The sequence below is a fragment of the Helianthus annuus genome, chromosome 3 (genome assembly GCF_002127325.2).
Source record: "Helianthus annuus cultivar XRQ/B chromosome 3, HanXRQr2.0-SUNRISE, whole genome shotgun sequence".
Lineage (NCBI taxonomy): Eukaryota > Viridiplantae > Streptophyta > Magnoliopsida > Asterales > Asteraceae > Helianthus > Helianthus annuus.
In genome coordinates, this window is record NC_035435.2 from 109,076,503 (window position 1) to 109,148,591 (window position 72,089).

The following is a 72,089-nucleotide window of genomic DNA, read 5'->3' on the forward strand; positions in this document are numbered from 1 at the left end:
TGAGTGTCTAAGTGTTGAGAGTTGTGTCGTATGTTGTGTGTGTTCTTCCGAATGAGGAAGAGTGGTATTTATACATGTGTAGGTAACTTATTTTAGGTAGATAGACCACTAATCAGCTCATTACCCCTTTAGAAATAAAGATAATCTAGCCTAAATTGCTGCCCATTAATCAAGCTAAGTTTCCATATCCGGTACAACGTCTATCTCCAATTTAGCTCTTGCCATATTTGTGAAAACGCGTCCCTGGATCATGATATGTAGGGCATATCCTGCTAGATGTTCCTGCAAAATAATATTGTAGTAATCGAAAGTGACCGTTAGTATAAGAATCACCTTAATGTCCCATGATCCTGATCCTGAGGTCCGGCTGGGGATCACTGCCTGCCAAAGAAATAAGGATCACTGGTTAGGATCACGTATAAGGATCATTCATAGTAAAAATCCAGCCCTAACAGATCTTATGTAGTAAAAGGTGAAAAATTGGCTGAATACCTTGAAATTGTCAAAAAATTAGCAGGATATTTTGATGTTTTCACACTTGAACAGGTACCAAGAGAGGATAACGCTGAGGCTGACGCACTGGTGAACCTAGGATCATCCGTCAGATACAAGAGGAGACCCAAATACCAATACTACATATCCTGCATCGCATCCTGCGACGGATCCTCAGGATAAGGCAGTAATGAGTGTTCAGGATCCTGATGTTGAGTATCCCGAAGAGGATCCTAAATCGTGGACGGTTCCGATCATAAGATATCTCAAGGAAGGACACATCCCAAAAGATGAGAATCCTAAGGCCTTTAGGATGAAGGTATCACGATTCACTATTATAAATAATGTTTTGTATAAGAAATCTCTTGCAGAACCGTATCTGAGGTGCTTAGAGGATCCCGAAACCAAGGAAGTGCTTCAGGATATACACGAAGGGGATTGTGGTAACCACACTGGGGGCAGGTCGTTATTCTCAAAAGTATTAAGAACAGGATATTATTGGCCTACCATGAGAAAAGATGCTGCAAAATATGCTCGAAGGTGTGATGCATGCCAAAGACATAGCAACATACTACATCAGCCTGCAGAGCCATTATATCCTATTGCATCCCCTTGGCCGTTCATGAAATAGGGAATGGATATAGTAGGAAAATTGCCAAAAGCTCCAGGAGGAAAAGTCTTCACGTTGGCAATGACTGATTATTTCTCTAAGTGGGTTGAAGCTGAAGCATTTGTTCAAGTCAGAGATCAGGAAGTGGTATCCTTCATAAAAAGGAATATCCTGACTAGGTTTGGTGTACCAGCTGAAATAATTTGTGACAATGGATCTCAATTCATAAGTAAGAGGACTACTGACTTTTGCAAGAGTTGGGGGATCAAAATGATCACATCCACACCAGTACATCCTCAAGCAAATGGACAAGCAGAATCCTCAAACAAGATAATTGTCAACAACCTGAAAAAGAGACTGGGAGCCAAAAAAGGAAGATGGGCAGAAGAATTACCCTTTGTTTTATGGGCTGATAGAACAACGATAAAAAGTGCAACTGGCCAAACCCCGTTTTCCTTGGTATTCGGAGCAGAAGCGGTAATCCCGATAGAAATGGTAATACCTACAACAAGATCCAGCCTCCGGGATCCTGAGCAGAATCCTGAAATCCTATGCCAGGAATTGGATACTATTGACGAGACAAGAGATGCAGTAAGGCTAAGGATGGCAGCATATCAACAAAGGATATCCAAAGCATATAACAAGAATATAAGGACTAGAAGGTTCCAGGTTGGAGACTGGGTATTAAGAAAAACTTTTCAGAATACTACTAATCCTGCTGACGGAAAGATGGCCCCAAAATGGGAAGGACCCTATGAGATTGAATCGGAATCAGGGAAAGGAGCTTACCGACTCAAGAATATGGAGGGGGGTATGCTACCAAGATCCTGGAATGCTATACATTTGAAGCTCTATTTCAAGTGAGTTAGGAATTTAATTTATAACTCAGGATGGTATGAATATTATCTCTTTTAATATGTTTAATATTATTTATTGTTTTGAACCTGTTACTGACTTAAGCATCGGAGGGGTTTTAGCCAGGCTAACACCCACCTTAGCTTACAATTTTTTTTGCAGAATATGCTTTGGGATATAGCTCCAGGATACACACTCAGGATACTTCGAAAGATTAGGGGATTGGCCCCCTCTCTCACGTATAAGGGATCCTGATCCCTTCACAGGTTCAAAGGTATTCACCTTTCTCACGAATTGGGTTTAAACACCCTGCCTGGAGCGCAAGTTGTCCAGGGATAGTTCAGGTGGCGGGACCAGTTCATGTAAAAGTGGCTGACAATTTCGTCACTGTTGGCTATATCCTGGACCCTTAAGGTATATGAGGATTGATCACCCTCTCTCGTGAAAGGGTATTTTCATACTCTCTAAGGTTTAAAGGTTTTCACCTCTCTAAGTCTTGGAGTTTATACACTCCCGCCTGTAGCGCATGAAAATTTGGGATCTTCCCCAGGATACTTGTGGGTTTACCCCAAGATACTAAGGATTTATCTCCAGAATGTTTTGGGTTTTACCCCAGTAACACAAGAACTGTCTATACAGTTAAACATGAATTCAAAAAATTTTCTAAGTGTTGGAAGATTTCGTGCACAGGGGACATTTCTCCTAAGGAGATTATGTAAGGCACAAAGAGTCAGATTTGAACCTAGTGCACTAAGACTGGGGACATCTTAGTGGAAGGAGTTACAAGAAGGATTGAAGTTTGGTACTAGGGTTACACTCTATTCCTGGTATGATCTTTCCTTTGAGAATCTTACACAACTTGTTTGAACTTTTGAAACCATGTTTAAAGTTTAAGTATCCTGATTAGGATATATCTTTAGGATATATTCTCGGAATATGTTCTCAGGATGTGATTCAGGACATTTGGTTGGAATATTTGGGATACAATACTTGGGTTTAAAAATCAGAGTTGAATTTGTTTATAAATGCTAAGTAAACCATCTTTTTCCTTTGAAAACTTTAAATTATTTGAGATTTTGAAGAATAAACTATTTTTTGAAACTTTGTCTGAATTGTGTGGATTTTGAGAAGTTCTATTTGCCAAAGGTCTTCGTAGGATACCACTGAGTATATTGATCAAGATATTTTCACAGAAATAGTAACACTAATTTTGCAAAACTAAAATCTAAACTAAGTAATGCATCACAAAAAATTACAAGGAACAGTAAATAGGTAGAAAAGTGGTACTGTTTAAAACAAACGATACTAGCCGATAACCAAAGGCTTTGTCCTAAAACCTAGGACCCATCCACCTCTGGTTATCAAATTGTGCAAAGGACAAAAAAGTAAATTGTTCAAACAGACATAACTCTCAAATTTAAGATAAATAAATATTAGGAGGTAGTACCTTCTTCGCCCATGACATTTTCGACAGCATCCGTTCCGGGATTAGTTTGAGCGTCCTTCTCAGCATCAGTTGGTTTTTCAACCACCTTTGAGGATCCTTCAGCTGCAGGTTTAACAGGACTACTGCCGAGACTCCTTAGCTTTGCCTCCCAAGCATTGACATCCCAAGAGGGGCATTCGAAGCCCAATACCTTGGCTTCGTGGGCTATCTTTAGCCTGGCCTAAAGAAGGGAAGTAACGGCGGAACTTTTAAGGCTATCCTGGTAGCTAATCATATCTTGTTCGTGTTGAGCATGGGCAGCATCAAGATCGGCTTGGGCCTCAAGAGTGGCTTTGTTGAGGGCAGCCTGGTGTTCTTGGGTCATAGCCTTGAATTTGTCCTCGTAATGCCGAGATTTTGCGGCTGCAATCATACCCTGATCGGAGATGGTGACCTCAGCTTTCTTCAACTTGGACTCGAGAATACAAACCTGGTTGAGAAAAGAGGTCATAAATCCGCTTGCCTGTAACATCCCAAAACGCGAATTTTAAAATTCGCTAGAATGGTACCATGTTTAATTAAATAAATATAATAACTAAGTTACTAAACTTGGTTAAATGTCTAAGAAAACAATCAAGGAAAAGAATTTACTTACAATTGTGATCAAGTAACAATTAGAGGGGCTAAAAGTGTCTAATTGGAAATTAATTATAATAAAATCAATTTATTAAAAACAAAACACACACTTGTGTTTTGTTCTGGAAATCGATCAGAAGCAGGGGACGACCCCAAGCTCCCCAAAACCCTAGTTCTTGTCAAAACCTCCAATTTGAAAGATCAAATCAAGTCCAAAACGAAAATCGAGCATAGATTAGTGATCCCTATTACAAGGAGATCATAAAGTATGTAAAATTTGATAAAAATTCTCTACTTGAAATTCTTATGAATTTAGGGAATTTGAAATCTGTGGATGCATGTGTGATATGTAGATGAAATAGGAACATTTAAATGTTTACGAGTAAATCCTAGACAAGAATATATTGAAATCATGCCTAGCTCAAGTAAATTCAGATTTTTGTTGATGCTAAATTCATGTATGAGATGTTTTTAGGGTTTTGATTGCTAAAAATTAGTGTTATGATGTCAAGAACATGCTTAAATTGAAAGCTGAATTAAAACGACTCCTGATCAGAATTTACAGCCGACTTGTATTGGCTGTAACCTGAACAAAACATGACAAAAAAATGTGTTTCTTGAGTCTAAAATGTAAATCCTGGAAAAATCTTTAAAACCCCACTGGAATCGCATTTTTTCGACGAAAATTGAGCGTTTTATGAATTTTTCCGTATCGAAGGTTCGAGCTGCGTTTTCTGGTTGAATTTGCAGCCCATTACGAATGTCATAACTCAATTTAGGGATTTAGTTATGATCTCAAATTTCTAATGTAGATAGTTTTAAGTGATTAAAAGAATCGCCAATTGGAGTTTCGTCAATCAGATAAACGAGGAATTTTAAATGAATTTTTCCGTAAGCTGTAGTCAGAAGTGACGAATCTGATTGTAGCTTAGTAAATAATTTTTTACGAATTTTTGGTAAAGAGTTAGATCTTGAAATTTTAACACAAGGGCTAACCCTCCGAGAGGTACGCCACATAAAAAATCATAATTTTTGAAGACTTGTAAACAGGTTAAACAAGTCACCAAAACAGCCCATTTTTCAGTGATACGAAATGCCTAAATGAAATCGCGGTCTACTTGATTGTGTTACTATGTGAGTATGAAATGTAAACTATGTCCGTAGTATAAACGACTATAAAGTCGTGGATGTGTGAAATTAGATCTCATTAAGTACATGCTTTATCAATATGTGCTATATGTGATGACATGAAGAATTATGTGGAATGAAAATATGCGACTTTAGTTGTACTTTGATATGTTGGAAAATGATGAGTAAAGTTAGAACGAAGCCGAATGTGAAATATAAATTGACATGATCATTCATATGTATAATTTTATATGCTAACAAGAATGTGGATGCAACGCAATGAAAGTATAGGGATCATGTCAAGATGGATGGAAGCATAAAGGGCTAACGGGTCATGCGGACGTGAGGAAACGAGAGCGGATACGGATGCGTAAGGTAAGTAAACTCCCGGACTCCCTCTTTAGTAGTAATGAAATTAATTGTATGATATTTGTTAGAAGTTATGTTGAAATGCGTTATTGGGGATGATATGAAATAAGTAGTATTAAGTAAATGATTTTCGTAATCACTTCTTATTTTGTTTAAGTAAGGTAGCGTTAGTTTATCGAGCATGATGATGATTGAGGTTTGATATGGTTTTGGATGTATGAAATCGGTAACTTTTACTACGTAGACCAAACGGGTCAAAACAAGGTAGTAATGATATGTCGGAAGAATGCTTAAGTAATGGCTACGGTTTTGTTACCGGGTAATGGGTAGAATTTCATATAAGAATGTTAAACGAGAAATGGGGACGCTAATGTAGACAAAAGACTCGGTTGTGAGTACTTGAATGTGTTTGGAGTCGTGTTGATTGAAATAGTCTTATTGTTGACCCGAAGTTCTTTTTTTATAGTTAAGGTGGTTTGATACAAATTATTGAATATAGTTCAATTTAACAATAGTGTATTGTCTTGACGATGTTTTGGGGGTTTAAACCCATCAAAAAAAGAGTGCAAATTGTTAATGGGTCGAGATATCCAAGTGCTGAAAATTCAGCTTATTTCCAGATTTTTGCTAGTCTTTAAAAATTCATAGAAAATCAACCGAATGTCCGTTCGAGGCGTATTTTATATCCACAGAAAGGTCTCGGAGTCACCGTTACGAAGAATTTTAGTTTGAAGTGAAATACTCAATGTAAATATGGGAAAATACTGAATTACTACAGCTGCATAAAGCTGAGTGAAAAACTTAAATTTTATAGTATTGCATAATCTTAAGGAATTTATAAGGAACCAATCGGATGTGATTATGTTGTTTTTAACCTCAATGTAGTTATATATATTTAAATGAGTTGAAGTGATTGATTCCTTGAATATGGGATACATATGCTAAATTAAAAAAAAAAATCATGTAGGTATGGCTTGTTAATTTCAAACAGCGCGAGAGCTTGTATGTATGTGCGCATATATGAATGTATGCGTATATGTGTAGAGGTATATGATTGTATGCATGTGGGAATTTAGAAATGTGAACATGTGTGAATGCGAGATGTTATTTATGTATGAAGGAATGGTTCATTATGTCTGGTTATTGACGAATACTAATGATTTGTCTTGAGATTGGAATGTAATACAGGTATGAGAACATCAGGTTCAAGAAGTATTAAAGTCAAACACGGAACAAGAGATATCAAATGGATTAAGTTTATATTGTTGAATGTTATACGAATTTTTAATTGTATGATAATAATGTTATATGATGTTGACGATGATTAATGGTTATGTTGTGAATGATGTCCACAGGTTTTATACGGATTTCTTCTACTACTAACGAAGATGAGCGGACGTAGATCGAGACAAGAGCAAGGATTGTACGGGAAGGATCGGTCACATAGTTTAACAAATATAGGTCCGAAATATTAATATAATGAAACGTGGTAAATCCTTTTTAATGAGTGTATGACATTTGGTATTCGAACCTTCCTGTAAGTATCATGTCTAATAAAGAACGAAATTTAGGTTCATATTTTCTGCTGTGTTGTATTTTTAAGTTTTTACAAGTTATTTTACAGGGAGTTGTTCATAATACGAACGGGTCATACCCGATTTTTGTTAAATTATAGTATGATAATATCACATTTTGGAAGGTGAAATCTGGACGTTACATTGCGTCAATGAACCCATGGTTCTCATAAGGAAATATATCGGAGATGACAGGTGAATCAGGTTCTTTCCTTTTGCGAGAACTTGAGCTCCGGGGCTTAGTAGCTGGCGAAGGCTTGGGAATGGTAATGGCCTTGGAGCTGCTGGGCTTGGAGGAGGCCGTGGCCTTGGGACTAGGCTCCTTCTTGATCTGGACGTGATCGGAGTAACTGTCTAGCTTGTCAAGGTCGAAAACCTCAGGGATCTTGGCCGGTGCTGCATAAAAGGAAAGTCCTATATCCTTATTACTCTTCATTATATTGTATTACATTAATCAGTCATTTACAAAGTAATTCTTACCAGACATTTCGAACGATGAGTATTGACTGGAACTTGGGACGTGTGTGGTAAAACTCCTGTCACCTGCAGGTAGCTGGTAAACCGCTTTGATTCTTTTTTCTGATTCTGCAGTAGGGGGAGCGACTTCCTTAAAATTCACTGCAAAAAATTAAATATAACGAAATTAGCAGAGGATAAAAGTCTCAATGTATGTGGGGGTATTCATGATCCTACCGGTGGTTAACCACTCCACCGGAAGATTAGCACCCTCATGGATGGAGTCCCGTTTGACGAAGAAAAACTTGCATTGCCATCCATCTTCGTTTTTGGTGGCCTTAAGTATAAGGGGTTTGCTGGAAGTTGAAAAGAGTAGGAACTGACTGGAACCATGTGATCGGAGGCGGTAAGCAATTGGCATATCTTCGATGCAGAGGTTGGGATAATGAAGGTTTTTGATTTGGTTAAGCACAATCAATACTCTCCAAACCATGGGCATGGTTTGGGCAAAGGAAATACCAGTAGTTCGAAAGAATCGCATTATGAACTCAGGAAAAGGGATACCGAAGACCTAGCGAAAAAGGGTATGCCAGAAAACAGACCCAATCGGCAGAAGAAACATCTGATCTAATTAATCGATCAAATGGTCTAAAAATCGTGCCATCGGGAAACGCGCCGGAGGCTCTCAACACCGCAATGTCTGCATTATCAAAAGCACAGATCTCCGTCTCTGGATTTTTGAGAAGATTTTGCTGAACGAAGGAGTCCGACGATTCACCGGTTTGGGAATGGACTCTAGTGGCCATTGGAGGAAAAATAATATTAACAGGAAATGAGGAAGGGAAAAGTGATTACCTGGAGATTCTTTTGTTGGTATCTGGTTATCAAACAAGAAGAGAGAAGATATAGGGGCATAATGGATGTCCATCGAGTGAAAAGCGCGATGGAAGTTACATAGTGCTATCTTGACCGTCATTTCAATTTAATAACCTCGGTTTGCGAGATAAAGTTTTAAAATATATCCGTTGGACTGGTATACCAACAGATATATTTTGGGGACACTTGTTATGGGTCATTTTCTGAGCATATATCCTGACTAGTATTCTGATATTTTGTCTGTTTACTTGTAATTAGGATACCGGATCAGGATATTGGTAACATTCTGGTACAATATCCTGGTATTGACTGAATTAATCACGTGCAGAATAAGAGGTGCAAGTCTCCAATGTTCAAGAATACTTCTTCCCCCCAAGACTCAGGCAAATCAGTTGAAATAAAGACGTTGATCCCGAAAGACCAGGATTGCAACGTTTACTTGGGAATATTCGAAGCATCCCGGTTTATTAGGATAGTTAGTTGTTTTCGTTTAACTTTAAATAGTATGATCGGATGAGATTAAGGCACTCACTTTCATTCGCACACTTTACTCTCTAGTTACTAGCAATCACTGTACACCAACACTTGTATTCAAATCACATTGTAACACCTAGTTGATCCGCATCATATCCTGCATTGTATCCTGATATTTGAAGTAATAGAAGAACAAGGCAGCTGCGATTGTCAGCTCCCGAGGTTTTGTGCCGACGGTCTAGATTGATCAAGGGCTTTCCTCGTATATCCTGTGTCACCCTTTACCTTTTTTGCTCATTGTTTGATCATAAATACAGCTCTGTATCCTGAGCCGTATCCTCAAACTGTTTTTGCAAATAACTTAACTTGAATATTTTGACACACCTTTCAAGCACACTACCTCACTTAACTAATTTGATCACTGAATTGCTCCGGTAATTTTTGACCAAAACAGGTAACGTCACCTTCAAAAGAGGAGCCTACTACAATAACTAAGATAATCTCTTAAAAAGTGCAAAAGTGCGGAAATAATCAAAGGTTACACTACACACGAGTCGGATCCAAGTGATTCATCTTGTCTATCTGTTTTTACTTTTATTTTATTTTTCAGCATTTTAGTTAGTTTTACTTTTCTAGTTTAAAACCTTTTTTCTAACTTTTGATTTGATTAGACGTTAAGGATAAACCGGTACTAAAAGCTCTTGTGTCCTTGGACGACCTCAGTATCTTACCAACACTATACTACGTCCACGATGGGTACACTTGCCCATATGTGGGTTTGGTGTTAGTAAATATCGTGTTTTATAAATTTAAAACTTGACTAAAGTGGTTAAAAAGGGCTAAAAATATACATAAAAACCTATAACACACGGCACGCATCAAGTTTTTGGCGCCGTTGCCAGGGACACAAGGATTTTAAGAAAGCTTAAAATCGACGGCCTAATCGTTTTTTTTTATTTTTCTATTTTATTAGGATTTTTCTTAGATTTCCAGCTTCTGCAGAACTCAGCACCGACCATGCCCGCTGAACACGCCCCGTGCCCAATCTTTGGTACTGGCAATCCTGTTTTAAGTCAGACAGTAGCTAAACACGGGGCCGTGCCCACTCAACACGCCCTATGCCCAAGTATCAGTTACTGAAAACAGAACCGTAAGATCCCAACGGTTGGTAATTTCTGACACAAACATGAGCGATATTGATTTTTTTTACTATCGGCCCTCTTATGGTACGTGGTGTCAAATATGTGGTGGCCCTCATAAGGAATTAGAATGTTAATTTCTAAATTACAAGCCCCACTATATAGACCCATTGTTTTCCTGTAACGTTAAGAGGGGCGAAAGTAAAAATAATCCCCATCTCTCCCTCGAATGCTCTCAATCAAACCTTCTAGGAGAAATGCTTCTTGATGAACTATTTCAAATGGAAGATCTAATTCTTAATTGGTTAAAAGAACTTGAGATGGATTTCATTAATTCATCTCAATACGATACCCAAATAGAATTATTGAGATCACATTCAGATAAAAACAACTTCGTTGTTCCCGATGTCACCTCTAATTCTGGAGAAGATTTGAGCGATAGTCGTCCCTGTGTCGATTGTGCCGTGAAGGATTCCCCATAGAATTCGTTCGATGCATACATAGACCCGAGCGATTCGACATACACCTTCTTTAACGAGAGCCCGGGAAAGGGTTGGACTTGTCCACCTACATTTAGCATAGGAATCACCCTTATCGATAATCTCTTGCGTTCTCGTCTAAATTTAGAGCAATCAAGGTATCTCAGTCACTTCGGTGTTGTTCCGTCCAGTAAGGAACCACCCGATTCGGATAAATTCCTTAAAACTAGACAAAACTCCATAGACAGTCTCTAGACACGGGGCCGTGTCCAGGTCAGCACGCCCCCGTGTCCACCAAAAGATTCCCGTCTGATCTGTGGTCAGAATACGGACAAAATGTGTCAGGATCTTGTCTGCACACGGGGCCGTGTCCAGCCGACATGGGGACGTGTGCAGCGTGCTGTCGTTTTCTATAAAGGCAACAAGATTCCTGCACATTTGGACAACTCCAAAGACAAAGATCTGGTGAGATCTTTACACATACCATCCTAGGTATATTCTAAAGAAGGTTCTCAACAACCATCTTGTCTTTTCCACTTTTGTTCATTACCTTCTTCTTCAATTTTTCACTCAATCCCTCCATTAGAGCTTGAAATCACCATGGTTCCAAGCTTTATTGTGATGTTTGTAAGGTTTTTATTCAAGGAATCTTGTTAAAAATAAGTTCTACAACATCGTTTTAAGTTATTTGTGCTTAAAAATGCTTTAAAAATCAGAAAAATAATTTGAAACTCCAAGATTCCTTGTTCAAAAAATCTGCAGACAGGTGAACACGGGGCCGTGCTCATTGAACACGGGGCCGTGTCCGAGGTACTGTTCAAATAAAAATTGAACCCTTTTCGGTCTATTTTCTCAGAATGGCGAGCAGAGCTAGCGGAACATCTTCATCGCACTCCATGAACAACCGACAAGGGAAGAGGTCATCAACGGTAGAAGACTCTCTTGTAAACTATGTTTACGCTTTAAGAGAGGCCATTGATGAGATGACGGGGGTAGAAGAAGCATTGGTCGACCGTATCAATCACTTAACGGTGGGACTAGAAGGGTGTCTTCGAGAGGTCAACCTTTTGCACCAAAGGTTGAACATTCTCGCTTCTCCTCCTTTGGTGCTAATCATCACTCAAAGGGCATGGAATGTGGTGCCGGAAGTCATCATACCGGCCGAGTGGTACACTATACACCCGGGCCCCCCTCGAGACATACTACAAGGGGTTCCGGTTGGTGTCACTCCCCCTCCACAAGATGTTGAGGAAAATGAAGCCACCTTCTTCCTCCCAAGAGAATAGAAGAATGGCTTTAACAACGTCTAGGGGACACCCCTCAGTTCGGAGTTCTACGAAGCCTTTAAAAACCGGAAAGCTATTTCCGGAATTTTGATTCCTATTGAAAACGTAGAACTCCTTAGGATGATTTTATGTATCACTTGACCTATCTAATTTAGGACCTTTAACTTTTATTTTTCTGCTTTGTTTTTAATTTTCTAGGACCTTATGTAATGTGTTATTTTAATGGAATGATGCTTTTAATTAAATTGGTGTTTGGATGATGTTGTAATGGGTAAAACACACTCGGGATGGTGAAGGATACCAAGGGAAACTTAAACCAGCACCCCAAGCACAAAAACAGAGCCTCCCGAAAGTTTTTTCGTTACAGCAAGTTCAGCACGGGCCGTACCCACCCAACACGGCCCCGTGCTGAACAATCTGCAGGAAATCGCCCAGCTCAGGTAACTGGACACGGGGCCTGTTCGCTGAACACGCCCCCGTGCCCAGGCTTCTGTTTCTTTTTAAAGATTTCTGTTACTGGCAACCTGAACACGGGGCCGTGCCCGGACACCACGGGCCTGTGTCCAGACGCCTAGTAACATTAAATTTTGTTTTTAAACACACTTTTATACATTCAATCAACCTAAAAACTTATTTTTGGGACACATTGAGGACAATGTGTAATTTAAGTGTGGGGGGGATGCTAAAACCTTGAATTTTGCAAGTCCTAATCACAAGCCTTACACAAAACTCTATTGGAACCGCTATACCCCAATTTTTTTGTTTCAAAAATTTTTCATTTTTTTACTTGTCTCGGTTTAAATTGGGAATTACAAGTTTTAAAAAGGTTATATTTTTACAAATTTTCAACCGATAGCGTTGTGATAAAAAGAACCAACATAAGAAAATTATGAAACGGCATGACAAATCTAGTTAAAATTTGATTATATATACTTGATCACATAAAAACCTATTCCTACAAAAAGTGAGTTTTGAGCCTTTATTGAGCATACAAATACACATCTTTAAACTAAATGCTCATTTTTTGTTTCTTGTGTGAATAGCCGCTTGGTTTCTTACAACTCTAGAACTTGCCACGACGATTCATTCCCGGTCCTTACCAACTTAAACACGAGTAAGTAAATGATGGAGGCATTAGGACTACCCTTTTTATTTCTACACCATTATTTTTTTTTTACCACCTACCCAAAATCCCCCTAGTTAACCCCTTTGAGCCTAAACCTTTTTATTTCTTAACCCACAAAACAAACACCCTTTTACCCACCAAAACCCTCTTTCTTTTTAAACCCTTTATTTTAACTAAAAAGCTCGGTTTTTCATATGACATTCCTTAAAAAAATGATGATGATGAAGCCAAGAGATAAAACAAACAAGTTCATCAAAAAGAACTTTGTTTGAAGAATTGCTTCATTAAAATAAAAAGTTATGAAGAAACAAAAGTCTTACGAAAACCGACGCTTTTTACGCCTTTCGCCCTTTTCTACTAACCACTAACCCAACCACCTACCTTTAACCCAAGCCTAACCCTTCCCCAAAGTCCTCTTGATATTTACAAAAGTGTATAGTTAAAAAGGAGGAGGATTGATTGCTTGGAAAGCATATGGTAGAAGTAAGTTCCATGCCGCTCTCGAGTGTTTCATAAAAATACATCTTCGGCCGAGTGTTGAGTGAACTTGTACATAAATGGAATTTTAAAGAGGCATGTTATGCCCAAATAAATAATTTATCTTATGTAATATTTTAAATAAATCATGATGAATAGGATTGTGAATAACATAAAAATAAAACCTAATAAAAATCTTGGAATCCCGACACTCTATGAAAGCCCAAAAACCTTCTCTTCTACCCATTCCATTTGGGAGTGTAAGCCACATTATAAAGAGTTTTGCTTGAGGACAAGCAAAGATTCAAGTGTGGGGGTATTTGATGTGTGTAAAATGCAACATATAAATTACATCAAATGAAGTATAAAACTAACCCTTTTTTTAGTACTAATGTTGGAAAAAGTGTGCTTTTGTCTTCCTTTTGTATTTTCAGGATTAAATGAGCTCAAATGAATAAAAGAAACAAAAAGGCAGCTAAATCTAACATAATACAAGAAAAGGAATAAACGTGGCATGCCCGACCCCTCGACGGCATCCTCCCAAGCAAAAACAAGATAACAGAAGGCTGAACACGCCCCGTGCTCAATGAACACATGGGCATGCCCAAGTGTCTGTAGAAAAGACAAAGTTGTAGAAGCTTCTATCACCCACCACGGAAGCGTGCCCAACGGACACGGGGCTGTGGTCAACTCTAAGATTCGTAGAATCTAGGAAAATCTTGATAGTACAGATACGCTTCTTCACACGGGGTCGTGCCCAGCGGACACGGGGGCGTGGTTAACTAATGCAGACAAACTACAATTAATGAAGAAAGAGAAGATGGGTGGACACGGGGCCGTGCCCAATGGACACGAGGCCGTGTCCGGGCTTCTGTGCAGGCTATAAATAGGGGTGCTTGGCTCACTTGCAAATCATCCCTTGGCAAACCACCTCTCTCACACTTCACCCACCCACCACCACTATCACAACCCACATCCACCACCATCATCCATCATCCATCATAGAGTGTGTGTAGTAGTCTCGGGATCCAAGATTGATCGTAAGATTTCTTGACAATCAAAGGCCATGTTTGCCTAAGTCTCTTACATCACTTGGTGAAGACAAGCATTTAGTGTAATACTTTTTATTTTTAATCTTTTCGCACTTTTTATTTGCTTATGTATTAATGACTTTAATAACTAGTTTCATATGTTGAAGGTGAGTCTTCCTTATCATTTGTCCGTGGTGTCTTTGCATTATTTTACTGTCTATATAAAATAAAAGATTTACACCATTCATATCTCCACGGTCTATATGGAGATATGTTGGCTACCTGGTCGGGGGTTAAGGGAATGGTTTGGTAAGAGTCTTGCCTTGTTCAGTGTATAGATCCTGCAAGGACCTGGGTCAAGCTTAGTAGGACCTCCTTCAATACCCACTGGTATTGGATGGCGGGGGTTCAAATTTCTTGATCCCCTCATATGTAAGCTACTATTAAAACATTAACCCGACTACTTAGGATTGTATCCCTGCTGACTCAAACTACTTAGCCGAGGGTAACGTCACCTTCAAAAGAGGGGCCTACCACATTACGCATTAGTAACTTAATTAATTATCTTTCAATAATTCAACCCTTTAGGATTGTATCCTTGCTGACTTAAACTACTGGGTTGAGGGTAACGTCACCTTCAAAAGAGGGGCCTACTACTATAACTAAGATAATCTCTAAAAAAGTGCAAAAGTGCGGAAATAATCAAAGGTTACACTAAAAGCGAGTCGGATCAACGTGATTCATCTTGTCTATCTGTTTTTATTTTTATTTTCAGCATTTTAGTTTTTATTTTCTAGTTTAAAACCTTTTTCTAAATTTTTGATTTGATTAGATGTTGAGGATAAACCGGTATTAAAAGCTCTTGTGTCCTTGGACGACCTCAGTATCTTACCAACACTATACTACGCTCACGATGGGTGCACTTGCCCATATGTGTGTTTGGTGTTAGTAAATATCGTGTTTTACAAATTTAAAACTTGATTAAAGTGGTTAAAAAGGGCTAAAAATATACATAAAAACCTATAACACACGACACGCATCAACCACCGTCTGAAAAGTTTGTACTTCAAGTACACCTATAGGATGCGTATAGCTCAATACGCTTGGACCCAGAGTGACCATATTGCTCTATACACTTCCTATAGGGTTACAGGGATGTGCAAATAAAATGGGGGTTGTGTGGATAACCAAAGCTCACAAGAAACAATAAACAATAGTTTATTTTTAGTTCATCTGTTGTGGGGCATGGAACCCGTAATGCCCAAGCCACTTAGATCATTCGGGCACAGTCACAAACCAAGGACTCGAAGCCGCAACACACGGTTGTGGGATGGGGCGCCATGCGAGGGCTTGAGGGCGTGAGCTCCTTTTCACTTATTTAGCTTTTGCATCCCTTCCTTTATTTTACCCTCATTCTTTGTAAATTTGTGTGTGTCAGCGTGTATAGGAAAAAAATAAAATAATAATATAAATGTTTATGAGTAAAATATAGATAGAAACTGAGGATTAGACGTGAAATGTTTTTAAAATATATAAAAAAAATCAGAAAAATAATGAATTTTCATTTTATTACATAGATATAGATGAAAAAAGAGATGTGAACATTCACGTCTCCCTCATCATTTTCTACATATAATTTAACTAAAAATCATACTTTTCAAATTTTATCTTTGATTTATAAAAACATTTCACATCTTATCCATCAATTTTATCTTTATCTTATTCACACATTTATTTTATTATATTTCTCGTTTTAATACACTTACAATAATTTGATAGAAAATAAATAGTAACTTTTTATATGAAAGGGATCAAATAGAAGTTTAATCTTGCTAGGAAGGGCAGGAAACTATCTTGCCTTACATGTTGCAAGGTAGAAAAACAAGGGTCAGGGGTATTTTAGTCCTGTAAGCCCCTATCACACGTGGATCGATACGAGACTGACTAATCAACCAAGGGTGCGGAATCCCCTTGATAGATCAGACGAACAAAAACAAGTATAAGACAAAGAACACACAAAATACTTTAAACCGACCTTCTGTGATTAACGAACACAAATTTTTATAATCACTCAAGATCTCTCACCACTCGAACTTACAATGTTTCTCTGTGTTTTCTCTAACTCTGTAACTGCCCTCTCTAGTGTCTAACCTAAAACCCTAATACATGAACTGTTTATATACACACAGCCATGCATAATGGGCTAGGCCCATATTACATAAAACTCAAACTCGGACTAAATATAAAGAACAAAGTAGGAGTCTTCATGTTGTAATCACAAACTCGAAATCTTATTTGAACCCTTTACAAACTCGGAATTCCATGAATCCTTCCGAAATCCAGTTGAAGTTCATAAACTTGGAAATCATATGAAGCTTTACAACTCGAAAATCCAAGTCTTCAATATATCCAAGTCTATTAATATATCCAAAGACCAAACCAAAGCTGTTGTCGCATAACATGCACCAACAAACTCCCTCTTGACAATAGCTTGCAAAGGTGAACTTAGTATTTAGAAATCTCGCAGTCTTTGGCCTTTGGTCTTTGGATAGCTTCAGCTTCAACATGAATTCTGTCAGCAACAGAATGACTCCCCCTAAGCTGATGCATCCAATCACCAAATCTTCCAAGTTCTGAGTAATCAATCCAAGTATGTCTTCATATCTTCCATTCTGCATTGTAGAAGGAGGATTCTACCAAGCAACAACAAACTCCTCATCTCCTCATATCAACTTCTTAGCAACATATACTTCAATCTGTGTACTATTACTATAAAACAAACATCTCAAGAAACCATAAAAATTTTTCAACGAAGTTAAACAAATTATTATTAATAAAGAGATGTGGAAACTGTATCACAGATTAAGCAATTTTCAACTCAACACCAACACTCAAAAGTTTTGTCCAACACACGAGAATCTGCAAGGTTCTAAAAGTTAGAACTCATCTTCTAACATCGTCTCCCCTTATCGGTAACATTTCCTCCATGAACAACCATTTTCCGTACGTTAAGAAGTTTAAAGAAAAAGAAATTCTTTTTGGATTTTTATATCTTTTGAAAGCAAAGAAATAACACAAAATAAAATTTTACAAAGCAAATAAAATACTCTGTTTTTGTGAGAATTGTCGGTAAGAAGATCATATCAGTCAAATCAAACTGTTTTCACACTATTAGATAATTCTTTATTTAATTTTCATGAAAAGCAATCCAAGACGATTACCAGTATTGTTTATCCACTTAAACAAAATGCATGAACATTTCCAGATCCATTACCTTGTGATACAATTAAGGTAATATTATACTAATGTACTAGTGTGTCCCACTTCAGGACATACCCCCGCGATCAAGGTATGCACAAAGCTTCCTCGTAGTATGTGAGTATACCGAATTCATCTTTTTTTTGTTTTACAACGTCAGAATATTGGTGATCAGGTCAGTACTTCCGTCAGAACATTGGTGATCATGTTTTGTTAAATCGTTTAACAGTTAAAACTTTATTTAGAACATAACAAGCTGTATTCACAACTTCTCCCCAGAAAAGAACTGGAAGCTTTAAATCGGAAAGCATAGTCCTAACGGCTTCAATCAACATCTTGTTTTTCTCCCAGCGACTCCATTCTGCTGAGGTGTATAAGGAGCAGAGTATTGATGTTCTATTCCCTTCCAAAGACAATAGAGATCCAGAATCTGATTTTTGAACTCTGTGCCATTATCACTCCTTATCCTCTTGATGCGTGCATCATAGACATTTCCAATTTTGTAAAAAGATCTATCAGCAGCTCCACTATCTCATCTTTTGTACCTAAAAAGAAAACCCATGAATAACGTGAGTAATCATGTGTGACAACTAAACAATAGTACTTTCCACCTATACTCCTTACGTTCACTAGACCGAATAAATCCATGTGAAGTAATTCATAAGGGGCATTAATGGAATTTATTGTTTTAGATTTGTGAGGTTTCTTATGTTGTTTTCCCTTTTGACAATAAAGACATTTATCTTCCATATGAAACCTCTGCACTGGCACCCCTTTCACTAAACCATTTTTAATAATATAATTCATATTTCGGTAGTGGATGTGGGCCATGCATCTATGCCACAACATTGACTCAGCCTCAGATGCTTTTGACAATAAACACCCGACCACCATCGAAGAATCTTTAGCATCCATGTCCATGACATAAATGTCATTCCTCCTCGGTGCTCTCATCACTATCCAATCGTTTGTTATCACCAAACCTGGTTTCAACACCAAAGCTTTAGACTTAGTAAAATGGACCGGGTGACCCTGTCGCAGACTTGTGACACGCTCATCAGATTGTGCTTAAGCTGCTCGACATAGTTCACTTTATCCAATGTGATCTTCCTGTTGTTCACTTTTCCTCGACCTCTAATATGACCTCCTTTAGCACTTGAAAAATTCACGTAACCTCCATCTATTAACCTTTTTTTAACAAAAGTTTGTTTTTTTTTATTTCTAAGAGGTGCATTTTTTGTTTTCAAAACTAGTTCCCGGTTATTTTCCTTATTGACATCAACATCATCATTTTCAGACTCATCACCATTTACTGATGTGGAATTACTAGGTGTGTTGACAGTGATTGGATCCACTACATCGGGTGTAGTTGATACAAAGTCTGTTAAATCATCTTCTGCTGGCAAAAATGAATAGTCATGAATAAGAGGTGGTAGTACTTCATTGAAGCCCTGGAAGCCCACACACTTCCTGTCACTACTTTTCTTTAAGCCACCCATCATATGTTCCATTACAAAAGAGGAATCTTTGAATTGATCTAGTTTCTTTTGAAGTATAACAATTTTCAGTTGTGTTTCCGACAACTCTTTGCGTTTTTCAGAAAGAGTTAAATGACCGGATAGTCCCTTTGGTTTTCCCTTTTTTCACCTTTAGTCCTTAAATTTCTAAAATTACAGCTATAGTCATAAACTTTTCAATTTTTGTTCCCGGATAGTTCCTGTGCCTAACATCAGTTAGTTTTCTCAGTTAAGAGGGTGTGAAATGACAAAAATACCCTTTCTCAGTTAGAAACTAAAGATGACCACCCTCATCTTCTTCCTCCCCCTCTCTCTCTAAAACCCACCACCATTGTTGTGTTTGTGTGTGTGTGAAATTGGGATTTTATAAGGCTTTAAGGGATTAAATAGTGGTAGCAACGGACCAGGTGTCGTGGATGAGCTGAAGGGGCAACATGCTACATTAAGGGAATGCATTGAGCAACTTACAGCTGTTGAATCCTCAAGAGCAAATCTCATGTCGTATCTGAGGGTCACCCTTCATGAACAGGTTTGTTGGTAGCCTCTGATTTAAGTTTCTTATATTGTATATGTACATTTTTTTGTCTTCTATTAATTTTATCGTTTTGCTATCAGGAAATGAAACTTGACCTAATCCGTAATCAACTTAAGGTAGGTTACTACTCTTACTTCTTTTATCTACTTCGCCGAAAAATATATCAAGCTAGTTCAGCTGTTATTACCTTACGGATGTTGATTATGTTATTACAGAATTAGCCCTAACTATTTTTATGTTTTTAGGCTGCACATACTCAATCAGAAAAGGACCTGCAGGCAATTGCTCAATCCCGATGGCATTCAATCATAAAAGTAAAACCCACCACACTTGTTGTGTTTGTGTGTGTGTGAAATTGGGGTTTTATAAGGCTTTAGGGGATTAAATAGTGGTAGCAACGGCGACTTAAGATGAGGAAGAAGATGAGGCTGGCCATCTTTATTTTATAACTGAGAAAGGGTATTTTTGTCATTTTACACCCTCTTAACTAAGAAATCTAACTGATGTTAGGCACAAGGACTATCTGGGAACGAAAACTGAAAAGTTGGGGACTATAGCTGTAATTTTAGAAAGTTATGGACTAAAGGTGAAAAAAGGCAAACCACAGGGACTATCCAGGCATTTAACTCTTTCAGAAATCTCTTTTGTTTTCTCACTCATTGTATCATGAGCTAATTATTTGAAGTTTTTTATTTAATTTACAGGTTAAAATGTACATTTTTTATTCATACCCTTTAATTTTCTTCAAATAAAGACTCATTTCTTTTTACAAAGAAATTTGATTCTTTTAATCTAGGCAGATCATTTATCAGACTGTAGTTTTGTTTTGATAACCTCTCAATCTCACCTTGTAATTCACGATACTTTAACCAAATCGAACTAACAGAATTAGAATTTACCTCTCCTGTTGCTTTACTCAAGTCGACCATGTAAGCAGCAAAATCAGTGGCCTTCTTCTTGTCTTCAACATCCTTCTCTTCATGAGACTTTATCTCATTCTCTACAATTTTTTCTTCTGGAACTTCTGTCTAATCAGCATCAATCTTTTGAACTTTGGTCTCCTTTTCTATCTCAGCATCTACGTTTCTTATGCATCATCCATTGTAGCAATCTCTGCCATGAAAGCCTGTGTGATGGTTCCATTATCTTCCAAATGAGCACTCTAGTCATAAGAACCATCTCGTGTAGTAGAGATCAAAGCTCTTGAGCCATTGTTGTTAGACACATTCCTGTTGCTAGAACCTTAACCAGGAGAATCTTGAAATGATGAGTTAGGATGAGACTTTGCTTTTGGTCTTTGACATTCTCTAGCAAAGTGTCCAAAATTCTAACAGTTATAACACCTTACTTTGGACTTGTCAAAACCAACATTCTTTCCAACGAATTTTCTTCCTGTCCTGTTCATGAATCTCTTAACTCTTCTGGATATCATAGCCATCTGCCACTGTAGATCCATCTCCTATAGGTCATCAGGGTTAATCTGATCATAATCTTCATCAAAAGTAGCTGGATAAAATATTCTTCCCCGAATGTAATTCTCATACGAAGCAACAAATGAAGCAAGCAAGACAATATGTTCTTTAGCAACCTTTACACTCAGAGGCATAGACCTAGTATTGCTACTATGATTACTAGCTTCTTGTCTCTTTCCCCATGTTGATCCTCATGAAGCAACAACATAGTACACTTCACCATCAGCATCAATCACAATCTTAGAAGCTTCACACTCATGAGACAAGAAATTGGTTGCACTATCACTTAAAGCATTGATAGAGGAAGAAGAGGGCACTCCATAATACATACCTAGATCTTGTACATGATCAAAACATGTTTCCTTCCTCCTCATATTAAGTTAATAGGATCTCAACTTTCCTACAACTTCTTCGAGATCCATAGTATCATACCCTTGATCACCTTTAATCATAAGTGTATAAATATCCCATTTAGTTGGGAGTTCATCCAACAACTTGTCATTTATCTCACCATCTGTGTATCTATCTATTCCATAATTTTGAACTTCGGTAAGTAGATGATAAAATCTGGTGATAACTTCCTCTAGTGACTCATTCTTCATACACTATATTTATCTATATTACGGTATATTTTTCTTAATTTTTTTTGACAACATATATAAGTGTTATTGGATTCTTTAAAAAATTGGTGAAACTATTTAGCCCTTGGAAAAACATCGGCTTTTCCTTCCTTTTTTCCCTATCATGCCTATTTTACATAACTATTTGTTAAGATTTGCCATTATTTAATCTTTCTTTATTGAATCATTGTGATCAATAACACAAAATATTTTTAAAACTCTTTAAAAAAATAAACGTTTCTATCTAATCCTCTCCTACACACACATCAAAGGGTTTGTAGCCTACTGACAGGTGTATTGAAAATCTATTCCTCCCGGTCAATAGGTTGAGGATCTAAATCTCATGATGGACAATTGTATAGATTACATACAATATCTATAACCTTAATCCACAAATTTAAATTTGACTCCGAATCGATTAACAAAAACCAAATACAAAATCCATATTCGAATTTGACTAGCTGTCGCAGCCCGCGTAGGAACATAAGGGGGTCTTCGCGCCCCGCGAGCGCCCCTAAAACTTGATTTTTATTTTATTTTTAATTATGTAAGGGTATTTGGGCTCGGTTTTCGCATACATGGTATGTTTTAAGACATACAGAGACAATTTAAACATATTATGGGTGTCAAAAATTTATTTAGGAGAGTTGTTATATCCTCCCCACCTTGTTTTAGAACTCGTCCTCGAGGTCTACTGGAATAAGTGTGGATATTTCTTTTGCATTTCTGATTCAAGCTCACAAGTGTATTCTGGTCCTCTTTAAGAGTCCCATTTTACTTTGACCAGAACTAATCTCTTGTGTTTAAGATTCTTGACCTTTCTACCTTCAATCTGTAGAGGTCTTTCTACAAATTTTAATTATTCATTTACCTCTATATACTTAAGAGGCACTACTAGTGATTTATCAGCTAAGCATTTCTTGAGATTAGATACATGAAATACATCATGTATTCCTGCCATTTCCTCTGGCAGTTGTAGCTGATAGGCTACAGGTCCTATTTTTCTAATGATTTCAAAAGGTCCAACATACCTGGGGCTTAGCTTTCCCCTTTTTATGAATCTTACCACTCCTTTCCAAAGAGAGACTTTCAATAACACTTTGTCTCCTACCTGAAATTCCAATGGATTTTGTCTGTTATCACCATAACTCTTTTGTCGGTCACGTGCTTTCAGTCGTTCCTTGACTTGGATAATCTTGTCGGTTGTTTCTTGTACTATTTTTGGTCCAGATAGTTGCTTTTCTCTAATTTCTGCCCAACAAACTGGAGTTCGACATTTTCTTCCATAAAGTGCTTCGAATGGTGCAACATTGATGCTGGTATGATAGCTGTTATTATAAGAAAATTCTATTAATGGTAAGTGGTCATCCCAATTACCTCCGAAATCAATTACACAAGCTCTAAGCATGTCCTCCATAGTCTGAATTGTCCTTTCGCTTTGTCCGTCCATTTGAGGATGATAAGCTGTGCTTAGATTCAACTTGGTTCCCATGGCTTTTTGGAAGCTTGTCCAGAAATAAGAGGTAAAACGACTATCTCTATCAGAAACAATTGATAAAGGAATTCCATGCAATGAAACTATTTCATTTACATACAATTTAGCTAACTGTTCCATACTGAAAGTTTCTTTCAGTGGTAGGAAATGAGCTGACTTAGTTAACCTATCTACAATCACCCAGATTGTATCATTACCTTTCCTTGTTTTGGGTAATTTGGTAACAAAATCCATTGTTATTAATTCCCACTTCCATACTGGCATTTCGAGTTGCTGCAATAAACCTGAGGGTTTCTGATGTTCAGCCTTAACTTGCGCACAGGTTAAACACTTAGAAACATAAGTTGCTATATCTTTCTTCATTCCTATCCACCAGAAATTCTTTCTTAAATCCTGATACATTTTATCATTTCCAGGATGTATCATATACTTAGACTTATGAGCTTCTTCTAATATACGGTGGCGTAAGTTTCCTAATTTAGGTATCCACATCCTTTTCTTATGGAATCTCCAAATTCCATCTATTCCTTGTTCTAATTCCTTAATCATTCCTTTCAATTTTTCAGTATCATCCTTGATTACTGATTCTTGTGCTTTTCTAATCTGTTCATTTAAATCTACCTGTAGATTTAATTTAAGAGAACGTACTCTTTTTGGCTTGTCGTGATACTTTCTACTTAAAGCATCAGCTACTACATTAGCTTTTCTTGCATGATACTGTATATTACAATCATAATCACTAAGTATCTCCATCCAGCGTCTTTGCCTCATATTCAACTCCTTTTGTCCGAAAACATACCTTAAACTCTTATGATCGGTGAAAATGGTGAACTTACTATCGTAAAGGTAATGTCTCCAAATCTTAAGAGCAAAAATTATAGCTCCTAATTCTAAATCATGGGTTGAATAATTCTCTTCATGATTCTTAAGTTGTCTAGATGCATAGGCTACAACCTTTTGCCGTTGCATCAACACACATCCATAACCTAACTTAGAAACGTCACAATAAACTTAAAAATCTTCAGTTCCTTCTAGTAATGCTAGTATGGGTGCGTTGGTTAGTCTTTGCTTAAGAATTCTAAAGGCTTCTTCTTGTTTTGCTCCCCATTCAAACTTAACAGATTTACAGGTTAGCTTAGTTAAGGGAATTGTTATTCTTGAAAAATCTCGAATAAATCTTCTATAATAACTGGCCAGTCCTAAGAAACTTCTAACCTCGGTTGGTGACTCAGGGGTTTTCCATTTGGTAATCGCCTCGATCTTGGTGGGATCCATATGAATTCCTTCATGATTGACCAAATGCCCAAGAAACTGTACCTGTTCTAACCAAAACTCGCACTTTGAAAACTTTGCATAAAGCTTTTCTTTTCTCAATAAACTTAGAAGTGCGTGCAAATGTTTTGCATGTTCCTCTTTACTCTTAGAGTAAATGAGAATATCATCTATAAAGACAATTATGAATTTATCCAAATATGGCTTACATATTCGGTTCATCATGTCCATAAATGCGGCTGGGGCATTGGTTAAACCAAATGGCATGACAATAAATTCATAATGGCCATACCTTGTTCTAAATGCGGTCTTAGGAATGTCCTCTTCCTGTACCTTTAATTGATGATATCCTGACCGTAAATCGATTTTAGAGAAGAATCGAGCTCCTTGCAACTGATCGAACAGATCATCGATTCTTGGTAATGGATACTGATTTTTAATCGTGACCTTGTTCAATTCGCGGTTGTCAATGCACATATGCATTGATCCGTATTTCTTTTTAACAAATAAGATCGGTGCTCCCCACGGCGATGAACTTGGCTGTATGAATCCTTTTTCCAACAATTCATCTAACTGCTTCTTCAGTTCCTGCATTTCTGCTGGTGCCAAGCGGTAGGATGCCTTAGCAATTGGTGCTGTTCCTGGTAGCAGGTGGATTCTGAATTCAACTTCTCTGTCTGGTGGTAGTCCTGGTAATTCTTCTGGAAACACATCTGGAAACTGAGATACTACAGAAATATCTTTCAACTCTTTTCCTTTAGTGTTAGTGATTATGGAAATCAAATACACGAATGATCCTTTTCTTATATAACTTGCTGTTTTCATCACAGAGATGAATTTCGTGGATCTAGAGGGCTTATCTCCTTTAATTGTGATCTTTTCACCCTTTGGTGAATTTACTTGAATCGACTTTTGATCACATAAAATACTGGCTTTATTGGCTATTAACCAATCCATTCCTAATACAACATCAAATCCTGCCAGATTCATTGGATAAAGGTTTGCAATAAACTTTTGATTTAAAAATTCTATTCTTGCTCCCTGCAAGATTTCAGAAATCTTAATGGTTTCCCCATTTGCTGTCTCTACTAAATATTCTTGTAAGAGTTTAGTTAATGGTTGATTGAGAAATTTGTAAAATAAAGTATTAATAAAACTTTGGTTTGCACTAGAGTCAAATAATACATTAGCAAAAACATCATTAACTAAAAACGTATCGGCTATCACGTCCGGGATCATTTTAGCTTCTTCCGCAGTCAGAACAAATGCCCTAGCATTTTTAGTAGTCTTGTTGTTCATGGCTGGAGCTAGTTTCGGACAATTTGGCTTGATGTGACCCTTTTCTCCACAGTTGAAGCACATTTCGTTATTGGGTTTCTTCCTACAATCTTCTTCCTTGTGTCCTGGTATCTTGCAGAAATTACAGTAGGTGGAGCATTTTCCTGAATGCTTCTTTTTGCAGGCCTTGCAATAAGGTGCAGAGGTAGAACCTACATTTTCCCCACGGTTGGAATTTCCATAACGAAATTCTTGGGTAAGCCTTTGAGCTAGGTTTCTTCTTTGGTCCTCTTCTCGTGTACGTACTAACTCATCTGTCAAGGTGTTTGCTAGTTCTACAGCTTCTTCTATAGTTTGAGGTCTAGCCGCCTTGACTACATGCCTAATCTCACTGTTTTTAAATTGGGAGGGCAAAATTTCCTTTCCACCATGTTTTTAAATTCCTCCCACTCCATATTGTAAATCCTGTCACTTCCCCTAGATTGGAGGATAGTGTTCCACCATTCTAAGGCTGAGTTCTTAAACAGATTGGAGGCAAACATTATCTTATCATCTTTCGCGCACTTGTTTATTTTTAAGACTGCCTCAGTCTTTTCTATCCAGCGTAGAGCTGCAACGGCCGCTTCATTGCCCGAGAATTCCATTGGTTTACAAGACCAGAATTCTTTATAAGAACAACCATAAGACATGGTCCTTCTTCTTTTGGGAATGGGCACTTGAAGTATGGGTCCATTGTTTACGCTGTGTTCTGGTTCAGTGGGTCGTTTACTACCATGATTACTTTTATTATCCGCTTCCTTAACCGTTTTGATAATATATGGCATTGCATCTATTATCCCTTGTGCCACTATGTGTTGAATGGCACTGTTATCCACTTGGTTTCCATTATCATTGTTGTTCGGGTTATCGTTATTCGGGTTATTGTCATTCTGGTTTTCCTGGTTCACTTCGTTGTCCATCTGAATTTTAAACATTTGCCAATTATAAATATCACAAGATAATATTTAATGCAAACAATCACACTACACACATATTGATCAAAATCGTTGAACATTGCGACTTACTCTTTCTTATATATTATGCATCTAATACAAACTGAAACTGGAATTTAAAATTACAATACTATTATGCATCCATAACTATTATCTAGATTTTTTTTTCAAACATACACACATATTATATATTACTATTATTATTTTATTATTATTATTATTATTATTATTATTATTATTATTATTATTATTATTATCACCATCACTGATATGGGTTCATCCAGAACTCCATGTTACGCTTGTCATACTTCCAGACGAGTCGTTATCCGATCTGCCTCACCCTGTCGCTACCTTCTAACATCTCCTCACCAAAGGTTCGGAGTTCTTGCACATTTTCTGCACTCATTGGGGGTGCAGGGGCTGGTACTGTGTTTGGGAACTGGGGCATGGGTTCTTGGTAAGGATAAGGGTTTTCTATAATTTCCCTGATGTATTGGTCGTTATCATAGTAGGGATCAAGAGGGTTCAGGTCTGGGTAGGCTGCTAGGTTTGTATGGGTTCGTCTTCTGGTATTGGGTAGCGTTGTTGGTAATCCCTATGGTTGTCAAACCAAGGATCGTAGTTTGGGTCTAAGGGATTGGGTGCTTGTATTCTAGGTATCTCAGTGGGGTCAAAATCAGGCATTGGGATTTGATTTTCTGAGTTGACTTCAATTTCCATTGGTTGTATGGGAAACAGTGGTAAGGGCTGGGGTGCTATGAGTTGCTCCAGGTTAGGGTCATCAGCTGTAGTTGCTAGGATATGGAAATTTGCTAAACTCCTATTGAGCATATCCTGGGTGTGAGTATCTGTTTCTCTCTTAATGGCTGCTAGAGCACGCTGTTGTTGTAACTTTTTCATCCTTTTCCTACGTTCATGCGCTCCTCTACTGAACCATCATCTCTTCTTAGGAGGGAATGGCTCTTCAGACTGAGCCTTAAACACGAATATCCCATCTTCATTGTCAGCTGAATACCCTGAGAGGGTAGGCTGTGAAGAGGTGTCTTCGCTCCTACGTGAGCTGGACAACTGACGATAAGCATCGGAAGGTCCTTGGTCGCTCATACTGTACACTAACAAATAGTCAAATAACACACAACGATAATATACAGATATGCACGTAGTTTCGTAGTTAATTTCCTAACATATTGAATAAATTTTGGTGTCAGCAGAACACTTATGTGGCTGAATCAGTGGCTTAGCTCTGATACCACCTTCTGTCGCAACCCCCGTCCCCTAATTAGCCGGGAACGGGCGGCCGCAACCAGTTTCAGTGGTATCGGTGTTTATCATTTTGGCAGCGGAAATTACATCAGGACCGTAGTTAGGAAATATTTTATCAGAGTAAAATACCACGCTTTTATAATATTAAACACATGGGAAAATCCCAAGTTTCAAGTACACACATTTTAATAGGGATAAACCCTATTTTATTTAAATAAAACATCTCTTTATTTTAGGTAACTTTATAGCCACTTTTTTTCCAAGCCTTCAGTGCTGTCCAGCTGGCTTCTATTTGGCTTTCACATTTTGTTACCTGAAACGCGTTTAAAAACATTTTGTCAGTGGAAAATACTGGTGAGTGAATCCCAGTTTAATCAAGACATGTAAAAACCGTTGTACAGTATTGAGGGTGGTCGCGCAATTACATTTGTTTCCATCTACTTTAATTACCACCCACGGTACTGTCAACCCGACTTGTGGTTATGTTACTACTCACAATGTAGTAACAAATTTTGTATACGAAACTCCAACATACCGACGATAATTATAGAATACAAATACTCAATAACTGTTAAATATAAATTAAAACAATTGAGGTTTTGTAAAAACAGTTTGCAAAAAGGAGATTACTCACATTGCTGTCTTAGGGTTTTCCTTAAGGATTTCCTGGTGATTATCTATTAATTACACAAATGCACACACGTTAGTATAATAACCCAATATTTACATTAGTAATACCCTCCCCGAGACGGTATTCCAACGACTACGTCAGGCAGAACCACGACAGCCGTTACAGAACCCTAGATCAATCGGGCAGCGTATCTAATACGTAACCGGGGGTTATGATACTTACAACGAGGCAGAACTTCGTTATTTAAGGGGGTATTATGCCCGAAAATTACTTTAACTCTGTAGAAATTCGAGAGAGAAAGAAAGTGGTGAACGATTTCGACTGAACAACCGATTGCATCCATTTATAGTGTCTGTTTGACACTTCGTCGCGCCCCGCGAACGTTTTAGCCAAGGGCTACGCGGCCCGCGAGGGTAGCTAGGGTAGGCCCTAGCTTGTCCGATTCACCTCCTAGCTCCAACACGTTGCTGCCACGTGGCAGCTCAGGGTGTCGCCCCGGTGACTAGCTGTCGCGGCCCGCGTAGGAACACAAGGGGGTCTTCGCGCCCCCCGAGCGCCCCTAAAACTTGATTTCTATTTTATTTTTAATTATGTAAGGGTATTTGGACTCGGTTTTCGCTTACGGGGTATGTTTTAAGACATATAGGGACAGTTTAAACATATTAGGGGTGTCGAAAATTTATTTAGGAGAGTTGTTATATCGGGCACGTCGAAACAACATACTAAAAATTATATAAATTATGATATATATAATAATAATATACAAGAATTACTTTGTAAATATACTAGATTAGTTAGATGAGATTTTATCTCTTGTATTGGTACTATTTATATCACTTTGGAGGGTTAATGAGATCAACGAAGATTTTCACGTCCGAATTCTCGGATACGGATTCAGATAGTGAAATTTGATATCCGAAAATTTCGAATATTTGAATTTTCGGATATTCAGTTTTGAACACCCATTTTTGTAGGGCAAGATAAGTTAATGTGAGTAAATGACCTAATTGCCTAAAGTGGGTGATAGTAGCTTACCGATCATGTATGTCAAAATCACTTTAAGTAATTGCTAGCTGCTAAACAATTATGATGAGGGTTCACATATTTGTGGTGTGAAGGAGACTAATCTATAAAATTGGTAACGTGTTAAACGTTATGTGTCTATTTCTGCGTTTAATACAAAGTCATTTTTATCTTATAAGTATGACAATGTACATATGAAAAATATCTTTCATTTGTATGTATTATATAACCCTACAAAAACCAACTTGGGTTGCCTCTTTAAAATGAAAAGTTGCGATTTTTAAAAACCATACATACATACCCCTTTGCTTAATTGTTATTTATATCACACCTTACAAAAAGTCACAACTCTTCATATATATACAAAAAGTCACAACCCATCACATATCTTTAAAAAGTCACAACCCTTCAAACTACTTTTATATATATATATATATATATCACATCCTTACAAAAAGTCACAACCCATCACACCTCTTCAAAAAGTCACAATCGTTCAAACTACTTTTATATACATCACACACTTACAAAAAGTCACAACTCTTCATATACATACAAAAAGTCACAACCCATCACATCTCTTCAAAAAGTCACAACACTTCAAACCACTTTTATATATATCACATTTTTACAAAAGGTTACAACCCTTCAAACTATTTTTAATATATCATATATCTTATCAACTTGAACTTCGTTTAAAAGTCGCGTCAATTAAAAATTACATATATATATATATATATATATATATATTTATATATATATATATATACTAGTTAGAACCTTGTGTAATACACGGGTTAAATAAATGTAATTCTATATACCAAATAATAAAATAATATATCTTTAAAAATCTCATTTATTACATGGGTTGAATAAATGTAATTTTATATATTAAATAATAAAAAATTATATCTTTAAGAAAACTACGTGTATTGTACGGGTTGAGTAAATTTAATTTTATATATTAAATAATGAAAAAAGTTACATTTTTAAGAACCTCATGTATTGTATTGGTTGAGCACATGTAATTTTATATACCAATCAATAAAAAGTTATATCTTTATATACCCTGTGTATTATACAAATTGAATAAATCTAATTTTGTATACCACATAATAAAAAAAAGTTATATTTTAGAAACCCGGTGTATACACGAATTGCATAAATGTAATTTTGTATAGTAAATAATCAAAATATTATATCTTTAAAAAAGCTCATTTATTACACGGGTTGAATGAATCTAATAAAAAATTATATCTTTAAAAAAACTAACGGATATACTCGATAGATGATGGATGGGGTGATTGTGGCGATGGTTTTTATAAATGTCACGTAAACATAGTGAATACTGTATTTGAGTTGAGGGTTGAACATGAAAATAAAAGTATAGAACCAATAAACATTGATTAATGTTTTTGTTTACCTCTTATAAACATTTTTGAAATAGGTTCTACCTACTTTAGTTTAATAAAATAAATAAATCATTTACATTATATTAATTTATATTTAGTGTACCTCTTTTGTTAATTTCAGCATAAATAAGTTTGAAATCTAACAAATATTTCAAAATATTATATTATCTCCTATACGAATTGTTTAAATTTATATTAAATTTAATTTTATAATTATCTTTTAATTAATATTAGTATTAATTATTTATAATTAAGTAGGATAGAGAGGAAAAAAACTAAAAAATAGATGGCTTTAATGAACGACATGTGTCCCTTCATTAGTTTATTTTATTATATAGTACTAGCGGTAAGACCTGTGTGCAAACATGGGTCATTTCTTAGAAAACCATGCATAACACATATTAACAGAACATATAGATACGTGTATAGATATTGTACCAAAACATGTTATCTATTATAACTAAAAGACAACTATAAACATAGATTATCGTTAATATATCAGTTACATACAATTTAACTGTTTACCCAAAAAGACAATATAAACTATTTATAGACATAGGTACTTAATAGAATTTGAATACAACTTAAGGTTCAACAAACGTTAACTACAAACACACAATCACCTGCCTCAACAACTTTCAGCAAAACTAAATCAAGGAATCAACAGACATTAGAAATCAACAGATCTTTATTCTCTCATCAACCTTTCCTAGATTTACCCTTTGAATTGGAGCTCAGAATCCAAGGAATCAATATCATTTCATCCCTATCAAGCTGAGGTTTAAAAAGATCTTGGAGGTCAACTGGATTCAGACCAAGTGCATTCTCCCTTGATATCGTTTCAACACTACCATCAGACTTGATCAAAGTCAATTCATGGGTCTGTTTGTCAGACTTCCACTTTAGTATTTTTGGGACTGATGGGTTTCTTGGGAGAAGTTTTATTTGAGAGGAGTTTGGCGATTGAGGCCTGCTTGCCAACTTCTGAAGTGCTTGAGCAACTTGAGCTTGTAATTGCAATGAAGCATCATCCAATCCATATCGTAACTAATTTCTGATGGACTCTTGGCTATACTCAGCTTCTCTCTTTTCATCTTCCTCATCCATCAGTTGTTGTCTTTTTCTTTGGTTCAAGGAGCGATGGATACATCTGCTGATGAGAACAACTTTTTAGATGTAATGGTCTGCCGATGTCTAACAGTGGTTTCTTCTTTGTATACTGGCTTTTTAGGAAAGGATGGATCTGTCTTTCTTTGCTCTTCTAACTTATTGTAAGCTCGATCAATATACTGCCTAGACCATTTTCCAATTTGTTTAGCAGTCCCAAACTTAGCTGCTACAAGTTCTGCCTGCATTCTCTTGTACTTCAACACTTCATCCACTTCAACCTTTTTGTATTGTTTCCAGTTGGGAGCAGATTTTTGCATTTGAGGATCTTTATTCATCTTTTCAATTCTATTAACTTCCTCATTAAGAGCTTCAAGGGGCCAGTCTTTGAAATCAGACCTGTAGGCTTCGTAGGGATTGGTATCCATGATAATGTTCAATAAATCATTCCTTAATGTCTTTTATAGCTCAGCATTTGGTGACAGATTTGACATATTCTTACTCAGGTCTCTAGCAAAATCTTCCAACTTCTTGACTTCACCAAGCCAATGTTGCATGCGACCTGATAACTTAATGTCTCCTAGCCCTTTACACTCTTCTTTTTCCTTATCTTCTGCTTGCTTGCCCTTTAGCTTTAGATATTCATAAATATTCTTTGGAGTTTCGAATCCATGAAGAGATGGGAAGGTTCTTTTAGATGGATCATTCTCTGCGTAAAATTGAGTCATTTCATCTTGAACTGCAAGCAGTTCCAGAGGGAAAGTTACTGCCAATGGGTTGATCTTTGTTGATGGAGGTGGGACGAACGGTTTGGGTGAAGTTTGAATGAATGGAGTAGCTGATCACGGAATTGGTGCGGATATATCTTTTTCTTCCTTCTCTTCTTCATGCACCATGAATTTTCTCTTTCTTGTGTAAACATATTTTGGAGAAGGAGGAGTTAGGGAAGAAAAATGTGCTATGAGTGTAAGGGTTGATTGTGATGGGAATTGAAATTGGGTAGAATCAGTGGATTGACTAACAACTGTTGAAACAACTGGTGTCTCAACCGCTGTTGTCTTAACATGTGTTGAAACATTTGTTGCATCAACAATTGTTTCAGTGGACATTGGTAGTGGTGATGAGGATTTTGTATTCTGCTTTTTGATAGGTGGTTTTTCTGGTGAGAGTTTTGTTTTAGGTGTATTAGAATCTGGCTTCTTAGGTTCAGCAGTGGTTTTAAGTTTCATAGCAGTGGTTGGTTTTTCTGGTGGTGATATTGGTTTAGGAAATATAACAATAGGAGATTTGTTGTATTTGTGTGATTTTCTTCTATTTGAGGTTCCAATATTGATCACTTCATCTTTTGCATGCTTCCTCTTCTGCTTTCGTTCAATCTCCTTATCTGTCTGTTTGTTAACGGTATCATCAATTCCCTTTTTTCTTACCAGTATCAGATTTTCCAGGAGATTTTGCAGAAGTTTGCTTGGCATGCTTTGGATTTTGTTTTGGCTGATTCCTTGGTGTTGGTTTGCCAAAGTTTTTCATGGAATCCTTTTCCCTCTTTTCAACATCATCTTCATCGTCTTTTTCAAACACAGGTGCAGGGGTAGTACTAGTTAACTTTGCAATGCATTCTTTTATGCCCTTGATGTCAGCTTGTGTGTCTTTGTATCTTGCTTCAACCATAACTCTAATTCGCTTCATGTGGGAATTAAGTTGAATCTTAGCCAGTTCCCTTTGAGCTGAAAGAATGGGTTGTACCGAATTCCAAAGCTCTTGGCATAAATGCTGATGAGAAGGTCGACTTTTGAAAGCATCCACCAACTGCTTCAATTGATCTTTCATATCAGCAACAGTTGTTTCCAAGTTAGATATCCTCTCCGTCAAATCCTGGTATTCTAATCCATCACCTAACTTAATAGGATCATCTGAATTCCCACCAGAGGTGGTTGTACCTGCTTTTGAAAGAGGAGGTATCTCCAAATTTTCATTAGCAGACGACCCTTGTTCTTGGTTCTGGGACTTCCCTCTGCATCAGTGGTTACCTTAGTGATCTCACCCGTGGTTAACTTGAACTCACCAGTGGATACCTTGATAGACACAGCAGTGGTTGCCTTCAAGGGAGTCTGACCGATGAAACTACTGTCCAAATGTAAATCAGTAGATTTGACATTTGTAGTAGCTGCTCCACTTGAAATACCATCAAGAATTTGCTGAAATTCAAGAGGTGTAGCCTCCTCAACTATTTCTTGGTTAGGTAATTGAAAAGGTTCAGACATAGCTATTGTTGAAGTTAAACTCTCAGTAAAGTGTTCGTGGGAGGGATTGCTATCAGTCTGAATGTCAATAGCTTGAAGCAGTGTTACAAACTTTGGTGGAGTAGAAGATGAAGGGATTGCTGTCGAAAGAGACATTGCCCCGGGAGAAGGGCTTTTAAGTATACTCTCATATGAGGGTATGACATCATATTGTGGTGTCCTTGTGAACACAACATGTTCCTTTTGTGAGGAATCATGAGGAGTTTGGTTTATGGGTTGAGATCTTTCCACATGTTGTGAGGAAGTAGCAACAGTGGTTTGTAGTGACATCTGTGTTGTCACAGGGTTAACCTATGGGATCTCATCTTCCAGAGGACTCGTTTTGCTGGTTTCGATGGGCTTTTTGGATTTTGTTTTGGTCTTTTTGAGTTTTGTTGGTGGGGGTTTCACAGCAGTGGTTGTAGTGTTGTGATCACCAAGAGGAGTGGGCTCAGCAACAGAGGTTTGAGGAGCAGTTGTGCACTCATCTAAAATTTCCTCATTCCCCTCTGCTTCAGTTTTGGAAACATCTGACTCTTTAGCCATAAGCGAGTAAAAGTTTCAGATGTTAGACTATTCATTTTAATAGCTTTACCTTTTTCAAAAGATTTTTGAGAAACATGTTTTTGCAGTTAGTAGCTTAATAGTCTAGGAAACATAAGAAAACCAGCAGTTTTCCCCTTTTTAATAGCAGCAGTTTTCCCCTTTTTAATGTTTTTCAAATTTGCAACCAAATCAACAAACAGTGCCTGGGAGTAGTAAAAATCAGTATTTGTCAAAATTGCATACCCCAATGACTGAATTTTCAAAGGTATTTCATTAAAAAAAGTAGTTTTATTTGAGAGACAGATTAAGAGAGTATGGAACAGGAATTTCATTGGTGGTGGAAAATTACCTTTAAATATCCCCTCCCAATCAAGTATGTTTGAATCTCATTTTTCAGGAAAGATGTCTTACCTGCCAAGTCGTTTACCTCAACTGTTGTTGATATGGTAGTGGGGGGTAACAGCAACCGATTCACCTCCGACTTTTGAAGTTATACTTACGACCACATTGTTTTGTTATTCAATATTCGCATTTGACCAAAAATCGCAGAGCGTCTCTTGGTAAATGGGTGCGTCGGCGGTAAGAATGACCTTATATTTTAATGATGTAAGAACATCAATCATTGAATGATAGAGAGTATTGTTCTCGGTTTTCTAAAAAATAGCCAGGTAGTTATGCGGATTTTTCAACATCAAAGCCATGATCGGAATTGAAAGTTGCGAGAGGTTGACGAAGAAGTGTTGAAGAATAAGGTGGAAACCGCTCTGATGAATTTTAAATTCGAGACGAAAGTAAAACCTCTGTTTGGGGATGAAACAGGGGTTTATAAAGTGAAAAAGTGAATGCTGACGTGTCAGAAGTTACAAAGATCTGATGGCTAACATCTATCCACGTCAGAACCTCTGCTCTGATAATGGATGACAATTGTTTGAAAACCACTGTTTGCCAACAACAGATGTTAGGCAACATTAGTAACTCAGCAGTCCTTGGATTAAACAGAAATTATGAGAACAAACAATACCCTTCAGCAGTGTTTGGAAACCACTGTTGGGCAACAACAGATCTTATGCAACAATAGTAAGTCAGCACTCCTTAGTCAAACACAAGTTTGGAAAACAGTTGTTTTCAACAGACTTTTAATATAAACAAATAAATTGATATTAAATATCAACAGCCATTTAATTTAAAACATTTAAAAAATAAATTTTTATGGGAAAACTATAAAATTAAATATCAAGAAACTGAAAGGACAAATTTTAAACTTTTGCCATAAAAAATTTAAAAAAAACCTCTTCATTTAAACACCAACAATAATCTACATGGCAAACAAAGGCTACTACCACTTCATCGGACACAAATGTTGTAAACAGTGGTAAATCAACAGTCGCAAGGATAAACAACACTCATTAAAACAGACAATACCTTTCAGCAGTGAATGAATTTTTATCCAAACAGAAGTTGATTCAAAACATCAACAAATACTATGAAAACACTGATAATCGGTTTTAAATTGATTTTATATATTAAGACTTATGATTATGATGCAATAATAACCTAAAAAAAACATTGTTGATGGAGTTTTCCAATATTTGAAAAATAGCTATTTTTAAGAGTTTCTTCCAATATTTAAAAAATAGCTATTTTTAAGAATGGAGTTTTCATGTTCTGAAGACATTTTACAAAGATCTGTTGAGCAATAACAGATGTTCAGAACTTCTATTGTGTTAATGGTTGACAATTCTTTGGAAACTGCTGTTGGGAATAACAGATGTTGGCAACAGTAGCAACTCAACAGTCGTTACAAAAAACAGAACTTATGAGAACAAACAATACCTTTAAATAGTGGATGAATCTTTTGCCAAACAAATGTTTTAAAAACAGTTGTTTTCAACAGACATTTAAAGATTTTTGTCAAATTTTTTAAAAATACCTATTTTTTAAGAATGTTCAGAACTTCTATTGTGTTAATGGTTGACAAATCTTTGGAAACTGTTGTTGGGAATAACAGATGTTGACAACAGTAGCATCTCAACAGTCGTTACAAAAAACAGAAATTATGAGAACAGACAATACCTTTTAACAGTGGATGAATCTTTTGCCAAACAGATGTTTTAAAAACAGTTGTTTTCAACAGACTTTTAAAGATTTTTGTCCATTTTTTTAAAAATACCTATTTTTTAAGAATGGACTTTTGATGTTCCGAAGACATTATAATGTTTTAATCATCAATAGACGATGATTCCAAACGGTTCTTCTCTTTTGGCAAAATTTTATTTTATAAGAATGGACTTTTGATGTTCTAAAGACATTATTGTTTCAATTCCACTGCAACAAATAATTTCTAACTCCTTTTAGTAGATTCTCACATACGTTGTTTCTATGTTTATAGCTTTTTTTTTTTTACTTCTTCATGGTTTACAATTCCGATTAGGCTATTAAATTATATACCATTACATTACCATGATTTTTCTTATATTTCATTTTGACTATACATACATACAGGGTTATGTTATATTACTTTAAGATTTATAAGACATTTTTTACACTTTGTTTAAGATTTTTAAGACATTTTTTACACTTTGTTAGATTGATTCAAACATACCCTTATTCCATTTTTCCAGATTTATCCTACTTGAATCACAACAGATAAATACCAAAGTTTCATCTTCAAATCTTTTATCATATATTTGGCTCTTGCTGTGTTGTTCGCTGCATTCTAATAAAAAAATTAATACGCATCTAGAATTTTAACCTGGATTTGTATTGGTTTGTTTGATAACCGTTCATGTTAGATTTGTTACAAAATTGGGAAAAATTAGTCAATTTGACATGGTCAAATAATTAAGAGTGGAAGTGGGGTATTATCTTACCTCTGGGTAGGGTGTTCAAGATCGGATGATCCGGTTTTCGGATATCTGAAAATTGGATATCCGAAAATTTCGGATAGTGAATATTAATATCCGAATCCCTATCTGCAATTTCGGATACGGGTTCGGATATCCTAATGGATATTCAGATTTATTAAAAATAATCCGTTTCGTGCATAGATTAAAAAAACATATATTCGATTTTCCAAATTTCCAACATTGAAAACTAAAAACATTCATAAATCCACATCCGAAACCGATTATTTACTATTTTTTACTATATTTCAAACTAAATAAAAGACTCATATACTATATACATTTATAAAAAAATATTAGTTTCCGGATATCGGATAATCGGATTATCCGAAATTTTTGAAATTCATATCCGAATCCGTGACGTGCTGTCGTAGTACACGCAAATTTAATCCAAATTACAACTAGTAGATAGCAGTAAATGGGTATCGAACACAGGGAGTTTGTGGAGAATGTGTTGATTCTATAGTCTTGCAATTTAACTACAATTAACCTAATATGCAGAAATTAAAGATCAATGATTTGGATTGTTTGTTTTTAAAAAACTAAGTTATCAACTACTTACTAATCAAGATTGGATTTTTAATTCAGATTATGAGAACAATGACCATCTTAGGATTCAGTTCTTTTAACACTTGTGCGAAATTCCAAATAGAAAGAGTTACATAGACATAACTCGTGTATAAACAATTGTTGTGATAAAAGGGAACAAAGTACTCGGATTATATCAATGCGAGGTTGTTTCCCGATGATCAATCAATCAATATCCAACCCTAACCCTTCCCGTGATATCTCGATTGTCAACGACACCAAGAACGTACGATTTAGACTAGAATTGAAATACCAATTAACAAGCTACAATCAAAGATTCATACACCATGATAATCAAAGCAAACACACAAAGTTATCATTCTAGAAATAAAGGAACAAACACACAAGAGTTGTAGAAAACCTTCACCTAAGATGATCACCACAAATTTAGCCAGACATTGTTCGGTTGATCATCATAACATCAATGTTCAAGTTCATACGAATCAAAAATCAATACCAAATGTTAAGAATTGTTTTGAACCAAGTAGAACCAGCCAAAATCGCCCCCAAAGTGCAGAGAAAACATTCCAATCATCAATAATGTGAAAAGGCACATGAAAAGGGTTTTAAATGAGGCAGTTACACTTTTCCTCGTCACCTCTACCGTAACTTACGGTAGCTACCGTAAGATACGGTAGACTTCAAACAACTACGGTGGATCTTTACTGAGTTACGGTGGAAACTGGGGATTTTCAGGGCTACCGTAACTTACGGTAGCCACCGTAAGTTACGGTGGACCCCTGAATCTTCTGTTTTGTTTCTTCTTTCCTTCCATGCTTGACCCGTTCCACTCCAGTCCACCCAAAGCAGCTATTTATCCATTTTAAGCTCCAAAGTGTACCTGAAACATAAGCAACTGCATTCATCTAATTCAAGATAATTACGCGATCAAGTGAGGGATAAACTCGTCTTTTAACATCATTAAGGGTTGTCCTATGGACCACCCGTCACATCCCCACACTTAATTGTTGCTTGTCCCAAGAAACTCATCAAAACCATTTTCAAAACAAGCGATCAATATAAATCAAGCAATAACATGTAGTCCTTTTACTAACCCATTCTTAACACCCAAAATAACACACCCCTCGCTGTAAGCACTAGCATTTGTAAGCTAGACACACGAAAGGCAAACGGGTGGTTGAACAACTATAGGCTTGTACCTAAATCGGTCCTCCTCCTACAAGTGCCAAATATGAATGCAAATCAAAGGGGCTTTAAGGTTGTAACGAGGCTAGGCAAATGGGTAGGAAATGGAATATATATGTAGTAGCGAAAAACTTTACCCGATCATTTATTACACAATGAACCAAACAACTACTACCAAACTTAAACTTCTATATACAAGACAACTAAACATCATTTTTTTTCTTTTCATTGCTTTTTCCATTTTTTTTAGTTTTTTTTTCTTTTCTCTTTTTTTATTAATCAACTACAAAGCTATCAAAGCAACCTTCAATATAACATCAAACGTATCTACACACTACTAAAACTACTACTAACACTATAAGACCGGGTCAAGTCGGGTAAAATTTTAGGAGACTAGCTAAGGGGTAACAAATGATAGGCTTAAGGCACAAAATTGGGCAACTAAATATCCAAACCCCCGCCCCTCTCGCAACCATGCTCATATATATAATTAATGAGGTCCAACCACTCAAATTCCACACTCGTACTCACCAAGACGAGGCTACCTAATTGCCCTTATCCTTTTTACATTCACATTCAACTAAGGACTCAAACCATATTCAAGCACAGGTTCTAATGCACCCCCACCCGTTGCCACTCTCATCAAAGACAAGTATTATTTATTTACAAGTGTGGCTTCAACTCTCACCAAGAACAAAAGGTATTAAGGGTTGCCAGTGCATCATTTGGGGTTAGTCCAAGGTGTTCAAATTCTCACATTGTTTTGCTTGATTTAATTTTTTTTTTAAAAAACTCAAAATTTCCCCCCATCCCCACACTTGGGATACATTGACCCCAATGTATGGTTTTGGGAGGATTTGATCGCTTAAACTCTTTAACACCAACCAAAAGCTCATAAACTCAAACCACAAATTTCTTTTTGGTATTTTTCATTTTATATTTTTTTTATATTTTTATATTTTTTCAACAACATCACACCACTAACTCGCCCAACCCGAAACATAACAACACAAACTAACACCACCCATCCACCCGACCACAAACATAACAAACCAACAAATATTCACAAAATATACAAGAAGGAGCACGACCTGACTAATAGTAGCACGGTTGAGGAGGCCCGAAAATGGAAGACATCATCTCGTTCCATTCTCCGAAAGCAAATGCGCCACTACCACTTCCACTTTGTTGCGAAGCTCCTTGTTGTTGACGCGGGTCTAGCCACTGTGAATGATGGAGCGACGGGGTCGGATACGATATACTACCATCGTATGGTGGTAGAGACGCATAATCCACCAGAGGTGGATCCACGACCACGGGTCGCCCCGCATGCCAATCCGCATGCATCCTTCGGGCTTGATCATCTTCGTATCGGTCATTCATCTCTAACTCATGGGAGTAAGCATGTGCACGGTTCCACGATTCGGTTCGGTCAAAGTTGTGCTTTAAGGCTCGCTCCATACTAGCACTCATCATCGTTTGGTGATCAAAGAAAGTACGCTCCGAACTCGACCATGAATCAAAAACGGATGACGGAGGACGTTGATTCTCAATAACCTCTTGCATAGTACCATCATATGCCCAATTCGGCTCGTATGAGCGCTCCGTGTAGTCATAGAAAGCACCACCATATCCCCTTCTTGGACCCCTTGGCCCACATCCACATTCTCACCGTGAGGCTCATCCGCATAGTCCTCATCCCCACTCGGAGGTTCCGCTTCACTCTCCGGTTCATCTTCTTCACCCGGTAGGAGAGCCTTGCATCAACTTTCAATGCCCGCCATCTTTGACCCTCCGATTTGAGCTTGTGATACCTTTCCGATTGATTGTAGGTCCATCCAATACCCATCTTTTGAATATCAAAAGGCTTGTGCCTTTTCGGTGCTCCTCTATCCTCCGATGTGATCGCTTTAAACTGCTTCAACCCAAAATTTTTACTTCTGGTTCCGGCGAACGAATAATCATTGAGACATTCCAACCAATTCCCAAAAAATATAAATTTGTATCAAATTTGAACAACCCCGTAATAATTCGGCAATACGGGATAATGCTTCTCCCCACTTTGTTTCGGAAAATCCAAAGATGGTTCATAATCAAATACCGAATAGGAAAGCGGGGAGACCCATGAAGCAACGAATAAAGAACGGGTATTTCTGGATACCTTACCTCTTGCTTATCTCCCCTTCGTGGAATGACATTCAAAATACAAATAGTTAACAACAATTTTGCTTCAATCTTCAAGTTCTTCCGGTACAATATTCCACTATAAGTACCGGGCATGAACAAAGCCGCTAACATATCATTCCACCCCGGATGTTTCACCGGTTTAATCAACAGATCATCAAGACTAGGGATCATGTAATCACGAGCAGGTAGATTGTCGTATTTCGCCAACTTCTGTAGTGTATCAAACGACATTTCTACCTTCATCCCATTAACCTCGCCCGTCAACTTCACCTGCGATGGCCTATCATACTTGTTGCATTTCAAAGTTGCCATCCATTCTTGAATCTCATCCATAAACAGGTTCTTGTTGTCTTTATCGTAACAGCTGAGCGCCGCATCCCATCCTAAGGCGCGAAACTGGGCAAACACATTAAACGGCCCAAATTCAACCTCTCTAACTTCCCTCTCACAGATAAACGCAATAGCCTTGTTTTTTAACTGGTTCATTTGATCATGAAATAGTGTCGGCTGCCACTCATCCGGCTGCTCATCCAAAGGACCCGATTCCCACCTTGGATTATCGGCCGGGTCCAACTCCATCATCTCTTCCTCCTCAATCTCACTGTCATCGTCCCTACCTAAATATTATCTCTTCCTTGGTTGTTGTTCCGGCTGCTTGTCTTTGCCTTTTGAAGAAGAACTCGCTCCGGCTCTTTCCTTAGTTTTTACCATTTTCCTACACACAAAGCAAAACAAACAACACAACCAAACACAAAAAGTCAGCCCCTTTTTCTCCAAAACATCCCCATATTTGCTTGTTACTATGGTTGTAGATGCCTGTGAACACAAAATTCCATAAGTCTTTTTCAAAAATTGGGCATGGTGCCTCTACAATGTAGAGGTTCTGAAAAGTTCACAACTTTATCATCAATCCTACATCTACAACCATAATAATGTTCAAATAACATTTTTTTTCATGATAATATCTAAGAACAAGCAAGTGTGCATGAACAAGTAGCAAAAATAACCTTCATCTTCACAATGCATCATCAAAAGTAACAAATAAACTTCACATTCCTTAACTTGAAGATGCTAGAATACAAGAAAAACAAGAACTTCAAAAACCCCCAAAATTTTCGATTCTAGGGTTTGTGAATCGGACCAGAAAACGATGTTTTCTCACAAATCTCTTCTCAAAATCGGCAAGTACGTGAAATTCAGTCAAGATAGACTCAAAGTTCACTTGATTCGGCCAAGAATTGAAGAAGATATGAAGATTTGAAGGTTAGAGAGCTATGAAGGTTTCTTAGATCTTGTGGGGCTTTGTGAAAGAGATAGGAGATGTTTGTGGTTAGGGAAAGAAGAAGAAAACGAGTGGTTAGGGGTTAAGTCACGTGATTCCTTTATTTTTTTATGTAACTGCTATACGCGAACCGACCCAACATTCCGCCAGGCCTACCGTAAATTACGGTAGGCACCGTAATTTATGGTGGCTCCTGGCAACTAAAACCTACCGTATCACAGTAGCATTTTACCGTAAAGCCCCAAAATTTTTAAAGCCCACCGTAACTTACGATGCCACTGTAATTTACGATGCCACCGTAATTTACGCGAACCGACCCAACATTCCGCCAGGCCTACCGTAAATTACGGTAGGCACCGTAATTTATGGTGGCTCCTGGCAACTAAAACCTACCGTATCACAGTAGCATTTTACCGTAAAGCCCCAAAATTTTTAAAGCCCACCGTAACTTACGATGCCACCGTAATTTACGGTGGCATCTAGGCATCCAAGCTCCGCCAAAAAGTTGCAATTTTTCATGGTTTTTCTTTGTATTTTTCAGTTTTTTTTTAAACTTCTTTGTGTTTTTAAAATTTTTCAAAAACATGGAAAAATTACCCTACCCCCTCAAAAGTCCCGTGTTGTCCTCAACACAATGCTTGACTATTCGTAACCCGAACGTCTCCACACTTGTTTCAAACACGAGCGTCAAGCAAATACAGTAATTGTGCAAACGAAACAAAACAAACAAAATAAAATACTAACTATTTACACTACCAAACCTAGGCCTCTCATGGTTGTTCATCATCTACCGGGCGTAGGATGTAGCCCGCTTTGTCTAGCTCCAAGTTGTTGATGTCGTTCCCTTCCAAGTATGGCTTTAACCGATGGCCATTCACCGTTTGTTGTTTGTTGGTTTGCTCATCTTGGATATCCACATCACCAAATCTCCCGACTCGCCGAACGACATATGGGCCCATCCATTTGCTTTTAAGCTTGCCCGCAAACATCTTGAGCCTTGAGTTGTACAACCATACCTTTTAACCCACTTCAAAGGTTTTCTTCCTCAATTTTGCATCATGAACCTTCTTGAGCTTGTCTTTGTAAGCCGGTGCACATTCATACGCCTCGTCTCTAATTTCTTCTATTTCACTCAATTGCAACTTCCTCATCTTCCCCGCTTCATCATAGTCCGCATTCACCGTCTTGATTGCCCAATGTGCCCTTTTTTTTCTTTTTTTTTTTTGAGCTTACTCCATTGGCAAGTGACAACCCTTTCTATACACCATCCGGTAAGGTGTTGTGCCAATTGGAGTTTTGTAGGCCATCCGGTATGCCCACAATGCATGATCTAACTTGCTCGACCAATCCTTCCTATCCGTTCAAACCGTCTTCATGAGCATTTCTTTGATTTGACAGTTGGACACTTCGACTTGTCCACTAGTTTGCGGATGGTAAGGTTTAGCAATCCGGTGATTTACGCTATATCGCTTCAACAATTTCCCAAAATTAAAGTTTTTGAAATGCGAACCACCGTCACTAATAATGACTCTCGGAATACCAAAACGGGAAAAGATATTGGATTGAACAAATTTACAAACAACCGAGTGGTCATTTGTTCTTGTTGCAATAGCTTCAACCCACTTAGAGACATAATCCACCGCCACCAAAATGTATAAAAACCCGTTGGAATTGAGGAAGGGACCCATAAAGTCAATGCCCCATACATCAAATATTTCCACAACCAAAATTGGTTGCAATGGCATCTCGTCCCTCTTTGAAATGCTTCCCATCTTTTGACAACTTACACAATTTCTTGCAAATTCACACGCATCTTTGAAAATTGTGGGCCAATAAAACCCACACGACAATACCCGATAACCCGTTTTATGCCCGCTAAAGTGACCTCCACATGCGGATGAGTGGGCATGAGTCAAGATTTCCAACACCTCCATTTCAGGCACACACCTCCGAATAACTTGATCCGGCCCGATCTTAAAAAGATCCGGTTCATCCCAAATGTATTGCTTCACTTGGACCATAAATTGTTGTCTTCGCTTCTTGGTCCAATGATTTGGGATGGCACCCGTGGCTAAGTAGTTTACGTAGTGAGCATACCACGGTGCAACAAAGGTGGATACGGCTAATAGTTGCTCATCGGGTTTCATTTATTTCGCTCAAATCGTCAATCCCTTCCACCGGGATCCGAGATAAGTGATCCGCCACTACGTTCTCACTTTCCTTTTTGTCTCGGATCTCTAAATCAAACTCTTGTAACAATAACACCCACCGAATTAAACGGGGCTTGGCATCTTTTTTCTCCATCAAATACCGGACCGCGCTATGATCCGAGTATACCACCACTTTGCTCCCCCAAATATACGAACGAAACTTATCCAAAGCATACACCACCGCTAATAGCTCCTTTTCGGTTGTGGTGTAATTCAGTTGCGCTTCAGATAAAGTCTTACTTGCATAATAAATCACCACCGGCTTTTTGTCAACTCGTTGACCCAAAACTGCACCAATTGTAGTGTCGCTTGCGTCACACATGATTTCGAATGGCTTTGACCAATCCGGCGGTTGCAAGATGGGAGCCTTGACCAAATGTTCCTTCAAAACAGTAAATGCTTGCAAACATTCGTCAGTAAAGTCAAATAGAATATCTTTTAACAACAAATTACATAAAGGTTTAGTGATAACACTAAAGCCTTTAATGAAACGTCTATAAAAACCCGCGTGTCCCAAAAATGACCTTACACCCTTAACATTTTTCGGTGGTGGCAAAGATGATATTACCCTTATTTTTGCCTTATCCACCTCCATACCCCTTTCCGATATTACATGACCTAACACAATGCCCTCTTGCACCATGAAATGACTTTTCTCCCAACTAAGCACTAAATTTTTCTCAACACATCTTTTTAAAACTTTTTGTAACTCGTTGAGACAAGATTCAAAACTAGTGCCAAAAATCGCAAAATCATCCATAAACACTTCAAGCGACTCTCCAACCATGTCCGAGAAAATAGTCATCATACATCGTTGGAAAGTTGTCGGTGCATTGCACAAGCCAAATGGCATTCGCCGAAAGGCAAAGGTACCATATGGACAAGTGAAGGTGGTCTTGTGTTGGTCATCCGGGTGTATTGCTATTTGATTGTAACCCGAATACCCATCCAAAAAGCAGTAATATTTTTGACCCGACAATTTTTCAATAATTTGGTCAATAAAAGGTAGCGGGAAATGGTCCTTAGAAGTGGCGGCATTCAATTTACGGTAGTCAATACAAACACGCCACCCGGTAACCGGTCGGCTGGCGACTTGTTCACCATTTTCATCCTTGACTACTTAAATGCCGGCCTTCTTAGGCACAACTTGGGTAGGACTTACCCAAGCACTATCCGAAATCGGATAGATAATTCCCGCATCCAACCATTTAATTACCTTTTTCTTTACTACCTCCCTTAGGTTCGGATTCAACCGTTGTTGAGCTTCTCTTGTCGGTTTTGCATCTTCGGTGGTGATTATCTTGTGCATGACGATTGATGGACTAATTCCTTTGAGATCGGCAATCATCCATCCGATAGCTCCCTTATTCTCCTTCAAGACTTCCAATAAAGCTTGTTCTTGCGCCATTTCTAAATTAGAGGCAATAATGACCGGTAATGTGTCATTATCCCCTAGAAAAGCATACTTCAAATGGCTTGGTAAGTCCTTGAGCTCCAACTTTGGTGGTTCTTCTAGTGATGGTTTAGTACCCAAGCTTATTTCCACCGGCAAGCTTTCAAATTGGTGAGTCCATGGCGGTTGACCTTCCTTCAAAGCCATAGCATCCTGTTTTTCCTCTTCAACCCTTAGTGCACAAGCATGTACCTGTTCAGAAAAATCACAAACGCAAACATCTATGCCAACCTCCTCATACTCATACGGGTTGCATTTGTCGACTAAATCTGCCATAAAACACTCATCAACACCAACAACATTAGAATTGTTAGTAAAAACATTTAAGCGCATTTTTCGGTTTCCAAAAGTCATATCGACTGTACCAAATCTACAATCGATCACAGCATGCGCGGTACTCAAAAATGGCCGACCCAAAATGACATTTTGTTGTTGTTTGTAGTCCAATACTAAAAAGTCAACCGGGTAATAAAACTCATCAATTTTCACAATCACATTTTGAACCATCCCCCGAGGTAGCTTATGAGACAAATCGGCCAAAACAACCGTTGTCTCTACCCTTGCTAACGGACCAAAATCATATTGGTCATATAAGCCCCCCGGTAAAATGCTCACCCCGGCTCCAAAATCTAGGAATGCCTTTGCCATTTGAAAGTTACCAAGTTGGATATTTATTAACGGCGTACCCGGATCGTGGAGCTTAGGAGGAAGATCCCCATTCAAAACCGCACTTACTTGCCTGGTTAAGTCGACCCCTTAGGCATTTTCTTCTTTTGTTGCCTTTTTTGTGTGCATAATTCTTTTAAAAATTTTGCATATGCGGGTACTTGTTTTATTTCATCAAGTAATGGAAGGTTGATTTTTACTTGTTTGAACATGTCCCACAATTCTTCTTTTTGGGGACCTCTTGATACAATAAAGTTTTTCTTACCCGGGTCAAGTAAAGCCGATGGAAACGGGACTTGACTCGATTCACCTTCATCTTTTTCACTTTTTTCATTTTCACCCAACCCCGGTTTTTTAACATTTGATTCTTTAGGTATAACCGGTGAAATTTCATCATCGTCACTTTCATTACCCGTGACATCCTCAACTACCCCCTCAACCAAACCTGGTGACAAATTGGCCTTAAATTCTTTGCCACTTCTCAACACACTAACATGACTAATATTAACATTGTTACCTCGTGGCGACCAATACGAAGGATTTACCTTGGTGTCGCTAGGAAGTTGACCTTTGTTCCTTTTCAACTCCGCCACGTCGGTTGCCAATTGACCCATTTGGGTTAGTGATTGAATGCTCTTGTCACGAACCTCATCCTTTTGCATCCGGACTTCATCGAGTTGATTTCGTTTTTGCATGTCTTGTTGCATAGCCCGAAGCATATCCATGACTTCATTCCCGCTTGATGAATTTTGACCCGAACCACCTTGACCCATTTGTTGAAATTGCCCTTGGTAGCCATAGTTGTTTCCACCCCTATAGTTGCCTTGATTGTATTGTTGGCGAGGTGCAAAGTTACCTTGAGCTCCTTGAAAGTTTGGGTTAGCTTGGTTCACCGCGTTTCCATAACGGAAATTAGGATGGTTTCGTAACCCGGGGTGGTATGTGTTGGAGTTCATGTTGAAATTTCAACCACCCCCTTGAATAGCATTCAGTTCTTCTACTTGCTCATCAACCACCCCTACTACACAAACTTCCGTCGTGTGGCCTATCTCATTGCAATTAGTGCACACATTGTACACTTGATTCGTAGTTTGCATGTTTCCAGTCTCTACTCCATGCACTTGTGGCCTTTGTATCACATGCCTTGCCCGTCTTGAGGATTGGGCCTTCCTTTTGGAAGTCACCGCCATTTGTTCTAAAAATGCCCAATCATCTTTTTCGAAGTTTGTACTGAAAGTACCATTAGTAATCGACATTAAGTCACGTGCATACTCCGAACTCAACCCTTCGTGAAACGCGTTCAACAACTCTCAAAGTTGGATCCCGTGATAAGGACAATTCCTTAGCATCATATTGAACCTTTCAAACGCTTCATGAAACATCTCCCCCGATTGTTGTTGGAAGCTTCTCAAACCTCTCCTTGCATCATTAGTCTTTTGGGAAGTGTAAAACTCGTCTAAGAAAATCTGTTGCATATCGGCCCATGTAAAAATCGATGCGGAGGGTAAAGTGTGAAACCATCTCTTTGCCTTGTTTTCCAATGAAAATTGGAAGAGAACCAACTTGACATCATCTGAAGAGATCCCTTGACCTCCAATGGTCTTGCAAATAAAGTCGTATGTCTCCAAATGAAAATACGGTTCTTCCGTTGCTAACCACTTAAACTTTGGTAGACTTTGGAGGGCGGTTGTTCTAACTTCAAAAATTCTTCCATCCGCATGATGAGGAATTACAACCGGCGAAGAATTGTTAGTGATAATATGCCGGAAGTGAGCTTCAATTCCCCGAACAACCTCCCGATGATGTCTTCGAGGGGCACCCAATGGTGCTCTTGGTTGACCCATTTGCCCTTGCATAGGCCCTTGAGGTGCAAATGGTGGTGGATATTGGTATTGATGCATTGGCGGCGGTTGTTGTTGAATCGGCCGTTGAAATTGAGGTTGCGTATTTTGAGGACGCACTTGATGTAGCGGTGTAGGGCGTTGCAATTGTGGCCCTTGTGGTCTAATATGTTGCACCCCAACCGGTAATCTACCCATGTCTTGAAATTGTTGAATCGATTGACTTTGTTGACCTGCTCCTCCTTGAGGTCCCAACATACCTCCATCTCCCGTATAATAAAAACCTTCCTCTTCGTACCCTCGAAAATCCTCCTCATAACCATCGGCATAACCATCTCATCCTATTCCCGAAGATTGCCCAAAGGGAAGAGATGAGTATTGAAATCCCGATTGGTTCGATGGTCTAAATGTAGAAGTAGCATGGACAATGGTTGAATTGGGTGTTATTTTGTAAGTAGAGGATGATTGACCCGTAGTTGAGGGGAAAAAATGTGAAAATGGTGGAATTGTGGTAGAGGGATTAAAGGTAAGAGTGGGTTCAACTTCGGTAGTAATAGGCGATGTAGTGGTATTGGTTGGTGTAACATCATGAGGTGGAGTAAGTTCAGTAGTGGTATTAGGCATGGTGGTGTTTGGTGATGGTTGTGTGGAAGTAGGTATGAATGATGAGGTCGTTTGACCCGTTGTGGGTGGTACTTGGGATTCTTGCATGATGTTTCTTGGTGTAATGGGTGAAGTGGGTGAACCAATAATTCTGTTTTCTCGTACCAAAACTCGGTTTTGCCATAGCGTTCTTTCAATTTCCGGATCAAACGATAGTGGTGACGACTTGTGAGAGCCTCTAGTATGCATACACATGTAGTACCTGCACACTAAACACAACCACCGTAAACCCGAAAATAACAAAACAAAACTATTAAACTAACACACGTTGCGCACTACTCCCCGGTAACGGCACCAAAATTTGACGTGCTGTCGTAGTACACGCAAATTTAATCCAAACTACAACTAGTAGATAGCAGTAAATGGGTATCGAACACAGGGAGTTTGTGGAGAATGTGTTGATTCTATAGTCTTGCAATTTAACTACAATTAACCTAATATGTAGAAATTAAAGATCAATGATTTGGATTGTTTATTTTTAAAAAACTAAGTTATCAACTACTTGCTAATCAAGATTGGATTTTTAATTCAGATTATGTAAACAATGACCTTCTTAGGATTCAGTTTCTTTTAACACTTGTGCGAAATTCCAACTAGAAAGAGTTACATAGACATAACTCGTGTATAAACAATTGTTGTGATAAAAGGGAACAAAGTACTCGGATTATATCAATGCGAGGTTGTTTCCCGATGATCAATCAATCAATCAATATCCAACCCTAACCCTTCCCGTGATATCTCGATTGTCAACGACACCAAGAACGTACGATTTAGACTAGAATTGAAATACCAATAAACAAGCTACAATCAAATATTCATACACCATGATAATCAAAGCAAACACACAAAGTTATCATTCTAGAAATAAAGGAACAAACACACAAGAGTTATAGAAAACCTTCACCTAAGATGATCACCAAAAATTTAGCCAAACATTGTTCGGTTGATCATCATAACATCAATGTTCAAGTTCATACGAATCAAAAACCAAAACCAAATGTTAAGAATTGTTTTGAACCAAGTAGAACCAGCCAAAATCGCCCCAAAGTGCAGAGAAAACGTTCAAATCATCAATAATGTGAAAAGGCACATGAAAACGGTTTTAAATGAGGCAGTTACACTTTTCCTCGTCACCTCTACCGTAACTTACGGTAGCTACCGTAAGTTACGGTAGACTTCAAACAGCTACGGTGGATCTTTACTGAGTTACGGTGGAAACTGGGGATTTTCAGGGCTACCGTAACTTACGGTAGCCACCGTAAGTTACGGTGGACCCCTGAATCTTCTGTTTTGTTTCTTCTTTCCTTCCATGCTTGACACGTTCCACTCCAGTCCATCCAAAGCAGCTATTTATCCATTTTAAGCTCCAAAGTGTACCTGAAACATAAGCAACTGCATTCATCTAATTCAAGATAATTACGCGATCAAGTAAGGGATAAATTCGTCTTTTAACATCATTAAGGGTTGTCCTATGGACCACCCGTCAATCCGAAAACGGATTATCCGGTTTTCAGATATCCGAAATTTCAAATACGGATTTTCGGATATTTCGGATTCGGCTTCGAATCCGGATTTGTTTGAACCCCCCTCCCGGGCAAAAGAAACGTACTACTTATCAAGTTTATCATGGTTTTGATTTTATTATATTAATAATAAAGTGAGAGTTTGTTTTTAAAAAATAGATAGAAAAGAAGTAAAAATATATACGTATTTCTTCCCATCCGACGTATATCTTCATCTCAAATTCAGTTTTGTTTTTGTATGGACATGGTGGGTTAATCAAGATAAAATATTTTAAACAAATAAAGTATTAGGTTTTAAATTAAGTAAAAATATTAGCGACCAAGGTTACGTACACTACTATATAGCAACAAAAATGGTTATTGTGGTAGACGCGCTTTATGCCCAACGTCAAGGAATGCTAAATATTGTAGAAAATTTAAACGCAGAGGCTTTATGAGGTTATGATGATTTGATGTTTGAATTAATATGTACGTTGTTCTTAAATAATGTTTCATAAGAATGAAATTAAAAAAAAAACAAACGGATTTGCGCCGGAATATTGTTGGGGGATCACGACCCTTCAATGTAACTGTCATGTGAACTATCGCATCGGCTCATGCGGCCAGGGCCGGCCCAAGCCCAAGTATTTCGAGGCTTGGGCCACCAAATTTATAGGGTGTTCAGATTTAAAAATAAAATATATATGATATGGATCTGAAAGATGGATTTAACAATGTCACAAGAAAGATTGAATGGATTAACTACTTTGTCAATTGAAAACGGTTTGCTAGAAGAAACTGATTATGAAAATTTTATTAAAAAGTTTGCATCTATTAAAGCTAGAAAAGTAAACTTAATCTAATCATATCCTTACATATACAACAAATGGAGTAGGATCAAATACAAACCGCATTTTTGTACCATAAAATAATATATAACTGTAAGCTAAATAGTAACTATACTGATTTAAATAATTTTAAGTTTTTTTAATTTTTTTTAATATATTGTCTTATTAAGTTACATCAAAACAGAAGGTAGACGGGCAACAAGCTACGCCGCCAACCCTTTCTGAATTGCAAACCCCAACCTCCCGAACACAAACCCCTGCCCCCCTGGGGTCGAACAATTGCTGTGGATAACCCGTTGAACCCTCGTCAAGAAGTTGATGGCTTCTGGCGCTAGGGAGCCAAAAGTATCAAAGGCAAAAGGGATGAAGACATGTTGGTTCTCTACGCAAGCATTAGCGTGCTTATCCACTTTCTTTGATTCTGCCTTTCTTGCTGCTAGTCCAGCTACAAACCCGTTTTCCCTTAAACCAACCAAAGGGGAAACCCCCGTGAGGTCTACACAAGCATGTTCCCCCCCAGCCCAGCCAAAGACGAGCAAATCCGCTGGTCGCAGAGTAGATCTCCCTTCCATAGGGTCCGTGAGGAAATTCACAGGGGCCTCTTTCTTAGCAGAAATTGTAACACCCTTGTTACTATTTTAAGGTTTTCGTATCGTTTACTAAAATAAGCATGTAATCATGATTAAATGTACTTTACTAAATACGGTTAATTTAAAACTTTTACAAATAAAGGTTTAAGTACATCGTAATGAATTTGAGTTCGTCGTTTAAGAGATAGGACGAACGTCGTGCAGAAGCTATTAACTTTATCGTGTTCTGTTCTTCTTCGAGCTTGATCTTCATCCGGGCACTCTTGGCGATCACCTATGATTAAAACCAACTTAAAAGTTAGTTTTGATAGTTAAATAACAAGTTTAAACAAGTTATATGGGTCAAACAAACAAAATTAAACATTTTTGGAATTCAGGGGGGGCTAGACGCCCCACCAAGCCCCCTTTTTGACAGCAAGCTATTTATTTGTTGCTGTATAATTCCTAGCCAACCCAAGTTTCACGAAAACGAACATAACTCATTCGTTATTGATCCGTTTTACACGATTCTTTTTCCTACGCGTTCGTAATTTAATTCTCCATCACATGGAGTTAAAATCCAACATCCGAATTCACAAAAATTTAGATTTCAAGCTCTCGGCTTGATATTCAACTATGACACTTTTGACCCGTTCATGCTTTTACCAAACTAATTTGTTATTTTCCTTCAAAATCCCATGGTCATCATGTTATATCCGTTTACTACTTTTCAAGATTTAACTTTACGGGTTCCTTAAGAAGTTTTAACCCATTATGCATATATACTCGTTTTGACCCGTTACGAGTATTTTACATTTTTAGAGTTAAATCACGCTTCTATTGGTTTACATCCTATCACCATTTTTATACGAATTCCAAGGACTCAATTTAAAAAGACGCTTATTTCAAAAGAACTATTTAAAGGTTGTTTACCCCATTTACCCCTCAAGGGCTTTTTGGTCAATTTTAGTCCTTCATTTGCGGGACGAAGGACTTCCGATATTATTTGACCAAAATATAACTTTTAGCTATCATTCTAAACATGCATACCTGACTCGGGTTGTAAGATTGACCCGTTTAAATACCTTTCGCTATTAATATCTAGTTAATAGCAATGCTAACCATGTGTTAATTCCTGTGATCACAAAACTCAACAAGCAATCATCAAATATTATTGACAAATGGTGTTAACAACACCATTTGACCCGTTTAGTCGAAATGACCAATTGTCATTATAAGATGGCACTTAATTACCATTTCACCCCTTTAACCTATCCTGGTTTACATTTTGAAATCATCCAACTTGAAAGTCGTTTCCTGTTTTATTTGACCCATTATGACTTATGCCAAATGGTGTCGTTTTAAATCCCTTTATCTATTCGTTAACCCATGTCCGGATTACCATTTCACCATTTTTACCCCTTTCTACCATAATTTATGGTTTCTACCATTTTCACTTGTTCCGACTAGCATTATATCGCGCCGGAACATCATGTTTCATTTACTTAATATAAATCATATTCCATGCTTACAAATAAGCATTTTGTAATAAAAGTAAAAAGGGCGTAAGCTTAACTTACCTCGCATCCGAACTACGCTTTTCCTTTCCTTCTTGATTCGTTTGACCCGCTCCCTCATCAAGCTTCCACCTATCTTGTTACGCGTCAAACTGTCATCATCGTTTTCAAGGTGGTTAGTTTAATCATAATTTAATACGATTATTCCACCTTACGCATTTCATAATGGTAAAATTACCATTTATTGTATTATGGGTCAGTTTGACTTTTTGAAAGTCAAACATCCCTTAATATATAAAATGCACATTCATGTTCATTAGCTAGTTTAGGCATTTTCAATTTACCCGATAGGCGTTCCTTTAAGCCATCGTTCTAACGAATCTTTTAACTCGAGTTCATGCTATTATTAACACTAAGTTAGCCTAGCTCTTGATTATCGAAGACACTATATTTCTTTATCTCACAAAATCTACGGGTTTTCCCTCTATAAGTGAAACCCGTTTTGTCATGTTATTTGGCATTTATCCAAATACTTATCCAAACCAAGTTCTATCTACGAACTAGTAGGCACCTAATTTCACTTAGGCATTTTAACGAACACCTTATGGGCAAGATTCGTATACTTCTTTTGTCAAGTTCTTGGTTAATTCCCATCCAATTTTCAAGCATCAATTTCAAGCCCTTATGTCTAGTGTTCATGAACTACATCTAGAACTTGTATCATAACATCAATATTCATGAATTTAACATCCTAATTCAAGTGTTCATCACAATGACATAAAAACCCACTTAGCACATAAATGGGTAATAATCTATTTCACAAATTTTCATCATTAATTCATCAAATCCTTACTAGGGTTTGTTCCTAGACATGGATTTATCCTAATTTGACTCTCACATCAAACATGCAAGCAATAATTTCGTTTATCATAAATTCATCAAGAATTTCAACTTCACTAAACATAAAAATTTAACATACCTTGTGATCCCCTAGCTTGGGTGATCATGAATCCATGTTCAATTGTGAATTTAGACTCCATTTGGACCTTCAATTTGATGGTTTATTGGATACTTAGGGTTTTGGCTCATGGGGAGCTCCTGGTTGACGAACATAACATCCAGAACACACTATTTGTGTGTTTTTATGTTTAAGTTTTCTTTTTATAACTTAAGTTTCCATTTATTCAAATCTGGCCCCTCTTATTTGGTTAGTTAATTAAGTAGGGCATAACCTACTTATTTCTAACAATATTCCCCACTTATTAACTAGGTTAAACATTCCTAGTTAAATTAGTGGGCTCGGGGAATCTATGACTAAGTTTATTTTAAATCCCGTTACTCGGCCTCTTATAAATCTCATTTCATTAGAAGAATTTATTCATGTTTTAGTTAATATTAGGATTATTTATTTAAGTCCTAATATTCACCGGGTTAAATTTACCACTAACGGTATTTCACCCGTCTTTCAGTATTAACGGAATTTGATTACCAAACCCGTTTTCGGGGTGTTACAAGTCTACCCTCCTTAAAGAGGTTTCGTCCTCGAAACCTTTTGTTACATAATTCATTGAGTTTAAGCTCAATGTATTCGATACGAGAAATCTTTTAAACATTACTTATACTTTTAACCAATCGTTAGGATTACCAGAAAAAGTATGGTAACATCTTTTTGGTTACTAATTGTCTACATATCTCATACGACATAGTGCAACTTGAAATAACGTAATCTCGTTATTTCCACTAGTTTAGTTAACTTAGCGATATCCATCGCTTCATATACTATCGAATTCTTTATGAATCCGTTACTTTGACCCGTTTAAGGTCTTTAGTGAAATCTTTCACTTTTAGCAACAATTTCTTTTGTTTTCAAATTTATTTATTCGGTTCAGTTTTACCGAATCCACCGCTTACAAGCAAACCAAATTTCTTGATTTGAATTGCTGACCTTAACCGTCTCACTAACTAGACTTATTAGTCTAGTTACTTTTTACCGCTCACTTGGTTATAATGTGATCCTACTTCACATGACATTTCTTAACCGTGATCGTGTCACATCATGTTTAATTTATATCAACCTTTCATTTTCGAAAATATCACTTTTCGAATATATCGTCTTGCGCCTATCAGTGTCAAGACTTGAATCTTTGATGCTTACTATTCAAATTCCCATCAGAATTTATATTTGTAAAAACGTTATTTCTTACTAAAACCGAAGTTTTAGTTTTAGGATTTTCTCTTTAACTTCTGTCAATTATCCATACCAGGATATTGACAGTCCATAATTTATTCTTTTACAGTCTTAGTTTTATGCGGGGATTCTCAACTGATTGCCTCGCTTTATCTAATTAACCCGTAGGTTTTATCACTTAGCCTTATGGGCTATTTTGATTAGACTTTCACCTCTTTAGGGCGAAGTCCTTATAATTTCTTTCTAATCATGACCCGTGGGTCGTTTTAGTCTCGTAGACCTTTCATTTGTTTATAACCCTAAAGGTTATGTTGATCCCGTAGATCACTCCTTACTCATGTCATTCTTAAAATACATGTTTGGTGTCAAGGCACCCTGTTTTTGTTTAAAATCATTTATTTTCGCGTTGGTATTTTCTTTGACCTTGACCGTAGTCTAAGGCTACATTCGTTTCCTTTCGGACAAATTTTTCCGACTAGACTTCTCACGTCATTTATGCGTCGGTTTATCTTATGTTCACCATTATCCAGTTTACATACATTCGTATTTGATTATGTCCCATTACCGGGCTCATTATTCTTTTGCTTTTAACACTACTATTATCCCGCTTGTGTTTACTCATGCCGTCTGGCATGATATTATATTCGACCCGTTCAACTTTAAAATAGTTGAACATAATTTATTCACAATTTCTATTTACATTATCTTATCATCTTTTAGTTATGACCCAAAACCCGAGTCTTTAAACTTTCCATCTGAGTTCCCGTTTCTCGGCCTACGCATGTGTTCAATTCTTACCCATCAACCGGGTGTTTTACCGAAGTCGTTATTATTGCAACCCTCGCGGTATGCATTAAGACCTCGTTTCACTTTTATATTCCGACTTTGTCCTCAAGTTTGACATTTTACAAAAATGGCCCGTTAAGAGACATATTTTCATTTTCCGGGTTCGAGTGTAGGTACACCCCCTCCCAATACATATCTTAATCATTTTACATGTTTGCATTATCCGGGTTCGAGTGCAAGTACACTCCCTCCCAATACATGTCTAAATCATTTTACATCAATCTTTGTCCCTTCACCCTGGCTCATTATCCTAATGTAATACGCATCCGTCACCCGGCGGTGCGTTTACATTATTACCAAATATTTTACTCATTTGATTCATGTCACACCCCCAAAATCCCACACGCGGAGTACCACCGCTTGGAGGCGTGACATGACCAGGATCAAGCCATCAATCATATTGAACATAGCATAACATAAATAAAGTAGTTCGTAAAACCTCATTCAATACAATTGATGTTTCAAAACAATCATAGTATCAGTAGCGGAAGCATAAGTAAATAACCCAAGTAAACCATAAGTTCAATTATTCGAAATGTTTAAACATAGCGTTCATAATCCACTGCCCACAACGTCCCGCTCCTCCAGTGCAAACTCCATTATGTACCTAAGGTCCTGCAAGGCATGCAGCAGATAATCAACAAACTAGTTGAGCGAGTTCACAGTTAATAGTTTAGTTTGGGTAATAGTGCGTTCGTTCAGTTAAGTTTCATATCGTATCAGTTCCATCGCGGCCTCCCAGGCATGTGTGCGAAGATTTAGTTCGTTAGTTCGCGACCGTAGTCTTTACCGACCAGGGTGTGTGCGAAGGCAATTGATCAGTTCGTTCGCGACCATAGTCTTTACCGACCAGGGTGTGTGCGAAGGCAGTTGAGTAGTTCGTTCGCGACCATAGTCTTTACCGACCAGGGTGTGTGCAAAGGCAGTTCGTAAGCATCAACAGTTTAGTCGTTCGTTACAGTATCGAAGTATGCACAAGTAATCATCCAACCCATTCCCACCCTGGGAACCCATGCCTTGGCTGTGTGAACTCACCTTGGTTTGCTCGGTATGCTAGGTTATGCGCTCACTAGTAATTAATCACGTCCTATCGTATGCACGTATAACAAATCAGTTCATGTTCACAATGATACGCATGCAATTTAATGTTCACATAACAGTCAGTTTGCATAACGGCACAACACGTATTGTTTCACATTAACTCATCAGCTAGTGTACACAAAAACATTCATCACCAAGCATGGCATGCCAAATAAGTCAAACATACATCCCCATCCTTCGAAGGATGTTTATAACCCCTAATATCTTTCGGTCCTCTGTTATCTTTCGACAACAGTTAACACAATTACCCTTCGGACCGAATGTTATGTTTCGGACCACTGTCATCTTTCGGTCAAAGCTATCTTTCGGTCAAAGTTACTATGGTTCGGTCAGAGTTATCCTTCGGTCAACACTACTATGGTTCGGTCAACAAGCATCTTTCGACAACAACTATGTTTCGAGTAGCAAGTATCTTTCGATACATGTCAGTTACGGAATATCAGTTACGTTTATCACGCAGCTAGTTACAGAAACAGAAACCCTAATCATCTACAGCCGTCATCATCATTAACAAGCACATCTCATCAGTTACATTACACAGAAGGCACAAGATCATCTACGACAGTTACTATCATTCCTAGAAATCATTTAACGGTAATAGAATCAATCATCAACCAAATCCGAATCGTCATCTATGTGTCATGTAAACATAATCATCATTCAGTTCAACTACCTAACATACATATCCGGTTATCACAACCGATCCATAACACATTCTCATTGAACAACATCAAAACAGATCCGATAGTCATGCATATCCGATTAACATACAACAATATATCGCAAGACAATAGATAAATCGTGAAATCAAAGCATCGTAAACAACACCACACACTAACCGGAAATCTGGATTACGGAATGAAATCCTTCGAACAGAGAGTAGGTCTGCTATATGCCGTCACACACACACAATAGAACTAGGGTTTTTGAAAACTAACTGATGACTTACATGCAGTCACGTATTTAAACTTATCACAGAAATGGGCCAAGCCCATCTGAAAGACTGGGCCGAAGGATCTGAATTCCAGCCGAAGGATATGTTTCGTGGCCGAAGGATGTCGAAGGATAAAGTCCTTGGTCGAAGGATATGTTTCGAGACCCTTCGAACCGAAAGTTGATCCTTCGAATCGAAGGATATGCTTCGATCTAGACTAAGTGTATTAAATAATAATTTCTAATATTATCTTTCACAACAACAAGTAGTTACATGTATGCACAATGACAACACGTTTCATTAAAACACAACGCGTACAATTACAAGTCCAACAAGTCAACTACTAAACAGTCAAAGTCAACGCGCATTTAATGCGAAAGTGAAAGTCAGAAACTCGAGTTGTCACATTATCCCCAACTTGAAAGAAATTTCGTCCCGAAATTTGGTACGCACTCACTGAGGAAGCTAGGTAAGTTACATTGTTCACTGGTTTTCCTGGGGTGTCACATCATCCCCCCGTTGATTTGGAATTTCGTCCCGAAATTCTGTAGTAGTAGCTTCAGCCTCAGTAGTGGTTGCATTGGTTTCGAATAACCGGGGGTACTTTTCTGTCATCTGGTCTTCGCGTTCCCAGGTGTACTCTGGGCCACGTTTGGAGTTCCAACGAACTCGGACAAGAGGGATTCTCTTGTGTTTGAGGACCTTAACATCCCGGTCCGTGATTTCAACTGGTTCCTCGACGAACTGCAACCGCTCGTCGATAGTGAGTTCCTTAAAAGGAACTATGAGGGTCTCATCTGATAGGCACTTCTTCAGACTCGACACGTGAAATACATTGTGAACTGCACCGAGTTCAGCTGGTAGGTTCAACCTGTAGGCTACCTTGCCAATCTTTTCTGTAATTTCGAATGGTCCGACGTACCGCGGATTTAGTTTGCCCCGTTTGCCAAAACGTACCACACCCTTCCAGGGTGAAACTTTCAATAAAACCCGGTCCCCGACCTCAAATTCCAATGGTTTTCTACGCTTATCCGCGTAGGCTTTCTGACGGTCACGTGCTGCCGCCATGCGTTGCCGTATCTGTGCTATCTTTTCTGTGGCGTCCACAACAATATCTGGACCCGTAATCTGACTATCCCCCACCTCTGCCCAACAGAGAGGTGACCGGCATTTACGTCCGTACAATGCCTCGAATGGAGCGGCTTGAATGCTGGTATGGTAACTGTTATTATACGAGAACTCCACCAAAGGGAGGTGCTTTTCCCAGCCGTTGCCGAAATCGATGACACACGCTCGAAGCATGTCTTCTAGAGTTTGAATAGTTCGCTCAGACTGCCCATCCGTCTGAGGATGATATGCTGTGCTCATGTCTAATCGTGAGCCGAAAGATTTGTGCATCGCTTGCCAAAGTTCTGACGTGAATCGTGCATCGCGATCCGAAATAATAGAGATGGGCACTCCGTGCCTCGAAACAACTTCTTTCATGTAGATGTCTGCTAGGGTAGAAAACTTATCCTTTTCTTTGATAGCCAAGAAGTGAGCAGACTTTGTGAGCCGATCAACGATTTCCCAAATAGTGTCATTCCCACGCTGGGATCTAGGCAAGCCCGTAACGAAATCCATGGAAATTTCTTCCCATTTCCACTGCGGTATCTTGGGCTGCTGAAGTAGACCAGCTGGCTTCTGATATTCGACCTTGACCCTCGCACAGGTCAAACATTTTCCAACGTAAGTAGCGATGTGAGCCTTCATACTAGGCCACCAATAAGTAGTGCTGATGTCGTGGTACATTTTATCCGACCCTGGATGTACCGAATAGCGAGACTTGTGAGCTTCATCCATTACAAGTTCGCGTAACCCGCCATAAAGTGGGACCCAAATACGCCCCGTTACGTAGTAAGCACCGTCTTCCTTTTGTTCCATGCGTTGCCTTGAACCGCGTAAGGCTTCAGCTTTAACGTTTTCGGGTTTCAGAGCTTCCATCTGAGCAGCTCGTATCTGTGCAGGAAGACTGGACTGAATAGTAAGCTGTAGCGCTCGCACGCGTTTAGGTAGAGTGTCTTTCCGACTAAGGGCATCAGCCACAACATTGGCCTTGCCTGGATGATACTTGATAGCGCATTCATAGTCATTCAGTAATTCAACCCATCTTCGTTGACGCATGTTCAAATCCTTCTGCTTAAGAATATGCTCGAGACTCCTGTGATCGGTGTAAATCGTGCACCTGGTACCGTACAGGTAGTGTCGCCATATCTTAAGCGCGAAAACAACAGCTCCCAGCTCTAAATCGTGCGTCGTGTAGTTGCGTTCATGAACCTTTAGTTGACGAGAGGCGTAAGCAATAACCTTGTCGCGTTGCATTAACACGCATCCCAGTCCCCGAATGGATGCATCACAATAAACCACGAAGTCATCTGTGCCCTCGGGCAGTGAGAGAATAGGTGCGCTGCAAAGCCTATCCTTTAAGTACTGAAAAGCGGTCTCTTGCGTATTACCCCATCTGTAAACGACACCTTTCTGTGTTAACATAGTAAGTGGTTACGCGATCTTGGAGGAGTCTTTAATAAATCGCCTGTAGTAACCCGCCAAACCCAAGAATTGGCGTATTTCAGTCGGTGTACGCGGTGCTGGCCAGTTTCTGATCGAATCAACCTTGGATGGATCGACATGAATCCCATCCTTGTTCACCACATGGCCTAAGAAGTGGACTTCACGAAGCCAGAAGTCGCATTTTGAAAACTTTGCGTACAGTTGCTCTTTTCGAAGAAGTTCCAAGATAAGACGTAAGTGCTGCTCGTGCTCCTCCTGACTCTTGGAGTAAATCAAAATGTCGTCGATGAAAACGATAACAAACTTATCAAGATAAGGTTTGCACACCCTGTTCATAAGATCCATGAAGACTGCAGGCGCGTTCGTAAGCCCGAATGGCATGACAAGAAACTCGTAATGACCGTAGCGAGTTCTGAAAGCGGTTTTGGAGACGTCCTCATCCCGGACTCTCAGCTGATGATACCCTGACCTTAAATCAATCTTGGAATAGTAACACGACCCTTGCAACTGGTCGAATAGGTCATCTATGCGCGGAAGAGGATAACGGTTCTTCACCGTCACCTTATTGAGTTCGCGGTAGTCGATGCACATCCTGAACGTACCGTCTTTCTTCCCACCGATAACTGGTATCCAATAGTTCTTGTAGCTCCCCAAGGTGAAGAGATATTCTTGTAGCTGCGTCGATAGTTCTTCCGATTCTGATGAAGCTAAGCGATACGGTGCTCGAGCTATGGGTGCTGCTCCTGGAGCGAGCTCGATTTGAAATTCGTCCCGACGATGCGGCGGTAGACCAGGTAAATCTTTGCGAGACACCTGAGGAAAGTCGCGTACAACTGAATGGTCTTCCAACCTTTTTTTTTTTTTTTTTCGCTGATGCGTCAGTAACGAGAGCCATAATTGCGGTGTGGCCCTTGCGCAAACATTTCTGAACCTTCAAGAAAGAGGGGATGCCAACCAAGGCACCACTCTTGTCGCCTTGAACTTCGTGAGGTTCTTGACCAGAACGAGGAATGCGAACAATCTTTTCTTTGCATAGGATTTCTGCTTGCTGTTGCTGCTGGCGATTTCCGATGTGCAAGTCGTGGGCTCCTGAATCCTTAGCTTCTGCTGCGCTCTGGCGATCACTATTCTTGTGCTGCTGTTGTGCTTGAGTCCGAACGGTAGCTGAACCCTTGCTGGAATACCCATCCCATTTCCGCTTGTTGTCACTAGGAGTAGCGGGAGTAGCAGAAGTGGTAGCGGTAGTAATAGCGCTGATACAACTAGGCAGCCTGTTCTGTTCCACTGCCTGATCCGTGAGGCGATGAGCAAGACACTGAATGTCTTGGATTTTGTCAAGGTTAGCCGTTGTAGCATGGCTCTGAATCTCTGAGGCTAGACCCTTGAGGTACAATTCGATACGCTTGTTTGGAGGGTCCACCATGGTTGGACACAAGATGGCCAGTTCGTTCGACCGTTTCGTATAAGCATCAATTTCCTGACCCTGACATTTTCAAATGGTAAAGCTCCACTTCCAACTTGTGGATGTCATCACGCGTGCAGTATTCCCTTTTAATGCGTTCTTTGAATTCGTTCCAAGGGTGGCGTTAGCAGCTGCCAACCCTAGTATCCGTACTTGCGCGTTCCACCAGGTTAGCGCGATTCCTTCCAACGTGCCAGTGGCGTACTTGACCCTGCGAGTCTCAGGGCATTCACACATCCCGAATACTAACTCGAGCTTCCAAAACCAATGGAGTAGTCCCACTGCTCCTTCTGTGCCACTGAATGTGTTTGGACGACAGTCCATGAAGTTCTTGAATGTGCAGGCATGTTGCTATGCGTTCTGACCCGTTGCGCGAGAAAGATAGGTCAAGGTTAAGCGCGAGAGTTGGGTCACGAGAGTAGGATCTAACATCCTAGAATAGGTCTGGAATAGCAGGTTATACCTCCTGCTTGTGCGGCTGCAAGTGCCGCAGCAACTTGTTCGTTAATGAGAGCCGTCAACTGGGCTTGAGTCATGTCAACACGTCCAGACATGATCGAACAGTAAAGGTAGCATAAGTAAGAATGGTTCACGAATAGTGCGATGACAGAAGAGTGTAAGCACGTATGTGTTCTCAAGCAATAACAAGTTGTGAGCAAAGTAATGTAAGCATACTACGAGCAAAGTTCTATGCAGTTCTAGCAAGCAGGTAATAAACATAAACCTTATTACCTAGGATGTCGAGTCTTGCACGTGGAGCGAAGCGTCGTTGTGGATCATTGAGAGCACTGTTCTGGTTATAGTCTGGTTTTAATAAAACGTTTTCCATATTAAAACCAAGTTCTCTATAACCAATGGCTCTGATACCAATCTGTCACACCCCCAAAATCCCACACGCGGAGTACCACCGCTTGGAGGCGTGACATGACCAGGATCAAGCCATCAATCATATTGAACATAGCATAACATAAATAAAGTAGTTCGTAAAACCTCATTCAATACAATTGATGTTTCAAAACAATCATAGTATCAGTAGCGGAAGCATAAGTAAATAACCCAAGTAAACCATAAGTTCAATTATTCGAAATGTTTAAACATAGCGTTCATAATCCACTGCCCACAACGTCCCGCTCCTCCAGTGCAAACTCCATTATGTACCTAAGGTCCTGCAAGGCATGCAGCAGATAATCAACAAACTAGTTGAGCGAGTTCACAGTTAATAGTTTAGTTTGGGTAATAGTGCGTTCGTTCAGTTAAGTTTCATATCGTATCAGTTCCATCGCGGCCTCCCAGGCATGTGTGCGAAGATTTAGTTCGTTAGTTCGCGACCGTAGTCTTTACCGACCAGGGTGTGTGCGAAGGCAATTGATCAGTTCGTTCGCGACCATAGTCTTTACCGACCAGGGTGTGTGCGAAGGCAGTTGAGTAGTTCGTTCGCGACCATAGTCTTTACCGACCAGGGTGTGTGCAAAGGCAGTTCGTAAGCATCAACAGTTTAGTCGTTCGTTACAGTATCGAAGTATGCACAAGTAATCATCCAACCCATTCCCACCCTGGGAACCCATGCCTTGGCTGTGTGAACTCACCTTGGTTTGCTCGGTATGCTAGGTTATGCGCTCACTAGTAATTAATCACGTCCTATCGTATGCACGTATAACAAATCAGTTCATGTTCACAATGATACGCATGCAATTTAATGTTCACATAACAGTCAGTTTGCATAACGGCACAACACGTATTGTTTCACATTAACTCATCAGCTAGTGTACACAAAAACATTCATCACCAAGCATGGCATGCCAAATAAGTCAAACATACATCCCCATCCTTCGAAGGATGTTTATAACCCCTAATATCTTTCGGTCCTCTGTTATCTTTCGACAACAGTTAACACAATTACCCTTCGGACCGAATGTTATGTTTCGGACCACTGTCATCTTTCGGTCAAAGCTATCTTTCGGTCAAAGTTACTATGGTTCGGTCAGAGTTATCCTTCGGTCAACACTACTATGGTTCGGTCAACAAGCATCTTTCGACAACAACTATGTTTCGAGTAGCAAGTATCTTTCGATACATGTCAGTTACGGAATATCAGTTACGTTTATCACGCAGCTAGTTACAGAAACAGAAACCCTAATCATCTACAGCCGTCATCATCATTAACAAGCACATCTCATCAGTTACATTACACAGAAGGCACAAGATCATCTACGACAGTTACTATCATTCCTAGAAATCATTTAACGGTAATAGAATCAATCATCAACCAAATCCGAATCGTCATCTATGTGTCATGTAAACATAATCATCATTCAGTTCAACTACCTAACATACATATCCGGTTATCACAACCGATCCATAACACATTCTCATTGAACAACATCAAAACAGATCCGATAGTCATGCATATCCGATTAACATACAACAATATATCGCAAGACAATAGATAAATCGTGAAATCAAAGCATCGTAAACAACACCACACACTAACCGGAAATCTGGATTACGGAATGAAATCCTTCGAACAGAGAGTAGGTCTGCTATATGCCGTCACACACACACAATAGAACTAGGGTTTTTGAAAACTAACTGATGACTTACATGCAGTCACGTATTTAAACTTATCACAGAAATGGGCCAAGCCCATCTGAAAGACTGGGCCGAAGGATCTGAATTCCAGCCGAAGGATATGTTTCGTGGCCGAAGGATGTCGAAGGATAAAGTCCTTGGTCGAAGGATATGTTTCGAGACCCTTCGAACCGAAAGTTGATCCTTCGAATCGAAGGATATGCTTCGATCTAGACTAAGTGTATTAAATAATAATTTCTAATATTATCTTTCACAACAACAAGTAGTTACATGTATGCACAATGACAACACGTTTCATTAAAACACAACGCGTACAATTACAAGTCCAACAAGTCAACTACTAAACAGTCAAAGTCAACGCGCATTTAATGCGAAAGTGAAAGTCAGAAACTCGAGTTGTCACAATTCACTTGGGTACTTTTTAATTTGTCCCACTCACCCCGTCCCTACTACATCGGATGTAAGTATGTCCATCATAAAAAGTTCATGGTATCATGTGTTCACTACATACTTGGCCAGAGTAGGCGATCAACACATGACATACATGACCCTTTTATAACGTTCACATCACGCCCCATGTAAGTAACACCTCTATTTATTTCTCTGGAAACAATATCCCGGATAGATTTTCTATCTGGGTTTTTCCAAGTTTTTAATCTACATATGGAACTTTCAATCTCTACGTATTTGTTGCATATTACTATTTGTTCAATCAAATTTAAAATGTGCACCTGGTAATGCTTGCCCTAACGGGCTTCTCTTGCCATTAGCCTTGTTCGCGGTCGCTACGCAATTTAGGTCCTTGATGAGCATACTCTTTGGACCATTCCTCTGTCAAATCCGCAATTTGTTAGACTCTCGCTATCTTCATATGCGAGTGTCCTTCAACTAAAACATTTACAACAGTTAGTAATTTCGACATTAATGGATGCCCGTATTATAATACAAGGCTTTTCTACTATACGCATCAACGCGTGTAATTTCGTTGACTATATCTACTCTATATCGTTTTTATTGGTGTAACGTGTATTACACGATAACCATATGTGTTGTTTACAACACTTTAGCATGCTAAATCATTAACATACATGTACTTACCGGATTTGCGATCAAGCCTCGAACCGAACACACTTTATTCTTTAACCTGGCGCTCTGATTACCAACTTGTAACACCCTTGTTATTATTTTAAGGTTTTCATAATTGTTTACTAAAATAAGCATGTAATCATGATTAAATGTACTTTACTAAATACAGTTAATTTAAAACTTTTACAAATAAAGGTTTAAGTACATCGTAATGAATTTGAGTTCGTCGTTTAAGAGATAGGACGAACGCCGTGCGGAAGCTATTAACTTTATCGTGTTCGGTTCTTCTTCAAGCTTGATCTTCATCCGAGCACTCTTGGCGATCACCTATGATCAAAACCAACTTAAAAATTAGTTTTGATAGTTAAATAACAAGTTTAAACAAGTTATATGGGTCAAACAAACAAAATTAAACATTTTTGGAATTCAGGGGGGGCTAGACGCCCCACCTAGGGGCTAGACGCCCCACCTAGCCCCCTTTTTGACAGCAAGCTATTTATTTGTTGCTGTATAATTCCTAGCCAACCCAAGTTTCACGAAAACGGACATAACTCATTCGTTATTGATCTGTTTTACATGATTCTTTTTCCTACGCGTTCGTAATTTAATTCTCCATCACATGGAGTTAAAATCCAACATCCGAATTCACAAAAATTTAGATTTCAAGCTCTCGGCTTGATATTCAACTATGACACTTTTGACCCGTTCATGCTTTTACCAAACTAATTTGTTATTTTCCTTCAAAATCCCATGGTCATCATGTTATATCCGTTTACTACTTTTCAAGATTTAACTTTACGGGTTCCTTAAGAAGTTTTAACCCATTATGCATATATACTTGTTTTGACCCGTTACGAGTATTTTACATTTTTAGACTTAAATCATGCTTCTATTGGTTTACATCCTATCACCATTTTTATACGAATTCCAATGACTCAATTTAATAAGACGCTTATTTCAAAACAACTCTTTAAAGGTTGTTTACCCCATTTACCCCTCAAGGGCGTACGAAATCTAGTAAATATCGTTGGTCAATTTAAGTCCTTCATTTGCGCAACGAAGGACTTCGGATATTATTTGACCAAAATATCACTTTTAGCCATGGTTGTAAAAGTCCCGCCTAGGCTCCGAGTACTCCCCGAGTACTCGCTACAAGGTAGGCTGCCGAGGCACGAGTACTGGTCTCCTAGGCCAATTACTCCCCGAGTAATCTCCGCCTAAGCCGAGTACTTCCCGAGTACTCCCTAGTCGCTACTAGGGAGCGCCTAGCGACTTTTGCAACCATGCTTTAAGCTATAATTCTAAACATGCATACCTGACTCGGGTCGTAAGATTGACCCGTTTAAATACCTTTCGCTATTAATATCTAGTTAATGGCAACGCTAACCATGTGTTAATTCCTGTGATCACAAAACTCAACAAGCAATCATCAAATATTATTGACAAATGGTGTTAACAACACCATTTGACCCGTTTAGTCGAAATGAGCAATTGTCATTATAAGATGGCACTTAATTACCATTTCACCCCTTTAACCTATCCTGGTTTACTTTTTGAAATCATCCAACTTGAAAGTCGTTTCCTGTTTTATTTGACCCATTATGACTTATGCCAAATGGTGTCGTTTTAAATCCCTTTATCTATTCGTTAACCCATGTCCGGATTACCATTTCACCATTTTTACCCCTTTCTACCATAATTTATGGTTTCTACCATTTTCACTTGTTCCGACTAGCATTATATCGCGCCGGAACATCATGTTTCATTTACTTAATATAAATCGTATTCCATGCTCACAAATAAGCATTTTGTAATAAAAGTAAAAAGGGCGTAAGCTTAACTTACCTCGCATCCGAACTACGTTTTTCCTTTCCTTCTTAATTCGTTTGACCCGCTCCCTCATCAAGCTTCCACCTAGCTTGTTACGCGTCAAACTATCATCATTGTTTTCAAGGTGGTTAGTTTAATCATAATTTAATACGATTATTCCACCTTACGCATTTCATACCAAAAATTTCCATTTATCGTATTATGGGTCAGTTTGACTTTTTGAAAGTCAAACATCCCTTAATATATAAAATGCACATTCATGTTCATTAGCTAGTTTAGGCATTTTCAATTTACCCGATAGGCGTTCCTTTAAGCCATCGTTCTAACAAATCTTTTAACTCGAGTTCATGCTATTATTAACACTAAGTTAGCCTAGCTCTTGATTATCGAAGACACTATATTTCTTTATCTCACAAAATCTACGGGTTTTCCCTATATAAGTGAAACCCGTTTTGTCATGTTATTTGGCATTTATCCAAATACTTATCCAAACCAAGTTCTATCTACGAACTAGTAGGCACCTAATTTCACTTAGGCATTTTAACGAACACCTTGTGGGCAAGATTTGTATACTTCTTTTGTCAAGTTCTTGGTTAATTCACATCCAAGTTTCAAGCATCAATTTCAAGCCCTTATGTCTAGTGTTCATGAACTACATCTAGAACTTGTATCATAACATCAATATTCATGAATTTAACATCCTAATTCAAGTGTTCATCACAATGACATAAAAACCCACTTAGCACATAAATGGGTAATAATCTATTTCACAAATTTTCATCATTAATTCATCAAATCCTTACTAGGGTTTGTTCCTAGACATGGATTTATCCTAATTTCACTCTCACATCAAACATGCAAGCAATAATTTCGTTTATCATCAATTCATCAAGAATTTCAACTTCACTAAACATAAAAATTTAACATACCTTGTGATCCCCTAGCTTGGGTGATCATGAATCCATGTTCAATTGTGAATTTAGACTCCATTTGGACCTTCAATTTGATGGTTTATTGGAAACTTAGGGTTTTGGCTCCTGGGGAGCTCCTGGTCGACGAACATAACATCTAGAACACACTATTTGTGTGTTTTTATGTTTAAGTTTTCTTTTTATAACTTAAGTTTCCATTTATTCAAATCTGGCCCCTCTTATTTGGTTAGTTAATTAAGTAGGGCACAACCTACTTATTTCTAACAATATTCCCCACTTATTAACTAGGTTAAACATTCCTAGTTAAATTAGTGGGCTCGGGGAATCTATGACTAAGTTTATTTTAAATCCCGTTACTCGGCCTCGGCCTCTTATAAATTTCATTTCATTAGAAGAATTTATTCATGTTTTAGTTAATATTAGGATTATTTATTTAAGTCCTAATATTCACCGGGTTAAATTTACCACTAACGGTATTTCACCCGTCTTTCAGTATTAACCGAGTTTGATTACTAAACCCGTTTTCGGGGTGTTACAGAAATCCTAGCTCTTCTTAAGATGTCCCCCAAAACATCTCGCACCCAGTTTTGCCGATATTTAAACCCAGGGAGCTCTTTACAGTGAACTGCGTGCTCCCCATATTTATCCATACAAGCTTTACGACATATCGGGTAGGTTTCATCTTTTGGGTACATAGGGATTATTAGCCGGTATTTGAGAATGGTTCTATATTCTACTGCCGACATGTATTGTCCTAACCCCTCAATCGGGATAACGGTCAAAAATTCCTGAGCATGGGGACCCTTCAGACACTCAAACACCGCCTTCTAGCGGGGTGACAAATCAAAAGCTTCTCCCAGGCTTTGAGCGATTTTGCTAAAAAGTGCATTCGCCAAAGTTTTTTGCGGCTTCGAGGGGGCAGTGTCCTTGTTAGAGAAACCGCCAATATCCAAGTCTGGGAGAGAGACATTTAAGCGTTCGAGCGCTTGTTGATAGTCTGGGTCAAGCCCGACGACCCCACCGTTTCGAAGGATATGATCCTGTAGTTCCCAAGACTAAGCTCTAGACGCCACAAAGGCATAAGCCCCAACATCTCGGGCTGAGAAGAGGCCCAAACCACCTAGACGCATTGGCAAAGATGCTAGACGCCACTGGAGGTCACTAAAGAAGGGGCCGCCACCCACTACTATGTCTTCTATAGCCATTCTAAGGCCATCATCGAACCAAGATACCGCATCCTCCATCAAATGGGGTTGACAAGTCCGCTGCCCAAAAAGCAACTTAGCAACACCCATGCACGACCTTAGCAGGAGGAGTTCACATTGGGGATCCCTCAGGCAGGGTAAGAGTTTCATAAGGTCAACCGCCCCCGAGGCCCGCCGCCCTGCCAACTCTCCAATAAAGCTAGAATCCCGACTAACAGCTCCACCAAGGAGCTTAACCCCCTTCTCTGGTCTACCGATCCCTCTCGGGAAAAGCCCGTCCTGAACTTTCTGGTCGTCGCATGTCGGCCAATAAACCTCTGTTTTCTTAATATTGAGATAAAGCCCTAGAGATGGCCCCTCCTCGTTGATGATGTCTAAGGCCTTAGCAACCTCAGAGGCATTGCCAATAATCGTCCCATCATCCAAATACCAAGCATGAAACGGGAGTTTACAGCGGTTCTGAACTCGGAGAATAAGGGCGTGTAAGGCGAGGGCAAAGAGAAGGGGCCCCAAAGGATCTCCTTGTTGAACTCCGGTAGTAGCCCCAATACACTCGTTACCAACATACAACCTAGCAGGCTGAGCATAAAGAAATTGGACCCACCGATAGATTGACGGGCAACGCTGATGAACCTCTTGGAGAAAGGCTGTGCGGTCGACCGTGTTAAAAGCATTGGAGAAATCCACAGTAAGCAAGGCTAAGGAACCATCTGCATGAAATGAGTTGAGAAACCTGTTTGCACTGTGAAGTACCGCCTCTGCCCCGTTTGGCATCCCCACCCCAAACTGATAGTCACCTAAGTATTGGGTCATTTCTTTCCCGACCTTCTTCATCGCCACCTTGGAAACCAACCTTC

General features: G+C 38.5%; 1 protein-coding gene across 1 annotated transcript; it reads right to left on the reverse strand.

Moving 5' to 3' along the window:
* Window positions 1-48,534: 48,534 nt before the first annotated feature.
* On the reverse strand, window positions 48,535-49,608 carry LOC110931956. The gene is made up of 2 exons (XM_022175323.1): window positions 48,929-49,608; window positions 48,535-48,799 (listed from the first exon to the last, which is right to left on the reverse strand). Exons 1-2 carry the CDS (start codon window positions 49,606-49,608, stop codon window positions 48,535-48,537), a joined length of 945 nt encoding a protein of 314 aa, XP_022031015.1.
* Between the last annotated feature and the right edge of the window lie 22,481 nt (window positions 49,609-72,089).

Coding starts and splice junctions, on each gene's coding strand:
- LOC110931956 (XM_022175323.1), bottom strand. CDS start 49,608: ATGGGTAGATTACCGGTTGGGGTGCAACATATTAGACCACAAGGGCCA. Junction 48,800..48,928: donor TTTCATGAAGCGTTTGAAAG/GTTCAATATGAT, acceptor TGGTACTTTCAG/TACAAACTTCGAAAAAGATG.